The 71409-nt window shown below is 48.0% G+C and overlaps 1 protein-coding gene and 1 long non-coding RNA gene across 3 annotated transcripts; both read right to left on the bottom strand.

The window, feature by feature from the left end:
* Nucleotides 1-855: 855 nt before the first annotated feature.
* Nucleotides 856-8257, bottom strand: LOC122458270. Its single transcript, XR_006278238.1, has 3 exons — nucleotides 7389-8257; nucleotides 5047-5136; nucleotides 856-4714 (listed from the first exon to the last, which is right to left on the bottom strand). It is a non-coding gene; the product is annotated as an uncharacterized LOC122458270 (long non-coding RNA).
* A 2637-nt stretch (nucleotides 8258-10894) lies between these two features.
* On the bottom strand, nucleotides 10895-46898 carry LDLRAP1 (low density lipoprotein receptor adaptor protein 1). 2 transcript variants are annotated; one of them, XM_038377854.2, is made up of 9 exons: nucleotides 46682-46898; nucleotides 32931-33073; nucleotides 28794-28906; nucleotides 24410-24524; nucleotides 19626-19698; nucleotides 18201-18284; nucleotides 15588-15715; nucleotides 13935-13969; nucleotides 10895-12165 (listed from the first exon to the last, which is right to left on the bottom strand). In XM_038377854.2, the coding sequence occupies exons 1-9, from the start codon at nucleotides 46764-46766 to the stop codon at nucleotides 12021-12023; spliced, it is 921 nt and encodes a 306-aa protein (XP_038233782.1). In that variant the 5' UTR covers nucleotides 46767-46898; the 3' UTR covers nucleotides 10895-12020. The 2 variants fall into 2 exon arrangements, with proteins under 2 accessions (XP_038233782.1, XP_038233783.1); XM_038377855.2 differs by having other exon boundaries at nucleotides 15588-15712; nucleotides 46682-46843.
* Between the last annotated feature and the right edge of the window lie 24511 nt (nucleotides 46899-71409).

Raw genomic sequence — 71409 nt, 5'->3', positions numbered from 1 at the left:
CTCAGAAATTTGGCACCAAAAAAAATAAAAAATAAAATAAAAAAATAAAAAAAATTCAGGGCTCCAAACCCATTTGTGAATTGGGGTCAAATTCAACTATTAGTTTCAGCAAACATTTTAAAAAAATCAGAATGTTTTATTTTGACCTTTTGTTTCAAAGCCACGTTTTGTTTTCAAATTTGGCAAAGTAGGGAAAAGGCACCTGAAAACAGCTGAATGAAAGTTTAAAAAAAAAAAAATCCATCAACTGAGGGGTTTTTAAAAATGATACTTTTTTTAATTGGTTTCAATTTGCCTTAAATCTGCATCTCTCATTCCCATTTGGGTGCCCCCAACATTGGAAAAAAAAATAAAGTTAATCAGCTCTGTGTACAAGCTTAGTATCCTTACTCCTATGTAGTAACCCTAGTGGAGACAGCAATCCAGATTCTAATCTCTGTTACATCAGTGCAAATTCACTGGCTTCAAGGGAGTTATTCCAGCTTTACACTAGGGTAACCTATAGGGGTTTACTTGCACAAGTAAGGGTTACACTTCACCATTGAAGATTTCAAGATCATGCCTGAAAAAAAAAAATCACTCTGGCTAACAAAGGATGGTGGCAGTTAAGTGTAGGTTTTTCTAAAGGCAGCATGCTGCTGGAGAAAACTCTGTATATACAGGTTTCAGAGTAGCAGCCGTGTTAGTCTGTATTCGCAAAAAGAAAAGGAGTACTTGTGGCACCTTAGAGACTAACAAATTTATTAGAGCATAAGCTTTCGTGAGCTGTAGCTCACGAAAGCTTATGCTCTAATAAATTTGTTAGTCTCTAAGGTGCCACAAGTACTCCTTTTCTTTCTGTATATACAGTTGTTTGCAAAAAAGGGGAAAAAAACACTATTAAAACCCCACACCTGTGGGACTGTTTCTGAAAAGCACGTGATGCAACTCTTGTAGGGAAGTGATCAGCCTGTAATAATGTAGATGTTCTTGTTGCTATGGGTACATTTTTTAGAAAAGTGACACATTCCATTATAATTAAAATTTCCAGTAACAAAAAAGCCAGCACATTAAAAATAATAAAAGAAGCCAGAGACATAACTGCTTTATTTGTTACTGTCAGTGATAAAATGTGTGAAAGTATTAAATCTCTTCAGCCCAGGCAATTTTATTACATTAACTAGACCTAAAGCTCGTACAAATGGGCATGTAATCAGGAGGCCAAAGACCTAACTCTCAGATGTCAAATTAAAATTCATGCCACTAAAAGGGGCAAGGGGAGGGGGGGGGAGTGTATTTAAACCAAAGTCCCTAACGGGCAGCAAGTGTAGGGCTGTCATTGCAGGATTCAGATGGGGACAGGGGAGGTACAAAAGTGTAGTTAGAATTACTTTTTAGAAAGCAGCATAATCACTAGTGGGAAGCGAGGGTCGTTGCTGGAAGTGGATTTACCATGAACGTGACCATGGCAAGCCAAGTCAGAAACTCCATCTGCAGCTAGCATTGTAAAACCAGTTGGCACTGAGTTGCAGTGTTATCCCCTTTTGGAAAACCCATCACTTCCTAAAGAGGATTGGGGGCAAAGGCCAAACTGGGGAGGAATGAACTGGCCTCAAGTCTTCTTCAGAGTCAACTTTCATCAGAAGCATGAGGCTCTAGCTGTTATCTTTGCAAAGAAAATCTTGTAAATGTAACATGAGTGTAACCAACGCAGAGAATACCTGAAATAATATCTGAGAGGTGTGAACTGATCTATCCATTTCCATGGGTGTGATCAGATGCCAGCACTAACTTTAATACACTGAACAGGATCACCCTACAGGACAGCCTGAAAGAAAGGAGAGGAAGTATATTGTGAAAAGCTGTACAATCTGCTCGGAACAATGGACCACAGATTAGGCCTTTACCACCACAAAGCAGGGGAGTCAGATGTCAAGAGTTTGGGGGGGAGGAGGGGAACACTGCCCTCTGCATTCTAATTTGAAGGACACAAGACAGTTTCTTAGGTAACACATGCCAGTTCCTCAGTTACTGCTTAAAATAAATAAAAAAAAGTAATGTTTAAAAACCATACAACATTGTAGCTGCCTGCCTGCCTCTCTCTGTCTTTCAACACATCTTACCAGGAGGTGAAGAGACATTTGCTGAAGACACACTCAGACTTGTTAAAGCAGCACTAGCTAACAGTAACCGTTTTGCCTTCCTTGATCTGGTCCCCCTGTGAGGAAAGAGGGATGGGGTCAAAGCTGCAAACAGATGCTATGTTGAGGCTTTTGAGTGGGTGCCTTGTTAGAAAAGAGTTTGGCCAGAAAACCTGCTTCTGTACCTGAATGCAAGGTATCTGCCCAGCATAGCTAAGCTACAGCTAGTGATATTCCTTACACTGGCTCTCCAGCTAGCTTGAGCCAAAGCCCACTGCAGTCAATAGGAGCCTTTCCTAAGAGCTTATTGAATTTGAATCAGATCCTTAATCATCACTTTTCTTCCACCTTTCACAAGGAGTGGATAATGGCCAGAAAAGTGATAAATTACAAGCGTTAGCAAGTACGTGTAACACCAGTACTTCCTCAGGTTAACGTTTCTCAGCCTGGATCTTTGCTGATCTCTTTCCTCCTTCTGTGGAGGAGGGAAACCACCCCAAAGATTCTGATGCAGTCACACAAAGTTAATTAGAATTAGCCTAAAATTACTTTTACCAGGGGGGAAAGAGGGAAGGAACAAGTCTCTTCTTCCTGAGACTAGAGCAGTCACCAATTCGACATGAAACATGCACATTGGGTCTTACAGACACTAGCTTATGTAACCTCATGAATCTCCAAGAGCTTTCCCAACAGGACTCAAATACTGTGGCAACGAGTAAGGCATAAGAACGTGAACGGAAAACAAGTCTCTGCTTCCATCTTCCAGCCGAGGCTGTAAATGGTGCTTTGTTTAATACAACGCAGAAGAGCTCCAGGTGCCCTTCCCCACCCCATATCCGCAATTTTGGCTTCACGGCAGTTCTCAGTAAGCTGTGCCTTTCTGTCCTGCACGTTGACAGTAGTAGCTTGACCAGCTTATGATTCTTAGTGTGTGTAGAATGACTTTGGTCCAAACCTTAACAATCCCTAAAGTCTGTGTGTGATTGGCATGAGCGGGGGGGAGAGGAAGAGGAGAAAAGAAGAAAAAAAAAATTAAAGAGCAAGACAGCAAACAGGGGATTTTCAGAAATAGTCAGCATCAGCCTAACTCTTCCCTCACTGAAGGCAAGGGGAAGAGTTTAGGCTTTTTAAAAATCCTACCACAGCTACCAGTTTGTACAAGAGACTTCAAACATTCTACCTTGCTCCTGCTCCAGAGATGTTTCCTTTAAGTGACTAAGCTTTCCCTTAAAAGGCTGAAGGTTATAAAAAGGGCCAAAAAAGGTCAGGTTTTCAAACATGGCCTCTAATCTTGGGTATCCAACTGAAGACATCTAGAGCTTGACTTTCAGGAATTCTGAGTGTTGGAGGCTCAGCACCCCTTGGGGGTGCTAAGTTAAAAAAAACCCTAAACTACTCCTGCTGGAAGGTGCAAGATGATGTTATGTTATCATTCTGAATTCTAGGAGATAAAGTGCTAGAACTTCAAAACAGGGAGAGACAAAACAGGCTGCTCCCTAATGCACAACTCACCCCATCTTACTCTCTACTGACTCTCCACAGACTGCTGCTAGGCCCAGATCATGCTTCCCTACAAAGCCCCGTAGCCTGCAAGCTGGATAAATGGGGAAAAAAAACCAAAAAAAACCCCCCACAAAACAAAACAAACCCTGCAGTTTAAAGTGATTGCTTACCATTTCCACACAGGCACTCTAGGCAGCTTGGAGGACTCTCTTCACTGCCCTTTTTTGGGGCAGGTTGTGGCAGGGGACACGAAGCCTCCAGGCAGGGGGCCTCAGTCTGATATACCCAGTCACACCTTCTTTCTGCCATGCTGTTTACAGTGAATCAGACTGACTTGTAGAGTTGGCTGTTCTCCTGCCACTAACTGCCTTGTATCTGTTTATTCCAAGGCTGGCAGCTCTTTGGAGCAGGGACACTTGACTATTTGAAAGACATCTAGCACCTAGGAGATGCTACTCTGAAGAGAGAGAGTTTGATGGAAACGCAGCTCAGTTACATTGGCAAAAATGAAAGACTAACTGGAGCCAGAGAGAACAGAGGCAGGTGGAGGAGAGCCAGTTGAAATTTTCCCCCTCAACAGAAAAACAAAAAGCCTCCACATGCAACCCCTTGGGAATTTCATCAAAAATAAAGCTTTGGTTGTCAAAAGTACTCAAGGTTTTTGGTTTTTTTAAATTTTTTGGTTGCTAAAAAGACATTCCCCCACACCCCAAATTTGGACTAACCAAAACCACAAAACCCAAAAAACTTATGGCAAAAAATTTTGAAGGGGGAAAAAAACCCATAAGTAAATTCCCGATCATTTCTAAGATGGACACTCACAGGGAGATGGCTCAGTTGCTTTGAGTGGAGGGCACATACAGTTCTGTATGGACTTAACACACAGGGGATTTTTCCTCCTACAGCTGAAGCCAGGAGGGGAAGAAGCCTTTATCAATCTCTAGAACATGTGCAGTTTCACAGTCACCTGCCAAGAGAAGCTTTGGAAAAGCAGATTGCTAATGCTGTTTTTTTCCTAGGGTCTCTTCCTGCAATACCTTCTCACACTGTTAAGTGCTGGAGCTTGGATGGCATTCAAAAGACGACACACTCTTGGGAAAAAAAAAAAAAGGTCACGTCAGCAGTTGCTTGCTGACCCATGGTTAGTTTCTTGCGGGACTCCCCCTTTCTCTGATCCAGGTAGGAATCTTTCAGCAAGCATAGCCTTTGGAAAGTATTTTTCCTAGTTCAGTTCCCACTGGCTCCAAGAAGCGAGGGCCTATCGGTGGGATCTGGCAGCTTACTATGATTGCAGACCTTAGTCACGCAAAGCTGGACTGTAACAGCAGAATAGATCAGTACTCAACCCAATTCCCCACCGCCTACACTACCCCACACCCTGTCACAAAGCACAAAGCACATTCAGGGAAGGAAAATGACCTACCTCATAAAGCAGAGTAAAAGAGAGCACACAACCGCTCCTCTCCGAAAAACACCTTGAAGGGCAGCTATGTTCCAGGCACTCCAGGGATAGCTATAAAGAAAATACACTTCTCAGGAGCTCAGATTAAATGTTGCTCTTTTCATTTGTAGTTTTTAAAAACATATGGTCTGGATCAGATCACCATAGCCTGCAGCTCTCACCTCACCCATAGCGTGAATTTATAAATTCACTCCAGCTTTCAGCACGCCAGGAAAGCGGGGGGGGGGGGGGATTAAAGCTTGAGGCCACAGCATCTGCAATGCTAAAAGCTCCGATCATGAACAAGACAACTTTATGCCCGTCTGTAACACCTGCCATGAAAAGGATCACAAAGCACTTGACTGACATCCATGAATCGTCTCTCATTGCTTCTCTTGTGAAGTTGGCATTACTTCCATTATACAGGTGGGAAAACTGAGGTTGTGGCAGATCTGGGAAGAGAACCGAGATGTCATGGTTCTGTGGCTGAGGTATTGGACCATGTTTCCTCCTAGACAGCAAGGTATAGCCCTACCCAGTGCTTAGTGATCTGAAAAAAGTGTGGGGGGGCAGTCCTATCATATTCTGGGAGCAGTAGCTATGGCAAGACTGCACTTGAAGAGCATCCTGGGTTGAATAAAGTTGTTTTCGGGTCAGGTCTGTGACCCCTTTGGACACCCATCCACCCACCCCAAGCACTAACATTATCCTCAGCTGTAGACAGAGTTACATACAGGCTGTTTGATGGCCCATAGTGATGGTAGTAAAGCTCCTTCCTGGTCTTCCACTCAGAGGCCTTCAACAGCATCTCCCCACCTCCTGTCCTCCATTGCTCTCCCTCCTCTCCAGCAGCCACCTCCCAAGTCCCCAAGGACAACCCACACTTTCCCTCCTCCCTTCCACCCACTTGCCTCCAACCCCGGCTACCAGGGACACACACCAAGCTCACGCTACAAGAAGCAACGATCCAGCAGCTGAGCAAATAGACTAAATTTACTTGATGTTGTCACCTTCCAAACAGATTTTTAAAGAGACACATTCTCACCGGCAAGCCAGTTTGTAAGCCTCACATTCATCCACCCAGTGAGCAGAACACCATGTGGCCTGGGTATCTAATCAAGACCAACTCAAAATATTGGATGAGCCACTCTGCAAACACCCTCCCCCCCCCAACTTCCCAGCCAAGACTTCTGATAGGACCTCCTATTCTACCCAATTTGTGATCCTTGAAAGGCCCTCCCCATTTTCAGAAAGGGGCAAGCAGCCCCCCTCTGAAGAGGCCCCGTCTTTGGGCAATACCCTGCACACTGTTGGCAAGGAAGTGCCTCCTTTGGATAAAGCTGCTCATATTCCTTTACAGAGAGACACTCCCTTTGCGAAGAGCACTCTCACGGGAGCAGTTTGGCAGCTACAGCCCAATGTGGGGGCGCTGCCCAGATTGGCAATTCCTACTAAAGAGCCACACCCAAACCATTTATAGGAAATACCATGGTATTCATGGTGTGCTGGGCCGTAAAGGAGATGGGCCCCCCCCCTTGTGTTAGGCACTGTACATGCATCTGGGAAGAAGCCTTCTCCTCATGATCTTGCAATCTCAACAGACAAAAGGATGGATCAGACCCATTTTATGGATGGGGAAGTTGAGGCAGCAGCTTTTGATACACTCACTCAAAGATCACGCAGGCTGTGGCAGAGCTGGGAGATGACCCTGAATATTCCTGCCCCCCTGCCAGTTCCTCATCCAGTGCTTGAACTGGAAGGCTATTGAGCACACCCCCCCTTCCCAAAAAAAGCTAAAACTTGTTTCATCAGCACATCTCCATTCTGCCAGCCCAGAGGCCTTTTGGCAAGAGCCCCTTTCTCAGGGGCAATGAGTAGTGCTGGCAATCCACCTTCATAGAGAAACTGGCATGTAGGCTCCTGCCATCTCCCTGCTCCTTTGGCTTGGGGATGAGGCGTTTAAGTCCATAGCTCTTCCATACCCATGGGGATATGGATATAATTTTTTGCCCTTTTCTTTCAGAGTATTTTAAGTCAACCAGTTTTTCCAGAGAGCTGGACTCTGTGTTGCAGACACATAAAAGGCTGGCCATTACTCATTTAACATTGGGGGGGGGGGGAGGGCTGGACGTAGCAAAACACAGTAGGATTTAGAAGATCTTAAGTACAGGGCACTTTGTCAGAGTCAGACAAGGTTATGCCAGCAGCTAAAGAAGTTGGCTACCTACAGTCCAGCTCAGGCTGTCTGCAGGTTTCTTTACCTACACAGGAGCTCTGCAGCAAGAGATTGAAGATCCATGTATACTTAGCTTCCTTGTTCATACCTGCCAACATCTGCAGGATGCATCAAGTCATTAAGCCCTCTGTACAGTTCGTTCCAGCACACAGTGACAAAGCCAGCACTTCAGAAGCACAGCTGTATCAGGCACTTAAAGCTGAACGATCACTTCGGCAGTAGCAAAAGTAGAAGGATGAGGAATGTCTCACATCTTCATTACAGACAAGCTCCCTCGTCTCTAAACACTTAGACTGCACCAAGCATTAGACTATGTACCGGGCTAGCTGGCTTATCACAGGATTCGCAGCAGCAGTTCAGGCTAGAGCGTAGCCATTTGGGCGTGAACCTGCTGGCAGGAGCTCACTGCATATCTGATCCAAGTTTGCTTTGTGCTGAAGATTCGCTGTCCGACACGCAAGCAACCCCTAGACAGGATAAGACTGAGGCTGTGTCTATACTGCAGACCTTACAGCAGCAGGTGTCACATTGGGAAGCAGCTGCTGCCAAGTCCCTGACAGGCTCCTTTCACTCCTGAAAGGAAAATAAGGTGTCAAATCTTATCTGAGAGCAGCTGGTGCAGAGAGAAAACAGGCTGGTCCACGAGTTCTCCTCCCTTTGCTGTCAGGCAGGCACTGGCAAGCACCTGGCTCAATTCCTCTTCCTTTGGAGGAGCCTTCCTTCCCTCAGCCTGTTTGCTTCCCCTGCTGCTTTAAATACCTGCCCTGCAGAGTCCAGGTGGAAACTCTTGCTCCAATCACCAAAGCGTCCTTGCAGGGAATTAACTCCTTCCTCTCCTGCTCTGGTGTGGGGAGATGTACATGCCCCTCCCCACACCTATCATTCCAGCCTAGGCTGGAGACTTGGCTTTTCTCTGTGCTTCCATCTCTCAGGATGCATTAAAAGAAGCTAGCACGAGTAAACTACTTGGAAGAGCAATGAAAGTGCCTTAATGTTATTCAGGGGCTAATGAAAGAGAGGGTGAATAGGACAGAAGGGGTGGGGGAGACCCATGCTCTAGGAAATGGAAAATCCCCAATTTAGAATTATTTGGAGGAGAGGGGAATTGTTCCAACAGGAGAGCCCACTAGTGTCTTAAAATTCAGTGGTTATAGCACAAGCCACCTAGCTTAGAGAGATGTTACATAAAATGTGCTCAGCCAGCCATTAAAGAATAGCCACCAAACCAGCAGCTCAGACTGCCCACCTGGCAAGAACAGACTCACTTTCTCATATTAATAGCTCTTCATGAATGTATTGAACCACATCTGCAGTATGACAACTAGTTAAAAAGTGCAAAACACTCATCTGGGGAGAGAAGGGAAAAAAGTACAACTGCTCCCCACAATGCATTTGGCTTCCTAACCACTTCAAAAAAAAAAAATGGGAGCAAAGGAGACCATTTTACACAGCTGAAGGAAAATGGATTCCTAAAATTTCCACACAGACACTCAAAAGGTCACATCAGAATTGAAAGATCAATTTGTTCCTTGGCACCTTCATCAGTTATGCATGGAAGACCAGACTGGATACTTAGTATTCATAATTTGAGACATATCCTTAGACTGGAACAGCCAATTTAAATAGTGGGGAGGGGGGGGGGGGAAGGGAGAGAGAGGGGAAGAACTTACGGAATTTTTGTTAGTTTGACACTGATGAAAGGAATCTTTGTAAACTCCGACCCACGCAACAGCCAATACCAGACTGGCTCGGTGTAACATTTTGAGAACATTCCATTGCTCATGGTACTTGTCAACATCCTAAAATGAATCTCTATATTTGCTGTTCAACAGGTGATTTTTAGCAACGTGATTAAATGTTAGCCCAGGACACTGCCCCCAAAGCTTGCAGGGAAAAAAAAAATGGAGTGGAATAAACGAGACTTCAGAGGTAAGAAAAGCATGTTTTTGATTCAGATTTAAATTTAAAGAGGCAACAATAAAAATTAGCCATTGCCTCTCATGGGAAGGGTCTAAGAAATCCTTGCAAATTAGAGGTTTCAGAGTAGCAGCCATGTTAGTCTGTATTCGCAAAAAGAAAAGGAGTACTTGTGGTACCTTAGAGACTAACAAATTTATTAGAGCATAAGCTTTCGTGAGCTACAGCTCACTTCATCAGATGCATTCCGATGAATTTTCTTTTTGCAAATTAGACAATACCCACATGTAAAATTTATTTTTTAAAAAAATTGTATATGTAGTTGTACGCAGGCGTTTACTTTTATTTTTCCCTGGTAGGGCCCTGCCCCACCCTGCACCTTCCTCTGCAGACTTTCTCCACTTCTTCCCACCCCTGCTCTGCCTCCTCCCCCAAGGCCTCCCCACCCACCCCTCTCTGCCCTTCCTCGAGGCCCCCTGCCCACCGCTCTCCCCCAACCACCTCCTACCCCAGGGCCTGCCAAAAAAGCTGATTGGCAGACCACCCTGGGGGCCTGCTGAAAGCACAGCATAGCCTGGGAAAGAACAGATGATTCTTACCTGGGGGCTGAAGTCAAAGCACATCACTTAAGCATGTGCTTGTCAGAAAGTTAGCCATCTGATTACAATAAGACTCCAGCAATCACTCCTCCACAGGTAGGCCGCTGTGAAGAGACTGATCAAGGCATGCATTCTACAAGTGTTTCATATGTGGTCATTTCCTGTCCATTAGATGTGGGAGGGAGAAGGTAAGCATTGCATGCGAGAAGCAGGGACAAGCTAATTTTTCTTGCCACCATGTTTGCACATTTAAAGCAGTCCATCACTGGTACTCAAAAAAGGTGGAACTTTTCTTTATTTATTTTTTTTAAAACAGAGAAGGGTTTAAGACTATGTACATATATGCAAATACTATGATCTGTAAGGATATACTCCAAGGATCTCTAGAAAGAGCTGTATAGCTGAATCCTCATGGTTTGTGCAACAAAAAATTTTTAGAAAAAAAAATCACAACGCCCCCAAGGAATCAAAGCAGGGCGCTTGCTACAGCTAGCTTTGCTTAATTGGGGGGCTGTTTATACAATCAGTGTACAGTAGATATACAGAACTTAAGTGTGCAACTTCTCCATTTGCACGGGACTAGTGCCACTGGTGATACCAAACAAGATGCAAGAATGCTTTTGCAGGAGAAAGGAGTACCAAGATTTTATAGTAGACATGAGGGAGCTGTGAAGCTGACTCATCACATCACCGTACCCTTTATAAAATGCATTATCTGTAAGTTACGAGTCATTCAGCTGTTTCCTAATACAATTATTCTCCCTCCCCGGGGGGGGGGGGGGATTTTTACTTTGTACAATGTTAGATTTATAAAAAGACGTATTCATTCCCCACATAGTGTTTCAGAACAAAGTTACAAATCTATAAAACAGATTAGTATATTCTTAACAAGGCCACAAACTGCAAACTATGTCCGTGCAGTCATTGAGTTTAATCTTTTAGTTAGCATAATCCTTATATCGCCATTATTGATTTTCAAATCTAGAAGTACAGGAGATTAATGAGCCGCATTTTTCTCTCAGCTTCTCAGGAGGTGCAAGTCTTGGAAGAATCATCAAAATAGCATACAGGGGATTCCCCCCCCCCTTGGAAGAACATCCAGGTAAATATTGGTTTCACTTAATCCAATTCTGCCTCAGTTTACTAAGTGGCTCCACTAGACAGATGGGTATGGAGACCAGATAGAGGCATGCCCAGTAGGAGGCAGCCAGCATTAAGCATTAACCTATTATGCATCTGGTTCAATCCAACCTGCAATTTTCAATGTATGATCAAAAGCCAAGTCTTACCAGAGAACCTTTTCACGACTATCAGTGCGCCTGAAGTCTTTAGAGAGAGTCACAGTGAAGAAAAAAAAAAATTACAAGTGTGAGAGGTCAGTTGCGAGATACAGACGTGCAATATTGCAGTGATTTTTGGGTCAGTAGCTTCTGGGTGAGAAGAGAGGTTACAGATGAACACCCAGCTTGTTTTGACATTTTGGGCCATACTTTCAGTTCAGGCTTTTAAAGTGCAAAGCTACGAGTCTTTGGGTAAGTGTGCCAACTCCAATCTGAAAGCTAACAAAGTGTCAGACAACCCATTACTGATGGCTAACAACTATGGGGATTTATCGCAGACATTCACAAGGAAAATAAAACCTGTTGCCTCAGGTTTTAATACTGTTGTAGTTCTTTCCCTCCCAGTTTACCAAGAAGGTGAAATGCAAGGTGACAACTGCAGAACTAGAGTTGTTTTAGAAGCAAAGAATGAGTAACATTTGTGCTTACAATTGCAATTATATGTGCAGGCATCTAGAGAGATATGTACACGCTAAAGAGTCTTTGGTGCTGGATAGTCATTTTCGGAAGACCGCAAGCTCTGCTGAATACTCTTCCATCAGTATATTGCCATCCAAGACTGTACACGTTAATTTTGTATAGGATCCGGCAATGTAACTTCCATAATATATGTAAACTGTAATGGTTACTGAATAAATATATTCAAGAGCATCTCATTATTTAGATAAAAAGCAAGGTTAAAAAAATGTATTAAATGTCTAAAGCTTTGGTCTAAGCAGTTGTTATTGTGATAACAGCATCTGTAAGAATGGTGAAGCCTCCTCTAAGAAATCCCTCCAGAACTTCTCCCAGAAGGGTTCACATTCAGCCCTTTTACTTTTAGTGGTTACTTTATTGCAAACGGTTTGGTGGAGGAGGAGTTCTTCAGAACCCAAACAGGTCATCTTTCTCTGCCGCATTTGAATCAATTTTGTCCCAGTCTGTGGGAGAGAGGGTTTCTGCACTCTGGATATCTTGAGCAGTCAGGCCAGTGTCCAGGACGTGAGGGTTAGTTCTTGACTGAGCAAGTCTGAGAAGAAAGAAGGTGTTTATAGCCTCTATACTTGCCTCATCTATGCTGCTATATGCAGCTTCATACTTCAAAATTCTTCCTACAGCTTGTAAAAAAAAAAAAAAAAGCTCCTAAATAGGGAAAAAGCTGATCTTTGAAGTCTGATGCCTGCTTCTCTGACGGCTTATCAGAGTTTCACCTTACAGTCTACATTTACAATGAGGGCTCCCTTTACAGTATAGGCCTGGCAAGACGTTGCCTTTTTCCTCCGAAGCTAGCACCGACTGGTGCATTGTTAGCAGGGACCTTATCTCAGTTAAAAGAATGCACTGACCAAAGCAGCCTCGCCAAAAGAAATGTCTAAATTTTCACCATTCCAGGAATACCTGAGCAAGCAGCCAGTACATAATTTACTGGCATCCACAATCACTCCAACAGCTCACAGCAGCACTCCTGGTTCTCAGAAGCCGGTTCTAAAATTTTACTCTTAAAAAAGAGACAGTATTTTGAGGCTGTGTTCAGATCTGAAATGGTAGTGGTGGTCAGCCGGTAGGGTCATTTTTAACAGGATCTTTCATCCAGTGCACTGTAGAGGTTTATGAAAGTTAAAGCCCCACAGATTTGTAGTCCAATTACTAAATTCCATGTGTACAAGCCTAATACTTCAGTGCAAACTCTCCCATGCACAAAAGATATTTGGAGTTCATATAACAGACTATCAACTCAAGTTTGACCCCAAAAGTATGTTTTTTAAAAAAAAAGCCAAACCCAAACTATAATGATGCTTTTAAAAGAAAGATCAACAGAAAAGTTCTCATGATTTGCTAAATTCCATTGGGAACAGATTAATAAAGGTTCTCCTGCTGCATTTGTGGCCTAACCATTGTGACAGGGATAGCCTGAAAGTGAAACTGACAATTCAATGTCCAAACTGCAGGTGTGGGAGCAAAGATAGTGACTTGATTTGATTTGAAAATTTGATTATTAAAGTTCAGTTTTAAGTAGTCCAACACATTTTTTAGTAATATAAGTGAGGAAACTGGTTTGCAGTAGGATTTAAGTTGACAGCATCCCTTTAATGATTTCGGAATGGATTTGCAATTTCTCTTTCCATAATGAACAGTGGAGGTAAGGAAAGCGAGCCTTCCATCTTAAGTCCAGTGTACTTGCTTTTTTTGTGCTATAAGCTGAACTAACTACTGTAAGTATGGTTTAAATAGGTAGATATTAGGGATTTGCACTGTAATCAAGTTGGTTTTGTTACAACAATGCAAGGATTCTAACACAAAACCCCTTGGTTAGGCAATGAACTAGATCTGAGTTAGAGGGTCTTACTCCTTGACTACATGTTTGCAGTTCATCGGGGGGATGGCAGTGTAAACACTATGTTAGTGTTACACTAACATGGGGGAGAAGCAAGTCAGTCATAAGTGCAAGATGATCAGACCAAGATCACTCCTGCTAACACGGGGACTAGACACTGTCAGCTGAGCGAATAGCATATCCGTTCCAGTAAGAGGAGACACTATCACCATGCTACGTTTGGGGAATTAAATTCCCCATCACTCACACCTATTTCCATCCTTAAAAGGTTAGTCAAATATTTTGACCATCAGCCAGCCTCAAAGTCTATCTTTCAATTAAGAGCTGAAGTACTGGTTGGGCTGCTCCCCCAGTCAGATCATAGGAGCAGATTAGATTAGAAGCATTATTAAAACTAGTCATAGTGAAGGCTCTTGGGTTGGTCCCTAGTGCCATAAACTTGTAAAAAGAGTTATTAGAATTACCTTGAAAATGCCTCCTCCAGCCCGTCATCCATTTCCTTTATTAAGAGAGAGAGAGAGAGAGGGAAAAAAGAAGAGCTGGTTGCTAAGCTAGCGCACAAGCGTATTTAAACAGCTGGCTCAACTTTCCTTTGGCACAGGTACAGCATCATCAAGTGCTTAGAGCAACACTGGGTATCTGGGTCTGAGCACTGCAGGTTTTTTTTTTGTTTTTTTTTTTTTGTTTTTTTTTTGCAAAGAGGAAGGACCTAACAGATTGAGGGATGCTGTTCCATTACCAATCACATTCATTTCCAGCATCTCTCCCGTCTCTTCTCCCCCTCCCAACCAGCAGCATTCCCCTCCCTGTACCAGTGCAATAGCCAACCTAAGGCTTGATCCAAAGCCCAGAGGCATTGCCCTCCCTGCCCCCAAGCCTTCCAAAATTAAGCATCCTCACAACAAGCACCCCCCAACCAAGTTAACTTCAAGTAGCAGGAAGCTGTGCAGTGCCAAGTACTGCTATTGCCTCACCCCTTTCCAAGGCCTCCTAATGGTTTTCTGCAGTGGATTTTGTTGGGAGAAAGAACAGGAGGACTTGTGGCACCTTAGAGACTAACTAATTTATTTGAGCATAAGCTTTTGTGAGCTACAGCTCACTTCATTGGATGCATGCAGTGGAAAGATTTTATATACACAGAGAACATGAAACAATGGGTGTTACCATCACTCTCGTTACTGTCTGTATGGTAACACCCATTGTTTCATGTTCTCTGTGTATATAAAAATCTTTCCACTGCATGCATCCAATCAAGTGAGCTGTAGCTCACGAAAGCTTATGCTCAAATAAACGTTAGTCTCTAAGGTGCCACCAGTCCTCCTTTTCTTTTTGTGGATACAGATAATACGGTTGCTACTCTGAAACCTGTCTTGATGCTATTGAGAGTTATGCAAAAGAAGGAGGTTGGCCAAGATCCCCCCAGGGCCTACCGTGATGTTAAAGCAGTTGAGATGAACAGGCGATATTCTAATTTGGCCTGAAGGTCACAAAACTTGGATTCAGACAGGCAGTCTCTGTAAGCAAAGCCCCTTGGCTAAAGAGGCCCCATCACTGCTCCACAATTCAGCAGATTTCAACTACTGCAGTGGGAGAGGAGGAGGTAGTTGGAGATCGTGGGTCTCAGACTATTCAGGACTCGACAAGTCAAGCGATAGATTGCATGGCTAGAGTACGAGCGTAACCCACACCAGCATGCACAGCAGCTACAGACTGGTGCCTCCATCTGAAAACTAGACATTCAGGTATGTGATAAAGCACATAAAGAAGTGCCCAAGCATCTGAAATGTGGGTTTGTGAAAGAAGTTTACAAGCTCTTCTGAAAATCTCAGATCTTGGCAGTCAACAGGAGCCTAAGAAGGAATTAGGCACCCAAATCAAACTCCAGGCTCCCACTGGAAGCAAACTTGATTGGAAACCTTTGAAAATCCCAGCACAAATGGCTGAGTAGTCTGGAAGTTCTACACTCAATTGCTAAGGCTTTGGTTAAGAGGTGGGCCCAGAATGAAGACAACCCCCATCCCCAATGGAGGATGTTGGGACCAACACAAAATGAAGCTTCACCTTCCCCCAGCATCACTCTTCTCAGGAGAAAGAGCTAGCGCCTCCAGTACGCTTACCCAGACTATGTTGTTGTTCTCAGATGAGAAGTTTGGACCCAACTCATCTACGTGTGGGGTGTTTGTGCTGACAGTCAGGGGAGACCTGGCAGCATCTTCGAAGTCCAACAGATTCCCTGTGGCAACTGCTATGTGAACAGTGGAGAAAAAAAAAGTTTACCTAGAAGAGTTTTGCAGTTCTCCTTCGCTGCCCTCTCCACCCCAATAAGAGGAATATGTACACCTTCCTATTGGGCTATGCTGCCACCACTTAATCGCTTTACTTTAACAGGTAGAGAGTCCTTCTCCAACCTCCCACATTGGGGCCAGGATAGTGCTAGGCACTGTAGAAACATCTGGGCAGGGACTGTAAAACCTGATGGGCCAAAGAGACAAGAGAGTGGGAAGGGAAAGAGGCACGGATGAGTTAAGTGACTTCCCTAGGGTCACACAGCAGGGAACAGAATCCAGTCATTGGATTTCCCAGTCTAGAGCCTTGCCCAATGGGCCACACTGCCACCATGCTCTTGATCTATGCTACACTAGGAGTACAGAACAATTACTGGGCTAAGCATTGCATCAAAGCCCCTCTGCAGAAAATAGCCAGAAGCCTCATTTTTATGGCAAGACACCGTGGATTAGGTGGCGAAGCAGACTGGGAGACCTGCAGCGGCTTTGCTTAAGCATCTGTTTGAAAATGGAATTATTGCATTAAATATGAAGTGGGAATAGCCCAGCCTGCACTTTGTCCCCTAGGTTCTTTTGATATTAATGTTATTGCAGCCCATTCCCGCCTTCAGTTTAATACCACACAATGTCATTCAAGCTCACATTTGCATCATAGGACTATTGGTAACCAGGCAAAGGGTAGGTGAGTGTCTGGATTTTTTCCATTTTAAACTGCCACATTAACTGAATGTTTGTTGCTCAAGTTAGTCAGTTTGCTAGCTGGCAAGTGCCATCATTTTATGTTTCAGAGTTAACACCTCATTGAGATGCATGGGGCAGTCCACACCTCTCCAAGCTAAAGATTCAGGCTGCTTGCAGTCTCAGGGCTGGTCTACACCCGAGTTATGTCAGCTTAATTACATTGCTCAGGGCTGCAAAGAGTTTCATGCCCTCTGCAATGTAATTAAGCTGACCACAACCATTTTGCCTTTTTCTTTGCCAGCTTGTATTCCTCATCATGTTCTAGCCTTCTTAACTTTCTGCCATCACTTAAAATTTTGCTCCTTCACTGCCTCCTGCACACCGTCGGACCATCGCCAACAAGAAGTTTCCCTCCTTTCATTTGGCCACCCCCTCTTCTCCCTCCAGCCTCGCTGATGTGATCACAGTCCATTTGGTTGTAGTCTTGCCTGCAAGCCTCCAACACTTCATTTTTTTGTCCCACAATTCATCTTTTGCCCATCCTCCCACCCTACTAGCCTTGTCACCCCAAAGTCAAGCAACGTAATCTGCTCTCCCGGAATGATTTCAGTCTCCCCCGTTTGTTAAATCTCATTTTGGCAGGAAGTGGCCACTCTTCTACGTAATAAAGTGCTCCTCTTTTTTAAACAAAGTATGTATTAGCCAGAGCCTGTGGCCTGATTGTTGCCAATGAAGACGTTCTCACCAGCTGCATTTCTGGGTCCAAGGCATCGTACTTGACAACAATTGTTTTAGCCCTTGGGTTTTCCCCATATGTCCACTGAGAGTTGCATTAATTAATCAGGCACTTAGCTGGACCTACTGATAAGCAAGGAACTGCTAGCTAGCTGGAATTCCCTGTGTCATAACGCTAACCTATGGCACATACTCACATAAAACATCAAAGTTTTGGTCTCTACTCACTGCTATTGTCAGCCGCTCACTCTTTCTTTGAATGTCCACTATCATAGCCTGTAATGTTCTGCTAGGATTATTCTTACTCTATTTTTTTTTTTTTTTAAAACACTACTGATCCATGGTACTGAGCCACAAATCAACTCATAGCACTGGTCAACCTCCATAGATCTTGATCCCTTCCATTCGGTGTCTTGTACACAGGCAACATGCACCCTCCTTCTCTTCAGCATCTCAGCTACTTCTTCATTTCCTGTTCATTGCTCCTACATTCAGGGAAGCCTGATGTAGTTCTGGGGCTCACTTTAGCTGTACGTGCCCAGAATGCAGTAGCATTTACCATTTTTCACAGCTATCAGGTGAAGCAATTGTGTGTCACTTCTGGGGGAGGGTGGGGGACGACACCCTAGCATTGTATCGATATTCTCCCTGAAGTCAGACGCAGAGAGAGTATGCGATTGTAAAAGCTGCACCAAACTGGCTGGTCAGGCCTGACATTTCTTGGTTTGAGCCCTTATTTTAGGTGGGCTGTCTGCCAGCCAGTGAGCAGCCCTATCTCCTGGATCCCTCAGCTTCAGCAGAGGGCATTTAGAGAAGAGGCTGCAGTAGCAGCTATGACTGAGAATGGCTCTCTTCATAGGTGATTGGCCAATAACAAATCTACACCACTGATACAAAAAGTTGTTTGTCCTGCACTAGTCTCCACATTTCTGCCAGGAGATTTGGTCAAATCCAGATGAAAAACCCAAGTTGCTGCTCAGAGGTCTTTAGATCCATGAAAGCTAACAGGGCATTTTGTTCATCACTTACATGCTTTAAGGCAGGCAGGATCTTCTGAGTTTGGGCCACTTGCACCTTCTCCCTCAGAGAGGGACTTTTCCCGCTTTTCTTTCTCTGCAAGAAGAAAGACTCCCTCATTGTCTGTAGGCACTGGATTTCCTGATGTGCATTTCATGAATGGAAATGTGATATGTCGTGACCATAAGAGCTGGTTGGGAACTTTCCCCATCAGGGCATTTTTCTGTCAAAGTATTTGTTTTGCCAAAATTGAAGTTTTGCCACCAAAAGTTTGATTTTCCGGGGAGGTGGGGAGGATTTACAGAGGGCTCCTGGACTGACTGCCTAGGAGACACTTGCCAGCAGAAAAAATGAAATTGACAAAAGCCTTGCAGGCAGGGTGCCTTGAGATTCCTTTCTGGTTCTCCCAAAATGCAGTTTTTCTGGAAATTGCATCTGACTTTTTGGTCACAAATTAGGGCACAATTTTTCTGGTGGGGATTTCCATTTCCCGCCAACTTTTGAGACTGCCTGCATCAAGGGCTTCCTGTACTCGGGGCAAATGTTTTCTGAGTCACACCCTCAAGAGACATTTATGTTCCACTCACTCTCCAGAAGACTCAGCACCACCCAAGACACTTGGGGCCAGTTCCTCCCTCTTCTCCAGGCCCTACGATGGCATATAAGGGCAGTCTAGGAGATGCAAGTGGAAGGGACTTGTGATTGAGGGTATTTCCCCAATGCAGGAGATGCGTAGGGCTGACACAAGTGGCCCTGAACAGCCCTGGGGTAGTGTAGGGCTCAGAGCTATAGATTTTTGGGGGGGGGGGGGGGAAGAGGAGAGGGAGGAAATACTCCAACTTACATGCCAAGGGATGTACCAGCCCCTACACTTGCCTAGAATCCAGGTGGCACAGACCCAGTCATCCCAGGTGCCCTTTCCCAGCAGCACAGCTCAGATTCTGCCTCCATAGGTTTGGTTTTCAGAGGTGTGAGCACCCCAGCTTCATTACACTGGGAGCCACAGTGCTCAGAATCTATTGGGTGGGGTGGAGAAGAACAGCCCCAGCCCCTCAATATAAAATTCTCTCTTGCACACTGGCATGGGGTGAAAGGGACACAGGTGTCAGGCCAACTTGGAAAGAACAGCTAGTTACTTTACAGCTTGTTAGGCATGCTGTATTTCATGAGCCCACCTATGGCAAAAGCAACAACAGAGACAAGTTTACAAGGAGCAGGACTCAGTACGAGGTGTCAGCCACTGATTGCAGAAGCTAGACCCTGCCGTCAGTGTCACAAGAAACCTGCAGTTATGTTAGCAGCGCAGCCAGAACGGGCCTCAATGCCCCCTCCCCCCTTTTTTTTTTTCTTCAGTGCATACTTTAAAAGATCACTTGAAAGGATAATAAACCCGAATTATTTCCTTGGATATACTGCAAGACAGAGACACACACTCACCTTCCTTGGAGGCTTGCCAGAACTCAAACGCGACTTTGAACGCTTGAGCTACCGTTAGGGTAACTGCTTGGGCCTGAAAGACAATGTTATACAGTGCATTTGTAGGCAGTTTCTCCCGTAGATTTAAATCATTTAGTGGTTCTGCTGACAGATGTGAACCTGGAGCTTCCCAGTACTCTGGTGCCAGGACTCCTACACCCCTTTAGAAAGGGTAATCAAATATGGATAGCAGCAAGGATTGTATGCTCTCCACCGGACCCTGCTGCAGAGAGTTGGCTGCAGGCATGTTACACCTAAGAAAATTTGTTAGTCTCTAAGGTGCCACAAGTACTCCTTTTCTTTTTGCGAATACAGACTAACACGGCTGCTACTATGAAACCTAAGAAAACAATTACTTTCAGAGAGAAGGGAAGGTTTCATGCTGACAGCTTCGGACCTCTCTAAAGACCTCTCTAGCCTCAATGCACACAGAGCGGCTTGCATATTGGCCACTCCCCTGTGCCTCAATCCCAACCAGGTGGGATGATTACTGTTGATCCTCCAAGATACTTGCATGCCCCGCTCACTGTAGTATCTGAGCGCCTCACCACACCCCTGTGAGGCAGGGCAGTGCTATTATCCCCATTGTACAGATGGGGAAAACTGAGGTAGAGAGCAGCTAAGTGACTTGCACAAGGTCATGCAGGAAGCCGGTGGCAGAACAAGGAATCGAACATGGTTCTTTCAAATCCTGGACGAGTACCCTAAGCATGAGACACCCCTCCTCAAATTTTCAGGGGCCATCTGACTGCCAAGAAAGGTGCCAGCGATGGCAGGTGTTCGTAGCTGGACTGAGTGCCCTCCAATCGTTTCAGTTAAGATGCTGAATGGCCAGGAATGACTTTCACTACTGATGTAGGGCTAGATTAGCAATGACAGGTCAGAGAGCTACTGTCCATCACCAATTCCTTCCCCTCCTCCCCATTCGAGTTGGTTCTGAACCGAGGACAATCTTGAACAACAGGATGCTGTAAGTAAAAGCACTAGATAGCAGGGGAATGAAAGCTGGTGTCCCCCCCCCAATCACTTTCAGCTCTTAATGACAGAGTAAGGGCTGAATGTTAATTAGCCCAGACAGATACAGGGGAGCTTTCAAAGCGCAAAAGGTAGTGTAGGCACCCAGCTCTCAATGAAGTCAATGGGAGCCTCTACCTGGAGGGGACTGTTACACCCACTTGCACCAGCAGCAAGTTCGGCCCTCTAGGCCACACATTTTGTGTTCCACTGTAATTAAGAGGGTTTCTAAACCAGTGTAGTAACGGTCCCCGCGTGGACTCACTTCTGTAGTTGAAGAGTCTCAATGTAGCTTATTTCTCCTGAGTTTACAGAAATGAGCTACGCTGCTGTAACTGCATCCATCTGATGAAGTGAGCTGTAGCTTACGAAAGCTTATGCTCAAATAAATGTGTTAGTCTTTAAGGTGCCACAAGTACTTCTTTTCTTTTTGCGAATACAGACCAACACGGCTGCTATTCTGAAACCATTCGAACAGTAGGTTTCTAGATAGACAGAGCCGTACAAAAAAAACAAAAACCAAAACCAAAACCCCACTTGCTCAGACCAGCCCTTCAAGCTAAACAGCAAGGCTTATGAGTGTAGCAAGGAGCGACGTGGGATGCCGAGGTCATTAAAGAACAAGCTCATTGAAGATTTTACATGCAGTAGCACATCACAAGGCAGAAGCAGGCACTTTTTAAGGCAGCTGATGGTTGATAAGTTTCCGTTTAGAGTCGCACGCAAAATAAATCCAGTTTCCAAGACACGGAACTTCCCCCTCCTCCAGGCTTTGGGGAAAAGCGGAATAAAAAGTTTAATTGAGAAATAAGTTCCAAGAGCCACAGGCTTTTGAAAAGGGTAAAATAAGAACATACAAAACCCATCTCTGCCAATTAAACCTCACAAAAGTAGAGGATCTCATTTGAATGTCTGAGCTATTTACATCTGTGATGGAAGTGTGAATGCTTTATGGCAAAAAACTTAAATATGGTAATTAAGTATGAAACTCCCCACAGCTGTTTACAATTTAAGCTGTCACATCTGAATCAAATTTAATAGACCCAGCTACCGTTGAGAATTGCCCATGAACTAAAAATATGGAGTAATTATATACCAGAGCCGGGTAGCTATACATACCGAGCCTGTCTTAGATGCCAAGCTCTGGTATTGCAGTATCAGTTTACCTGTTATCAGCATGGCGTTCACGCATTGTGTGTGTGGATAAAGATTCTACTTGCTACCACAAAAGGCCTGGGAGAACTTTTTTTTATTTTGAGGAAGACGTACTGAGCTGATGTACCAAAGAGATAATTCTTTTAGCACTGGAGAGATTTAAAATTTTAATTTGCAGAGAGTCTCTTATCTTGGCAGCGCAAAGATGGGGCTGCGCTTTGCAGCCAGGAGAGAACCGGTGGCTTCCATTATGTTCCCCGCTCCCCCAGAGGGAGGCGGGGGGGAAGAAAGGGACAGAATATTAACACTGCCATTCATGCCTGGAGCAGCGGGAGGTGTTTGGAGCAGAGGTCTGGACCACGTTGCTGGGGGCAAATTTGGTCTCTTCTCTGCCCCAACCTGACTGAAAGGAGCTTGTTGCAGGGGCAATGCCAAGTCGCTGAGATGAAGAAACCTTCCCGTCCCCGCCATGACGTGAACAGTTGTTGCTGCAGCCTCTGGTTGGATTATGCTCCCGATTTGGGGGGGGAAAGATAGGAATGGCAGAAATAAGGGCAGGAAGCAGGCAGGGTGTAGTTTAGATCTACAGCTCCCTGCCTAGATCACATCAGTGCAGGAGGAACTGTGCCCCCCTGCTCCCCGTGAGTTCCAGTGTGCAGGGGATAAACACCCCCAGCCCTGCAGGCTTCCAGCCCCTGCAAACCACAACTGCATGGGTTCCTCCACAGAAAGGGGCTTCTGCAGCTCTGTGTCTGGGGGAGGGATATGCATCGGTCTGGTCCCTGCATCCTACTAGAGCGGGCAGAGGACACCCCGTTTCCTAGCACGCGTGCACGCACACACACACAGTCTAAGCCCAGCCCCCCTCAACTCATCCACATCTCCACCGCAAGGTCTCTCTGGCACATCAGTCCCTGCCTCCCCATTGTGAGAGTGGAGGAGATCTAATCACTCTCTACACCCACTCACAGCTTATGCCCAGTGACCCATTTCTCTCCCTTGCCAACTCTTAAGTGCTGGGCCGTAGCCCACGCTGTCCCAGCTCAGAAGAGCTCTCTCTCATTATGCGATACATTGAGCCAAGGGGAGGGGTGAGCAGAGAAACCAAACAAAAAAACCTATCCGCTCTGCTCAGAACAAAAGCTGGTGGCTATTTCCCAGCTCTGGCTATTCTCCTTAGTAAGTGTTATGATCTTGTGTTTCACGCTGTGCGTCAGTTACAGTGCAATGGTGCTAAATCTGCCATCAAGTACAGTAACAAAAACGTATCAAGGGCTTCAATAGTGAGAGAGAGAGAGAGCACGCGTTCTTAAAAAAGTGAGCCACAAAGCAGGGGGGAAAGTTGAGGTGAAGGAGGAGCGGGGACTGTGTGCACGCGCACACACACACACACACACACACACACACACACACACACACAAAAAATGCCTTGTACGCCTGGCCACTCTCCTTTTTAAAATTCTTTCCCATCCATGGAAGAGTTTTCTGGATGCAATGGTAGCATCACCAAACATGCCTACAGTCTTACTGCAGCCATGGGGAATTAAGGACGATGCAGAAGTAATGCTGCCTGGCATTTCATTAAGCGAGGAAGTGCCAGGAGAATTTCAGCAGGCAGGAGGGGTTAGAGACAGTCTAGCAATGCTACTTCCCCCCCAACCCCCCAATTTAAAATAAATGCCCCCTTCCCACCCAGCCCAATTATTAAAAGCTTTAATTCTGCATATCTTTAAGCATGTGACCAAGTCCCACTGACTTCAGTCACGCTAAACTCTAATGACAGGTTTCAGAGTAGCAGCCGTGTTAGTCTGTATTCGCAAAAAGAAAAGGAGTACTTGTGGCACCTTAGAGACTAACAAATTTATTAGAGCAGAAGCTTTCGTGAGCTACAGCATCACGTAATGCATCCGGTGAAGTGAGCTGTAGCTCACGAAAGCTTCTGCTCAAATAAATTTGTTAATCTCTAATGTGCCACAAGTCCTCCTTTTCTTTTTGCTAAACTCTAAGCGCACTGAAGTATTTATGGGATCAGGACCTTCAAGTAAGTTTCCAGGCTCAACTTGGTGTCATATTTCACTCTGCATTTTGCTTCTTTAATAGGGGACTCTCACTCCTGAGAACGGGAGATGGGGCCTCCCCTCATGGGGGCATGCAGCCTAGTGGTTAGACTAGCCGAGATCCCGGCACTCCCATAAGAAAGAGGTGAACTTGTGGATTCTCAGCACCTCAAAGTCAAATCCAGCAAGGCATTTAAAAGTTCCTCCCAACATCAGCACAAAAGCAACATAACAGATGATATCTGCCCCTCCCATCAGCATGTATCCAGGTTGATTTAGCCTCACTACATCCTACGATATGCTCAGGCTATACTGTGCCTCCAGAGACGCAGGGCTGCTGACAGCCCCGAGTTACGTCTGCAAACATAGGAGCTCCAATACCTGCAGGCGGAGCAGTTTGCTGGATCAGGCCCCCAGATCAGTCAGCAAGGTCCCTGCCCTGAGGAGCTTATGAAGCACTGAACCCTGCCCACCTCTCTGGCAACAGCCGTATGGACCCATGCCCTCCTTTCTACTGACCAGTTTCCGTTTGGGGCAGAGGAAAGCGTGACACTCCAGGTTCTCGCTGTGCTGGCTCTGAGCAATGTAGGCAAACACTTTATCGTGGTTCTTGTCCGCGGTGCAATAAGAGATCCTGAAAGTCAGAGTGAGGGAAAGTTAAACTCTTGGATTATAGCAGGGTCGGGAGGAGACCAGCTCGCACACTGACCTGGCAGGCAGAGTGTCAGATTCAGCCTGGCAGACGCAGAGGGAACATGAATACCACCATGTTCCAAGAGCCCCCAGTTGGAGATTGGGGATCTCTTGGCCTGAAAGACAAGCCCCATTTTAGGCTTCAGAACCACAACTGTGAAGGCAGCAAAATGGAATTGAAGGGGAGCGGAGCCACACACTGAATGATGCATTTGGTGGGGTTACAGCCTCTGAACAGGAGCCTTTACCTTTGCTCAAGTTAGGGAAACCTCTTTGTCCAGGTTTTGTGATGTGCTAGTTTTTGAGCTGGGCAAGAGACACTTCGCTGTCAGGACAATCTCATGGATATTTTCTTCCAGCAAGGAGAGCGCCCAAGTTGTTCCAGCACCACAAATTACTCCGGAAGCTCCCCTGTGTGCGCTTCAGTCAGAGAGAGAGAAGCGGACGTCAGGGACAAGGAAAGTCTGTCTGAAAGGATGAGCCTCAAACTCCAGGAGATCTAGCAGTTGCAGGCATCCTTGAACTCAGTGGGCCATGGGGATTCACTCAGCCTGCAGTTTGAGGGACATTTCCTCTGATGGGCTGCTTTCCCCTGAGCCAGGCAGGAAGCGCTTTGCATTTCTAAACAAGGTTTTGGCCAGCAAGCAGGGTGCCCTTCCACCGGCATTGGCCAGGTTAGCAGACTATAAATGCGCCTTTATAGGGTGGGGGGGCAGGACCCTCAGAATTCTGAGCGTTTCCTTCCCCCCGTGTGAATATCGGTACAGAGATTGGCTACTCCCATCTTATGTTAGTGAATGTCATTGCGACACATGGCAGCTGAGTCACTGAAATGCAATGCAAGGTGCACATAAAACTGGCAGTAATTTAATCTAGCAGGCTATTGAGGATGTGATCTCTCCACAAGGCAGGTTCTAAGGAAACCCTGAAGAGGATTAGAGGAAGAAAGGGGGACCTGCGGTTAATCTTCTCACGGCACCAGATTCTCCAATCAGCCCTTGCTTCCATGACTGTCCTCTAGGAAGGGGCAAGTGCATCTCATTTCCCAAACGGACTTAAAAAGCCACAGTCAAGGTTTATTTACACTTTCATTTCATTTCTTTTTGTGCATCAGGTTACTTTTGCTCATTGGCCTACATTTTGCCTTGCCAAGTGGCATCATGCTTTGTATGAGGCACTTCAGGTTTATTCCCTCAGTCATTTGCTTTCAAAGCAGCAAGGTTGGTTTGAGAACTGCAACAAAACCTCGTGTGTGTGTGTGTGTGTGTGTGTGTCACACACGCTCCCTGCTTCATAGCAACCCCCACTGTTCACCTACATGTACAATCATCATTTGTTTGCAAAGGCAGGGTCATTCACACCAGCCTCTGAAGTTAATCGGTTTTGTAACTGGAAGGCAATTCACCCCACACCAAGGGACGAGTCTGAAAACCATCTACAGAGTCACAGGGGCTGTGTTTTAAGCTGCAGCAAGTCTGTTAGGATGCCTGCCTGAGGAGAGTGGTGGAGAGATCAGTTTCGCCAGTGAAGTCTGAGTTTGCCTAATAAAAGTTCCATGTTTGAGGGGGAGTGCTCCAGAGACCAGAGCTCTGTCAGTTCAAGCCTGACCCGGCATATGGTGGGAGAAATTACTTTGAGCAATAAAAGAAAGCTTGCAAGAGAAAATTAAATTCATGCACACCAACCCACCCTCCTTTAGGGAAAGTTATTCCTTCACCCAAAGTGGTATTGTTTTACAGAACTACCTCTGATGTTGTCAGCTGCCTTAAGACACAGACACTTCAGTCAACTCAGAGTATATCTTTGTATAAACATGGACCGGATGGGACAGCTCCACTGTTCCTGTGTCTAAGCTCAATTCAAGGCAGCAGCTAACTATTCAGACCTCAGGTCTGCACTCACTTGTTTCCTCACCTCTTGCCCTCACCCACAACACAGTTCCACTGGATTTCAGTGGACGAGGATTAATTTGGAGTGATTAAAGAGAGCAGAATTGAACACCAGGTCTGCAGCTGTTAACTTTTAATTGTGAGGGGGGCTATGGGGTGAAGATTGCAAAAGGAACTCCACTCCCATGTGTTTTAACATGACCATGTTTATACAGTTGACTGTGTAGAGCAAGGAAGGAAGGTCAATGGTTTTGTCTAGAACCCTAGTGATCCAAAGGCCTCCTGTGAGCGACCACTAGGCAATGCAAAATGCCACTACCCTGTATTTCAGTATGGGGGAGGAGACGTACAACAATACGCCAAGGCAGGGGAGGATGGAAGGAGGCATGGAACAGTCATCAGACGGGATCATACCTGGAACAATCTACTCTAGTACCCAGTGACTGTGACCACACCAGATGCTCAGAGGAAGGTGTAAGAATCCCAGAGCAGGCAGGGATGGGATAATCTCCTCCCCCCCCACCCCCCAATAAATTATAAAGACAGAAGAGACCATTGTGATCATCTAGCCTGATCTCCTGCACAACAGGCTGTACAGCTTCCCTGATTTAATTCCTCATCCCGGTCTTCAGCATTACAGATTGGTTCAGGGCCTGAACCAAAGCCATGGTAGGAGTGGGGGGGGGGGAAGAGTTCGAGCTAACCCCCCTTGAAGCGGGAAGATCCAACTGGCTAAGTACACCAGCATCCCTAGATGGAACTTTAAAGGAGCTGAATTTCACCATGCAACTGGATTAATGCCTGGGAAATATCCTGCCATTCCCGGCTTATCAGCAGTAGCTGCATGTGCCTCTTGCTATAGCTGGAGTTTTAACTTCAGAACCACTTTCGACACCTGAAGTCAGGAGTCTGAGGTCTATTAAGCTGCCTGAAATTTAGTCTGCCTTTTGCCTGCTTCAGAGTGAGTTCAGGCTCCCTGGAAAAGCTGAGTGGGTAGCGCTGGAAGCCAAAATCCTCTAGCTACACCACAGCAGCCTGCCCACCTCTGTGTGTGTCTCAGCCCTTGCTTGTATCTCTAGGGTAAAGAGGAGAGTTCAGCCTCCAGGCTCCATTCAGTGGTTGGTTTCTTGTCAGGGAGGCTGAAAGCCCATCAGGGCAGGGACTGCATGTGCTTTCCGTGCCTACCACAATAAGGCGCCAATCCCACCTGGAATCTCTGGGCGCTACATAGTCAATACAACGGCAAGGAGAGGAGTTGTTACTGGGACCAGGGCTCCAACAGAGGGAGAGAAAGCATTAGAGGGTCAGACAGAGCCTTAGTGAGCCTGGAGAGGAGACAGAGTAAAGGAGAATGAGCCGGGTAAGTCACCACCCTCCATTACCGGGCGGATGGTCCCCCTTTTCCACACAGGAGACCAAGCAGAAGTCGGACGCTAACCACATTTGACCACTGCTGTTTGTTAGAGCTCGCGCGCAGCCTCACCGCACAACACTGAAGCCATCGCTTCGTGCGGGACAGATCTAGGGGACATCTCAAACATTCCAGCCTCCTCTCCAGGAGGTGCCTCTGTTACCTTTCCCCAGTCTCAGACGCTTTTGGGCCTGCGGTACTCGAGTGCGTCTGATTCCACAACACTGTCAGATGCCCAGCGGACGGGGCACATTCTAGAGTTGGGATCACCAATCTAAATGAACCGCGTGCTTTGTATTTTGCAGAGTCTTTCCTTATCCTCCCCACTTCTTGGCTATGTTTATTGCACTAGATCAGGGGTCGGCAACCTTTCAGAAGGGGTGTGCAGGGTCTTCATTTATTCACTCTAATTTAAGGTTTCCCATGCCAGTAATACATTTTAACGGTTTTTAGAAGGTCTCTTTCTATAAGTCTATAATATATAACTAAACTATTGTTGTATGTAAAGTAAATAAGGTTTTGAAAATGTTTAAGAAGCTTCATTTAAAATTAAATTAAAATGCAGAGCCCCCCAGACCGGTGGCCAGGACCCAGGCAGTGTGAGTGCCACTGAAAATCAGCATGCCAAAGGATGCCTACCCCTGCACTAGACAGATGTTTTCCCTTTGGATTCTCATGGTGCCTAGTGTTCACTCATTCCCCTCTTCTTCAATCTCTGCTTTCAAGAACAGATTCTTAAAGATGTTGTCAGCCTGCAGTACAGGTGAAGACTGGAGCCTGATGCATTTTCTCTCCCTACCCTCACACCAGACTATGGGCTGTGAAGCCAGGGCTAATACGCCCATCAGTTCAAACAGGAACAGGTTTGGGCTCCATACCGTTACATGCTGAAGTGTCTCCAGTAACATACCTGTATATCGAGATGTTTTCTATCAATTCGTTAGTTCCGCTGTCATTTAGGATAATCCCTCTGGGAGATACCTTCAGGGTAACTTTCTGCAGTTTCTTGCCACGTGCTTTAGCCTTTGGAAAGCAAAGGGAAATAGATTTATGGGTATTTAGCATGGTTAAGTTCAAAGCTGTATCATGGAGGCCGATTAGTCACTCTAGACGTGTATTGTTTAATTAGACAAATTAAATGGCACTTGTTACGATCAGAGACTGAATTTACTACTAGGTACAATAAGGCCCTTATTAAAATGATACCTTTGCTGAAGCATCAATTTATACTGGCATTGAGCATGCACCCCCATAACATGCTTTGTTACTGTGCCCACAATCCCTGGGGTCAGAGGGACTTTGCTGTACTGATTACAGTGCCTGAAGGCTACAGGACTGGCATGGGTGTAGTCTTGGCAGAGATCAACTGGGCTTCTGCAGAATTTGCCAAGTTCTGCAGAGGTTTCATTTTTAGTCCGATATCCAAGGAGATACTAGAGTTCTCAGATTACACATTAGCCAACAAGAGAGGGGCGACATGCAATGGAGTTGACTGATCCCTTAAGTTTTGTTTGAACAGAACTATCCTCTGGGGGCAGTAACCACATCACACCTGTAGTAAGCCATTATCTTCTATTCAAGCTGCCTTAAGTAATCCCATAAAGGCATAGTTTATTGAAAACCCGATCCTCAAGTTACCGAGGAGAGTCAGTGGATATGTTGCCTAGAAAAAAAGACAGAATCAAGCCCATTCCAGAGTGCACCTTATTAAAAAGGAAGAAGTGAAAGCTTGGATATCCTCCACCTAATACACTGGGATTTGCACTCAGGGACTAGTGTCAGAGTAGCAGCCGTGTTAGTCTGTATTCGCAAAAAATTCCAATGAAGTGAGCTGTAGCTCACGAAAGCTTATGCTCAAATAAATTTGTTAGTCTCTAAGGTGCCACAAGTACTCCTTTTCTTTTTTAGAGACTAGTGTGTAACTCTGCCTTGCTGTCCTAGGGACAACAGAAATCAGGGCTTGCTTACAGTCTCTGCAGCGTTTAGTTTGACTGAGCTGTTTACTGGCTCATGAGGGCGGACGAGGCATGTCAGATTTAAGGAAGCAGTGCTGTATAGCGACAAGAGGAACTCCAGCTCAGGAGCCACTGGTCAAGCTGGCAGATGCTGTTCCAGATGTGGCCTTCAGTATTCAACAGCACTGCCAATCCCAGTCATTCAAAAATCCTAGTAAGGCTGCCACTCATCCCCCCCAAAAATCAGGATTTTAAAAATGCACGTTTCACTGATTTCTGGTTTGAATCTCTAGGGCACACCTTGGTCCCATTTTCAAGCTTTTCTCTGCTAACAAAAGGTCTAGAAATGTCCACTAGGAAGAGTGAGCAGGGTCTCAAAATAATCACATGACTCCAGGAGCTGGGGCTGTAATGCCATCATGTACTACAAGAGTTGGCATCACCAAGCTCCAGTCTGCCACCTCCCTGCTTCTTGTAACAAAGGAATGATGCTTACCTCCTCCCAAATTTCTGGGCCAGCCCAGTGCATGTAGCACTTGTATACTCCAGATACTGCAGGACTGGGTCCTTTCCTAGCTGCTGATTTGCAGGCCAACCAAGCTGCTCCTGCAGCTTGACCACAATAGAGTCCAGACAGAGGAAGTCTGCTGTTTCATCACTAGATTTGCAGAGCAGTTTGTTTCCCACATCTTTACTCCGCATTAGAGGGATGAATGGCTGGAGTCTAGACACATCTAAGAGCAATGGACTGTTGCCAAAACCATCTCTAACCACCTCTCCAGGCCTGGTGCTCTTACTTTGCATCACTCACACATTTAGCGGCACTCACAAGTTCATGTTTGCTTTGAATTTTAATTGCCCTTCACGATAGAACCAATTAAGATCAGTGAGGCCAGCAGAGGACAAAAAGCATTAGATTGGCCACATGCTACATTCAGCCACCTGCAGCCCAGTGAAGAGAACCTCAGCTCTCCTATTGAGTACAGGTTGGGGCATCTCCTCCCCTGCCAGGCAGTCATCAGACTGGCACCACTTCAAGGTGCCGACAGCAACCCAGCACTGTCCCTCAGTTAAGAGCCCCAAGGAGAGTTGTACTTACAGGGAGACTTCTTTGGGTGCACACCCAGAGTCCTCTAGCCAAGGGCATGAGCTTCCACCCACCACAGCAATGATCACCAGAGATCCCAGATACAGCACAACTAGCAACCCAAGAGTTACTAGGCACCCAAATGAGACAGATGAAAGTCAGTTTCACAGAGACAGACAACTTCACAGTACTTTGCAAGAGCCATGCCCTATTGGGAGAAGCCAGAGATCCTGGAGCAGAGAAGCGAGCAGTATCCTCCCCAAAGCTTAAAGAGGGGAAGGGCCACACTCCCCAATCTCTGCCACAAGGTACACAGCCAGTCGCAATATACGGGTTTAGTGACATGCCCATAAGATTTGGGACCAGATGCTCAGCTGGTGCAAATTTGCTTCGCTTTACTTTACTGCAGAGCCCAATGATGCTAGCAGAGGCTCTGCCCCTAGGTTTTCCTGGAGGGCTCAGTGGCTGCAGGAGTCATAACCCATCCCAGAATTCAGAGTAGGGGAGGAATTTGTTAATGTATCTCATTTTCCAGAAGCCATAGTCCTCCCCCACCCATTTCACTTCCCTGGAAGTTCAGCCCGTATCAGGAAGATACTACTCACTGCCTGAAGCATTGAGCCACCTCATTTAATTTTATGCGGATTAACCATGCAACCGAGTCTTTGCCTCATTCCATTTGATAAGTGTCTAAAGATGCATTAATTTGCTGTAGCACGAGTGGTGAATAAGGATGGACTCCTAAGTAAGTTGCAGTGTTAAATATTTAACAGTCAGTAGCTGTACTGTGCTGACGAAATTAAAGTAGTATCAGTCAGTTGCACGGGAGACAAGCTGCCTTTTCAGTGGCCAGGAAAGGGCTGCACAGTTTGTGCTGGTTCCTTCCAATCCACCTCCGGATTGTAAAGCTCAGAGAAGCCCATCCAACCAGGGGTGCTAGAACCAGAGGGGCTGCAGCACCCCATAGCTTGAAGCTGTTTCCTATCACACACAGGGTTTACAGTTTGGTTCAATGGCTTTCAGCCGCTGCCCCCCCCCCCCCAACAACCCCTATAAAAACTGTTACAATGCCACTGCATCCAACACAGCCATATAGGGGACTGGGAATTCCCATACCAGAGGTCCATATCAAACTGTCTCCCTTGAGATGGGTTAGTGAAGAGTATATAGGCTGCTTTTAGAGTAGTTGTACCATTTAGAAGTCAAGATTTGGCAAGGTATCCACAATACTAGAGTCTCTCCCTGGGATATCTATTAGCAACCCTGAAGTTTTCCTAGAACAGCGTGTCACAGCCATGATTAAGGGTCAACCATAGCTGCAGACACAGCAATCACCATTCAAGGCTCTCTTCCTATAAGGAAGACCAAGTATAGCCATGGGAGAGAGTTCTAGCTAGACCGGACAAAGCACTAGGACAGCGGTTCTCAAACTGTGGGACAGGACCCCAAAGTAGGTCGTAACCCTGTTTTAATGGGGTTGTCAGTGCTGGCATTACACTTGCTGGAGCTGAAGCCAAGAAATCTGAGCCCTACAGCCCAGGGCTGAAGCCGAAGCCTGAGGGCTTCATCCCTCGGCGGCAGGACTCTGGTTACAGCCCCCACCTGCCCAGGGCTGAAGCCCTGACGGGGGCAGGTCTCGGGCTTTGGCCCCCCCACCTGGGGCAGAGGGGCTCGGTCTTCAGTTTCCCTTCCCAGGGTCACATAATTTTTGTGTCAGAAGGGGGTCGCAGTGCAAAGAAGTTTGAGAAACTCCTGCACTAGAGAGATATATACCAGGGTTTATTTCACCTAAACTCCACAGTCCTTCTGGGTGACCCATCAACTCCTTGCTGCTTATGCAAAACCCTCAGAGAGGGGTGTGTATAGGAAGCATTTACATCCAGGACAAGTGTTCTAGAATCATTTGCTTCAACACCAGGAAGAGAAGGGTCTGCATTGTTTGGTTTTGGAGGGATCTCCTTTATTAGGAGTCAGATCTACTTAGAACCCCAATGCGGGCACTCACCATTGCCACAATTCTTTTGACGGCAGCTGCTGAGAGATCTTCTCCTTTGGGCTGTTCCACCAGCGTCATGCCCATGTACTTTAGGTTGAAGAGCATTCCCTCCAATAGGGTCTCTCTGGTGTCAGTCCAGTTTTCTGGGAGCTCTGAGGAATAGCAAAGGTCTTTAGTCTCGAGCATACCAGGACCTGAGAAGTGATTTCATTAGGCATGAAAATGCTGCAAGGTGATGCAAATGTGGGCAGCTGGCTCATCTGCATCTCATGTACTTTTGCCCAGGTGTCAGAGGGGGCCATGGAATGCTGCTACACAACTGTCATGATCTGGAGGTATTTGAGAGAGTGCTAGCTACCGAAAGTACTTCGGTGATCATCACTCCTGCTGCCCCATCACTGTGGTATCTCTGCACAAGAAGTATCTTAGCATTATTCAGGTAAGACAATGCTACTCTGCCCTCAGTGAAGGCTTCAGTGAGAAACCCTGCTTGAAGGGAGATATCCAGGCCAGGAAGAAAGACTCCCAAGGCCAGGCCTTGGGAAAGAGGTGCATGGCCTTGGTGGAGAGAGACTCGGCCTGATCTCCCACTGAAGGGAGAAGACAAGCCCCTACAGCTCATCTGGTTTTGCCTCACGCAGTTCAGCAAATGAGCTGCAACAGCCCCACAATAGAACTGGGGATATGTTCTGGAGCAGAATGCTCAGCAATATGGCCATGTACAATCATCCTCTGTGCGGGGGCGGGGGGGGAAGGAGGAAAGAGAAGGAAAAAACAAAAAACAAAACAAAAACACCCTTGCCCAATTTGGCTCCTCCAAGCATTGCCCTGTGGCCAAGTCCTCAGGCACTGGAGAAAAGGTTCCTCATGAGAGCCAGTTTGCTAGAAATAAGTTTATTTAAAGCCACCCCTTCCCCCCCCCCACCTGTTTGCTGCAGCTGGTGATCTAGCCCTAGGTGTGTGCCAGGTGGTGGAGTCACCAGAGAGGACTAACTAGCACACACAATTCTGCAGCCGTCCCAATGGATCACACCTTCCGTATGCCCTCCCGAACAAAGCTCCTTTAGGACCAGCCAATCCCCTCTAATTAACTGCTAAACGGATTATGAATTAGCAGAAGTTGTGCCAGTGCTAACATTACCTTATAAGGTCTCTGGAGTGGGGAGGCTTTTAGCAGCACAAGTCAAGAAAAGGACCTTCGAGGTGTTTCAGTGCAAACACACACCCACAGCCAGACTTAAAAAACGGTGTTACTCTGCTTACGGCTGCCCCCAGCCTCAGGTCAGACTAGGGGAAGCAAAGAGGGGGGGTATGCACAAGTTAGTGCATCTGAGCCCGAGCCCACGCACAGAGTTGGAGTCATATGAGCGATCGCCCAAAGGGAGAGTACGCAGATGCAAATAACTAAGATGCACCAGCTGCCTTCGCTATCACCCCAAGGGGAGAGAGCTCGTGTTTCTACATATGACATTGATGAGAAAGATTGTTCTTTGCACTCACTTATCTCCTGTTTCACCACCCCATCTCCTAGCTCAGTGGCTCTCTATTTTTCCAGACTACTGTATCCCGTTCAGGAGTCCGATTGCTCTTGCGTAACCCCCGCCCTCAAGTTTCACCTCACTTAAACTACTGTCCTATAAAATCAGACATAAAAATTTCAGACGTGTGTCAGCGTACTATTACTGAAGAAATTGCTGACTCATTTTTACCACCTAATTATAAAAATACATCCACTGGAATATAAATATTGTACTTACATTTCAGTGTATAGAGCAGTATAAACAAGTCATTGTCCGTATGAAATTTTAGCTTGTACTGACTTTGCTAGTGCTTTTTATGTAGCCTGTTGTAAAACCAGGCAAATATCTACATGAGTTGAGGTACCCCCGGGGTATGTGAACCCCTGGCCGAGAACCATTGCTTAGCCTGTAAGAAGAGTTGCTTCCTTACCCATGAACTGCAGGGCCCAAAGAATGCAGATTCTCAGGTAGGCCAGTGCAGCTCATCCTGCAGCTAGTGTGAAGAACCACCTGAAAACCCACCAGAGAGCCCCCAAGTCAGAGAGGCTTCACATGGTGAACAGCAATTGCTCTGCAGCAGCCCCTTCTGCGTGCATTGGCTATTCATATGGAGCAGGACTAACTGATGTCAGTCAGAGCAAACCCCTCCCCACGATGCATGCTTCACTGAGCTCTGCTAGGCACTGAAGGGAGACAGGAAGCTTGCACAATAGCATTTAAACATTCCAGGCCAGATCCTCAGCTGGGGTTAATCCACACAGCGGTTATAAACTGGTGCGCTACATAAGTGGAGGATCCAACCCTCTGTTTTGAGGAGGCAGGGAGAGATTGTGTCAATACAGCAACCATGTACACTTCTTAGCAGGGGAGAGACCAGACTAGAGGCTCGTGCAGGCTATTGTTTGACGCCAATCTGAACAGATCAGGTTTTGTTGTCTCCCAAAAGGCCTCACGTGGCTTCCTCCCCCGGGCACAGGGCCACCTCTAGTGGCAAGGTAGTTGTACTAGACTTCCCCGCTTTCCTACTGCTGCGTGAGGTAGGGAGGGCCACCCGATGAGTGAGTGGGTAGGATTGATCACAGCACGGAGGCACCAATTCATCACCCCCGTAGCTAGCAATGTTAGAGGCATACTGTGGAACCGAAGAGGTGGAGCAGGACTGGAACGGAGACCGGGATGCTCAAGGAGAAGCGTTGGCAGTTCAGTTGTACCAAGACTAAATACATCTAGTTCATCAGTGTCTAAGCCGCTCTAGAATTCACCATAGCCTCAGGGATAGAACCTGGAGCCTCTCGCTCAGGGCAGGCCCTTGCTACCAGAAGTAAAGGAGATTCCCCTTCCAGCAATACTAGACTAACTGTCAAGCAGTTGGTTTCATGCCAGTAGGGGCAGTGGTGCCCACATCCTAACCAGTTCATTCCTACTGAACCGAATCGGTGCCAGCTCTGGTGCACGCATTTAATTGGTCACAAGGTTTTACTTCCAAAAAAAGACAAGGGCTCCACCTCCCCTCCCCCAGAAAAATTCCCAGGGCAGCTGCTATGAGCATGGGAGGCTGTCTTCACTTCAATCTATGGAAGGCATGAAAGAGGGCCCCAAAGAATGGGGGCCACTGAACAACTGTTCTGGTGGAAGAGATGGGTCCGTGTCCTTGCTCGAGTACCTATCCCCACTGGAGCTAGTGGCCGCATGCTGGCAAGGAGAGGCGTTTACAGCACACCGCAGAGGATTAAATGTAGGGATCTCACTGCGGGAGAAAGAAGCCAGTGAAGGAACGTTAGCGGTTCTGCTCTTGTGCAGCAGTGTCCCATGTTACGCCTTCAAATCATCGCACAGGGAATGCTGCCCAGGGGCCTTCGGCCTCTTCCACCTCATCTAGCAGCAGACGCAGCAGCCTTAACCAGCCTCCAAACCTCTAAGGGTTTGCTGCTCATTTCAGAGACACCAATGATCCTTCTCCGAGAAGGATACGTTAAAGATCCAATTGCTTCTTCCACAACCATCCAGTTACTGCAGCACTGTCAGACTAGCCATGCTCCGAGACGGGTGTGGAGGGTATTGTCTACAGGTGGCACACCACCACCACCACCCACCTTGTCAGCAAGAAGTGTTGTCTAGAAAAGGTGTCTTGGGTGCTGCTCTCCCCCACATCCACCCTTTCTCAACCTGCATCAAATCCACATGCTCCCTTTCCTAGTAGGGGCAGCTACACTAAGCCTGTGGATGTGTCATTACACAAAGTAAAACTATTTCCCCATGACAGGTTTCAGAGTAGCAGCCGTGTTAGTCTGTATTCGCAAAAAGAAAAGCAGTACTTGTGGCACCTTAGAGACTAACAAATTTATTAGAGCATAAGCTTTCGTGAGCTACAGCTCACTTCATCGGATGCATTTGGTGGAAAAAACAGAGGGGAGATTTATATACACACACAGAGAACATGAAACAATGAGTTTATCATACACACTGTAAGGAAAGTGATCACTTAAGATAAGCCATCACCAGCAGCGGGGGGGGGGGGGAGGAAAACTTTTCATGGTGACAAGCAAGGTAGGCTAATTCCAGCAGTTAACAAGAATATCTGAGGACAGTGGGGGTGGGGGGAGAAATAACATGGGGAAAGAGTTTTACTTTGTGTAATGACTCATCCATTCCCAGTCTCTATTCAAGCCTAAGTTAATTGTATCCAGTTTGCAAATTAATTCCAATTCAGCAGTCTCTCCTTGGAGTCTGTTTTTGAAGCTTTTTTTGTTGAAGGATAGCCACTCTTAGGTCTGTAATCGAGTGACCAGAGAGATTGAAGTGTTCTCCAACTGGTTTTTGAATGTTATAATTCTTGACGTCTGATTTGTGTCCATTTATCCTTTTACGTAGAGACTGTCCAGTTTGGCCAATGTACATGGCAGAGGGGCATTGCTGGCACATGATGGCATATATCACATTGGTAGATGCGCAGGTGAACGAGCCTCTGATAGTGTGGCTACTGTGATTAGGCCCTATGATGGTGTCCCCTGAATAGATATGTGGACAGAATTGGCAATGGGCTTTGTTGCAAGGATAGGTTCCTGGGTTAGTGGTTCTGTTGTGTGGTGTGTGGTTGCTAGTGAGTATTTCTTTCAGATTGGGGGGCTGTCTGTAAGCAAGGACTGGCCTGTCTCCCAAGATCTGTGAGAGTGATGGGTCGTCCTTCAGGATAGGTTGTAGATCCTTGATGATGCGTTGGAGAGGTTTTAGTTGGGGGCTGAAGGTGATGGCTAGTGGCGTTCTGTTATTTTCTTTGTTGGGCCTGTCCTGTAGTAGGTGACTTCTGGGTACTCTTCTGGCTCTGTCAATTTCCCCATGTTTATTCCTCCCCCGCCCAGTTTCTCACATGTTCTTGTGAACTGCTGGAAATGGTCACCACTACAAAAGGTTCCCCCCACCCCCGGCCAGTAATAGCTTATCTTACCTGATCACGCTTGTTACAGTGTGAATGGTAACACCCATTGTTTCATGTTCTCCGTGTATATAAAATCGCCCCACTGTATTTTCCACTGAATGCATCCGATGAAGTGAGCTGTAGCTCTCGAAAGCTTATGCTCAAATAAATGTGTTAGTCTCTAAGGTGCCACAATACTCCTTTTCTTTTTGCGAATACAGACTAACATGGCTGCTACTCTGAAACTTTTGTAGCAGGCACTGCAAGGTATTTATGTGCCAGATATGCTAAACATTCGCATGCCTGTTCATGCTTGGGCCACAATTCCAGAAGACATGCTTCCACACTGAGGAGGCTCATTAAGTTTGTGACTGAACTCCTTGGGTGAGCATTGTATGTCCCCTGTGGTGTTTTAACCGCATTCTGCCATTTATTTCATGTTTAGCAGTCTTGGATGATGACCCAGCACATATTAGTCATTTTAAGAACACTTTCACTGCAGCTTTCACAAAACACAAAGAAGGTACCAGTGTGAAATTTCTAAAGATAGCTACAGCACTCAACCCAAGATTTAAAAATCTGAATCTGAAGTGCCTTCCAAAATCTGAGAGGGACGAAGTGTGGAGCATGCTTTCAGAAGTCTTAAAAGACCAATACTCCAATCTGGAAACTACAGAACCCGAACCACCAAAAAAGAAAGTCAACCTTCTGCTGGTAGCATCCGATTCAAATAATGAAAATGAACATGCATCGGTCCACACTGCTTTTGATTGTTATTGAGTAGAACCCGTCATCAGCATGGACGCGTGTCCTTTGGAATGGTGGTTGAAGCATGAAGGGACATATGACTCTTTAGCGCATCTGACATGTAAATACCTTGTGACACCAGCTACAACGGTGCCATGAAAACATCTGTTCTCACTTTCAGGTGACATTGTGAACAAGAAGCAGGCAGCATTATCTCCTGTAAATGTAAACAAACTGGTTTGTCTGAGCGATCAGCTGAACAAGAAGTAGGACTGAGTGGGCTTGCAGACTCTAAAAGTTGACATGATTTTATTGTTGAACAGAGTTCTCTTTTTGTACATAATTCTACATTTGTAAGTTCAACTTTCATGAAAAAGATTGCACTGCAGTACTTGATTTAGGTGAATTGAAAAATTATATATATATATTATATATTTTTTTTTACAGTGCAAATACTTGTCATCAAAAATAGAAAGGGAGCACTGTACACTTTTGATTTGTTGTAATCGAAAACAAATCAATTTGAAAATGTTGAAAACATCCACAAATATTTAAATAAATGGTACTCTTGTTTAATCACGATTAATCTTTTTAATCGTTTGACAGCCCTAACGAATGGTTCTTTTTCTACCCCTAGCATTACAAATGTAGGGTCCCCATCTTCATTTTAAATGAAAGCTTGTCTTATGCAGCAGAGAGGATTCTGGGCAGCACTGGAGGGCACACAGGGGGAAAAAAAAAAAAAAAGTCAGAGTGACAGTACAAAAATACCAGGATTAAGAGTCAGACGCAGAACATGACAGTCTGTTAAGGAGACAGGAGTATAGCATGACCTCTTTTCCGTGCTCACCCAGGCATCTATAATGTGCCCAGCATTGTAATTACACAAAGATTTAACGGGTCTTCGATCTTTTAGGAACGAGGCCATCTTTGCATGCCATTTCTAAAAACACAGCTCCTCCATTTCCCCTCCCCCACAAAAAAAACCCAAAACAAACCCCACACGCATTCCCAACTTGGTCAGGTCTCCAAGACAAACCCGTCAGCTTCCACAGTCTGAGGGACATGCCAGGCAGGAATCCTTGTTTTCCAGAGAACAGGGCATTCCCCCTTCTGCAACTGCAAGAAAGCCAGTCATCTGCAAGGCACAAGTAAGAGGGAGGCAGCAGATAGAGATTTCATCTGACTCTGTCCAACTATTAATACCGTTTCAAGGTTTTCCGGGCGTTGGCAGCAGCCACTGAACATGATGCAGCGAGTCAGGACTCGCCGTTTGGGGGAGAACATGCAAGTCCATCAGAGCCTGACAAATCCTTGCAAAGCAAAACCACTGCCAAAGCAAAGAGATGCACAGAAGCCATCAGCGGTGGCCAGAACAGGTGAGCGTACTAGAGACTACAGCTCTGTTGGTGATATATTAAGCCACCTCCTGCATTCCTCCAGATTTTGGAACTTCAGTGACAAGACAGGGAGGTTTTGGATCTGACCTACCAGCTGTGCTTTGGTAAGAAGATATGAATCATGTCATCCCTGCACTGTGCCCATCTGCTCTGCTCTGATGAGCAGATGGAGAATGCCCCATATTCCTGAATAGTCGACAATAGCGGTATCAAAACGGGGGGGGGGGGCCTATAGCCAGGCTGTTTATATGTGCCGCCGGGCCAGTCAGCCTAGGAGAGGCACTACAGGCCTAGCCTGAAGGCAGGCAAGAGAAGTGAGCATAAACTGGTTTAAAAAAAGGGGGGGGGGGGAGAAATCGCAACACAGCAGCACCGAAGCCTTTTGAACACACAAGGGCAATTGCAGGATTCTGAGGTCTTTCATGGCCCTATATACTCCCAGGCACAGAGTGGACATGCACACACCTCCCATGGGAAAAATCAGAGAAACCTCACCCAGGCTGGGATTTCTGGGAACCCAAATCCTGATTCCAAGCAAGCCAGCATGCTCAACCCTGGAGCACGGGAAAGAGCCGGACTGGATACCAGAGTGACTCCTAACCCTGTTTATCCACAAGACTGGACAGCCAGTCGGGTTCACAGGAGCAGAATGCAATTGACCAGAGCAGGGGCTGAACTGCAGTGGAAATAGACAAAGTCACCCGGACTTTGAACCCCCAGTTGTTTCCCAGCACCAGTGGGGCTCTAGCATTCAGAGTCAATACAGCTCATCCAGCCTGTAAGACATGGCAAGGTCTATTTTGCTTGGCTAGCCCAAGTCTCTCAGTGGCCTCTGTACCAGGGGATGCTATTTTTAACCAGGCTTTGTTTATTCTAAAAGCTCCCCACCCCAACCCTTGCGGTTGTGCAGATGACCCGCTCCCAAAGTTTAGTGGGGAACCAAGGACAAGCCAGATCCTTTGTTTAACTTGGTACCATCTGTTTATAGACGCAATGCAACAAGGGGCCAAATTTTGTCAGCATTAGAGACTCTTCCAGTCTCACCGATTTCCTTGGCTTCCCACCCCTGTGATTCCAAAGTAAGCGAGGGCAGGGCAGCTTATGAGGTGCAGCAGGTCGACTCTTGCAACACATCTCAAGCTCTGCTCTGAGGGACAGCCGCCTGTTATGGTCCCACTGTGCTTTTCAGCCTCCGAGCACTTTACAAGCAGCTGAGGGAGCCCAATGAGCTGGAGAAGCGAGCACCAGGCTATGAGCCAGGCACCCCTTGTTTGTTTGATCTGCTGCAATTGCGATGACTTCCATTGTGGCTTTCAACCAGCCACAACCTCTGGGCCACCTCTCCCCCACTCAACCCTCCTGCCCCACGTGTAAAGTGCAAATGCTAACGGACTGGCTCCGGATGGACGCGTACAGCTCTTCCGAGCACAGGGACTCTGGTCATGAGAGTTTTAAAAAAGTTTTGTTTTTTTTAAATTTGCCTTCTGGGTTTTGAGCCTTGGCAGGGGCAAGGGGAGGCGTGGGATCACCTTTCTGAGCTTCTGAACCAGGAGGGCTAGAAACCAGTTTTTAAAGAAGGAAAAGCCAAGGTTCACATAATCACAGGGCTCCAGGAATATTTGAGCTGGGGGGGGGGAAGAGTTAAGAGGCACACGATAAAATGGTGAGTTGACCACACTGTCTAGACAAGCAGGGGTGTGAAGACTGGTGGAGCCTTTCCATTTCCAACACTGAGTGCAACCAAGGCCTCATACCGCTCCTGAAGCTGCGCTGGGCTTGTGTGTACGGGGTGGCAAGCACTGTGCATCTAGGCAGCTGAGTAAAGTTACTTGGGCATGAAAGCAGCTAAATAATCTCGTTCTATGAGTTGCATATTCCGGCTGAGAGCAAGAGGTTTGAGGAGGCAGGGGAGACCAAGGGAGAGGATCCTCAGGTCCCACTTTGACTCCGTGCCCCCAGTCGGGAAGTCTGGACATCGACAGCTTTCAGAGGAACATAGATAGCCAGGCTTCGCTAGCAGCGACGCTTGGTTAGGAAGGAAGCTCCTTGGTTTCAGTTCAGCCGCGGAAGTACTTGGAGAGGAAGATGGTTTGCAGCCCAGGAAGGGGAAACTGTCAGAGCGAGGATCATCCTGAGCATTGGCAGGAGCCGTGATGCTGCTCTCCATCAACTTCACCAAAACTGTTCCCTCCCCTGGATTTCCCACTAGAACTCCCAAGATCTTCAGGGGTGAAGAGAAGAGCACATCTTCCCCACACTGTGGCAAAAACAATCGGGAAGTGCCCACTGCTCCCATGGCTTGGATGACCAGCCCTTCACAATAGCACACCCCTCCTCGGCTGGTGCAGCGGGAGCTCCCCCAATTTGACTGAATGGCAGAGACTGACCACTATAAAGCACCAAGCACCCCTTTGGTTAGATCTATGGCGCGCGGCTCAAACCAAGTTAGATCAAGAATTACAATCAACATGCAGCTGCTCGGTATTGAGAGAGGCAGACCTGAAAGGGACTACAAAGCTCACAGTGGTTTATGTTTTGGTTGGGTGAGGGGGGGAGAGGAGGAAAAGAGAATGGGCAGAGTGGCTTGTTCTGACGTTCCTCCCCCATCTCATGAATACACACACAGCTCACTGGCACCTCAAACAAACACTTTCAATTCACAAGCCAGCCAGAGTTCGCATACACATTGCTGGCCCAGCCCCACTTCCCTCTCAAGCGCAGTTTGCTTTTGTTCGCATTTGCCACTCTCAGAACAGGAGAAACTTTTCTGTCTTGAAATCTGCAAATATTTTCAGGCGACAGTTCCCTGGAGCATTTGGAGTTCATTGGATGTACCCCTGGGAATGATGGCTTGGAGTTACTAGTCTCACTGTTGCTCCCAACAAAAGTTAGAGAGAGAGAGAGTCAGTCAGTCCTGGAGCAAGGGAGGGAGTGGTGGTAGGTGTGTGTGGGATAGAGCGAAGGAGCATTCAGACCATGTGAGTGAGTGGGGAGGAGGGGGAAATGGAGCGAGGAAGGGAATGGTGGTAGGTGTGTGTGGGGAATAGATGTGTTCAGACCAGAAACACTTTCCATCTTGGGGCCTCCAAATGGATTCCAAGAAGTGAGCTGTAGCTCACAAAAGCTTATGCTCTAATAAATTTGTTAGTCTCTAAGGTGCCACAAGTACTCCTTTTCTTTTTTGCGAATACAGACTAACACGGCTGCTACTCTGAAACCTGATCCAAGATTAGAGTTTCACAAGTCCTCATTCCAAAAAAGCGTTATCATTAAGTTCATTTTGAGGGGGGCGAGGGGAATTGAAAGCTAGATCTCACACACACACACAAAGCCTTAGTAAGTCCAATGCAATCAAATATGCTCATAACCGAGAGTCCTTTCTGCAAGAGGTCAGTATGCATTTATCTGGAATCACTGCTACATTTACACAGCTGATGCTTTCATGCCAGTTGACAGCGACTCCTGCTTTTCACTCATTTACTCAGCACACAATAATTCTCATGCAATTCACAAGCTTGTTTAAGACAATTTAATAGCAGAGTCAGAACAGCTTCAGTCTAAGACCAAAAACTGGTTTGCTTTTAAATCTGTAGCTGAGTACGTGTCAGAAAAATCCCACCATGCCACTCTGTGCAGACCCTGTACCAAGTTTCAGCCCAGTGCCAAAGTGTCTACTGCAGAGTGTTTCAGATCCAGAGATACTAGCCTCTTAATCCTTAAAAGAGGCAAAAAAACCTGGAGTAAATCTCAGAGGATTAGTTTTTAAAAAAAAAGCCACCCCAAGCAGTTTGATCTTGCCACCATGTAGCCAAGTCTCCAGACACTAGGGGTTTTATTGGTACAGGGAAAGCTGGCAAAGGAAAATACTTCATTCTTAAACCTGGATTAGTGTGCTTTGGTCTGCTGCATTGATCTTGGGCTTTCCTGCACACTCACTGGTAGCAAACTTGGTCCTGCTCCTTTACTGCACCTCTGGCACAGGAGCCAGAGCACTTAGCAAAAACCCCACCTAGCTCCCTAAAAGCTATGTGAAGAAACTCCTAGGAGGAGATAAGATCCTGGAATAGCCTGGCATTTCTCCCATCAATGGACAGGACCGTGCATATTCACCACGGTAAGTCAGAACCAGAAGGGGAGCAATCACAGTCTAGCACTTTAGGCCTTATGGAAGAGGGCAGCCCGGAGGACCAGACTAGCTCTTAGAGAGCGTTGAGCAGAAGGCTGTTCCCAGCCTTGGGACAGGAGTCGGGAGTGGGAGAAGGGCACAAAAGAACCAGTCAGAGAATCTTGGGTGGAGCAGAGAGGCTGGGTCATCCCATGGGAGGAAATGAGATCAGAGAGTGGCCTGCTTTAGAAGGTGAAGCCAAGAAGCTTGATCTGAATGAACTGGTGCAAAGATGCAAGGGACAGGAGGAGCTCAAGGTGATCCTGGAAGCAGCATTCTGGACACACTGAAAGGCTGGAGATGGGGAGGAAGCTATACCACACATGGCAGGAAATTAATATCTCATATTCCCATCCAAGCTGCAGCAGACAGGAGGGGGAGAGAGAGAGAGAGAGAGAACGAGAACACATGGGGTTTAGATGTTGGGAGAGGCGTCCGAGATCCCATCAAGATTGAGAGGCCAGGCAGGCAGGCGTATCCTAACAGTGCTAAAAACAACTAAGAAGGGGAAGAAAGTTGAAAAAATTCCACTTCAAACCCTTTTGTTATTGTGTGGGAGCAGGGAAAGGAACCAGGGCTCTGTGTGTACATGGCAGGTGCCCAGCAGTCTCGGAACGAATGCAAGTTACAGCTAGCTACTGTCCAAAGCTCAAGAATCTAGTAGCAAGCTGGATGGAGTGTGCAAAATCAAGCACTGCAGTGAGATTTTTTTTAAACTGGTATCCTGGGCGTAGTGATGAGAAAATATCATATTTTTAAGCCAGCTAATAAAACCAAAAAGTTACAAGTTAACCACCGATTTGACTCTGGATGAAGCACAACTAAACCAAAGCAAAAAAAAAAAAAAAATCCTATTGCAAAACTTTACCCCTTTCCATGAACCCAGTACCCTTAGAGTTCCACCAGTGATGGGACAGAAAGTCAGCCTGGATTCTTCTTCTCTTAAAAGGAGTGTGGGGCTAACATCTGCCATAATGGAGGGCAGGCTAGGAGAGAACACATGCGGCCAACAGACTAATGCATGTGTACTAATGTACTACCGCTGACACACCGCATTAAGATGTGTAAATTGCTCAGCAGGCAGAGTGTTGTGTGGTCTCATTACACTCCATTCTTCTCCTGTGAATGCAACAACTTTTGTTTGTTTAGAGTTTCCTTTTGCACAAAAGGGGGAAAAAAAAAACCAACCCTGGACATTCCACAATCAGCGACAACAATCCCAATGAAGTGAGCTGTAGCTCACGAAAGCTTATGCTCTAATAAATTTGTTAGTCTCTAAGGTGCCACAAGTACTCCTTTTCTTTTTGCGAATACAGACTAACACGGCTGCTACTCTGAAACCAACAATCCCAAAGCTGTCAAGCCAAAGGAGAAGTAGGATGGTTTGTCTGCAAAAGGCGAGATTTGGGAGTAGAGAAGGGGTAATTTAAGGGGTTCAGAAACATACAATCCTTCCTAAAGGAAGTCAAGTCAGCGATCCCCGGTCGGAGCAGCCTGACAGCAGAGCTATGGAGTTCAGCGGAGTTTGCAGGTAAGCAGAAGGTGACTCACTAAATTGGCTCCAGACATCCAGGCAGGCCCAAAACCTCACCTAGAAGAGGGACAGTGCAGCAATTCCTAAAATATAGGGTTCAGAGTAGCAGCCCTGTTAGTCTGTATTCGCAGAAAAGAACAGGAGGACTTGTGGCGCCTTAGAGCCGAACGAATTTATTTGAGCCTCAGCTTAATCCCACGAAGCGAGCTGTAGCTCCCGAAAGCTTAGGCTCCAATAAATTCGTTCGTCTCTAAGGTGCCACGAGTCCTCCTGTTCTTTTTTTTTTTTTTTTTCCCCCCCTAAAATATAGGGCTACAACCCAGGGTGCAAGGAAGAGGAATTCCTTGGTTAGCCACCATCTCATCATCAAGCACGAGAAGCAACACACACACACAGACACACACACAGACACACCCCCCCCACCCCCCCCGGGGCCTCGTTCAGAGGGCGGAGACCTTCAGTAACTATTAACCCAGCTCCCCAGCGGCCGGCTCGCTCCTTCAGCTGCGGGCTAAGGGCAGGGTCCCGATTCTTAGCTGTGCAGACGGGGCTAGGGACCGTCCACACCACAAGCCCGGCCCCAGGCCCTGCTTCCCCCCGGGGGGGGGTAGGGACGGGGCGTAGAGCAGTCGCCGTGCGCGTTGGGGGGGCTCTGGGCTGGCCCCTCTCTGCGCGGCTGAGAAGGGAGGGAGCAGAGGAGAGATTTCACTGCAGGGAGGAGGAGGGCGGCGAGGCAGGGACCCAGCCACAAGCTGGAAGGGGGGGGGGGGGGGCAGGGGGTGACCATCCTCCAGGCCAGCAGCTTTCTGGCCTGAGCCCAAGCCCTCGCTGCCCCTCTCGGGCCTCGGGCTCCCCCGGGAAGAGGCGCCAGCCGGGCACGCTCCCGAAGCGGGTAACTGGGGGGGACACCCTGTTCCCGGGGGCCAAGGGCGCAGCAGCCGCCCCCGTGCCCCCCTCCCCGCCCGGGGGGGGGACTCACTCTTGTGCTTGCCGCTGCCCCAGGACTGCTTGGCGGCGCTGGGGCTCCGGATGATGGCCCGGCCCGCCGACCGCAGCGCCTCCATGGCGCGCCGCGCTCGCCCAACTCCGGCGAACAAACTTTCCGCGGCGGGCCGGAGCCGCCTCCCGGCTCGGGGGGGAAGGGGGAGGCGAGTTTGATGTAGATCCGCCCGGGGCTGGTGACGCGCGGCGGGTCCCGCCCCGCCGGGCCCGGGGGGGGGGGGGCGCGGCTGGAGCCCGGCTGAGCCGAGCCGAGCCGAGCCGCCCGGGGCAGCCTGAGCGGGGTGGCCCCCGGCCCGGGAGCGTCATGTCAGCCGCGGGGCCCCACTGGGCGGGGGGGTTTGTTTGTTTTTTTTCCTCCCGTGGAGGGGGGGATGGCAGCAAGGCCAAGCCCCCCCCCCCATCCCCAGGACCGTCCCCCCCCCCCCCGAGCAGACCCCCTGTCCCAGCGGGGGGTAACAGCGCAGCTTGCCCCAGGTTGAAACTAGTTTCCATAAGGGCCCCCGGGGGTGAATTGGGGGGATGGTTGTCCAAAAAGAGTTACAGCGGAGTCCGGGACAAGCCACAAGTCCGGGACAATCGCAGAAAAGAGCGAGTGGGACCTTCTTGTGTGTCCTCCCCAAGTCCGTCAGACCTTCCCGTGGCTTTCCGCGGTGGGCCGCCCAGGGCTCACAGCGGGGGCCCGTGGCCGGCGGCAGGGACACGGGGCTCACGGCGGGGACACGGGGCTCACGGCGGGGACACGGGGCTCGCAGCGGGGACACAGAGCTGACAGCGGGGACACGGGGCTCACGGCAGGGGCCCGTGGCTCGCAGCGGGGACACGGGGCTGACAGCGGGGACACGGAGCTGACAGCGGGGACACGGGGCTCACGGCGGGGACACGGAGCTGACAGCGGGGACACGGGGCTCCCTGTGGGGACACGGAGCTGACAGCGGGGACACGGGGCTCGCGGCGGGGACACGGAGCTGACAGCGGGGACACGGGGCTCACGGCAGGGGCCCGTGGCTCGCAGCGGGGACACGGGGCTGACAGCAGGGACACGGGGCTCACAGCGGGGGCCCGTGGCTCGCGGCAGGGACACGGGGCTCACAGCGGGGACACGGGGCTGACAGTGGGGGCCCGTGGCCGGCGGCAGGGACACAGGGCTCACAGTGGGGACACGGAGCTGACAGCGGGGACACGGGGCTCGCGGCGGGGACACGGAGCTGACGGCGGGGACACGGGGCTCGCGGCGGGGACACGGAGCTGACAGCGGGGACACGGGGCTCACAGCGGGGACACGGGGCTGACAGCGGGGACACGGGGCTCACAGCGGGGGCCTGTGGCTCGCAGCGGGGACACGGGGCTCACAGCGGGAACACGGAGCTGACAGCGGGGACACGGGGCTCACGGCGGGGACACGGAGCTGACAGCGGGGACACGGGGCTCACAGCGGGGACACGGGGCTGACAGCAGGGACACGGGGCTCACAGCGGGGGCCCGTGGCTCGCGGCAGGGACACGGGGCTCACAGCGGGGACACGGGGCTGACAGCGGGGGCCCGTGGCCAGCGGCGGGGACACGGGGCTCATAGCGGGAGCCCGTGGCCAGCGGTGGGGACACGGGGCTGACAGCGGGGGCCCGTGGCCGGCGGCGGGGACACGGGGCTGACAGCGGGGGCCCGTGGCCGGCGGCGGGGACATGGGGCTCACAGCGGGGGCCCGTGGCCGGCGGCAGGGACACGGGGCTCACGGCGGGGACACGGAGCTGACAGCGGGGACACGGGGCTCACAGCGGGGGCCCGTGGCTCGCGGCAGGGACACGGGGCTCACAGCGAGGACACGGGGCTGACAGTGGGGGCCCGTGGCCGGCGGCAGGGACACAGGGCTCACAGTGGGGACACGGAGCTGACAGCGGGGACACGGGGCTCGCGGCGGGGACACGGAGCTGACAGCGGGGACACGGGGCTCGCGGCGGGGACACGAGCTGACAACGGGGACATGGGGCTCACAGCGGGGGCCCGTGGCTCGCAGCGGGGACACGGAGCTGACAGCGGGGACACGGGGCTCACGGCAGGGACACGGAGCTGACAGCGGGGACACGGGGCTCACAGCGGGGACACGGGGCTGACAGCAGGGACACGGGGCTCACAGTGGGGACACGGAGCTGACAGCGGGGACACGGGGCTCGCGGCGGGGACACGGAGCTGACAGCGGGGACACGGGGCTCGCGGCGGGGACACGGAGCTGACAGCGGGGACACGGGGCTCACGGCGGGGGCCCGTGGCTCGCAGCGGGGACACGGGGCTCACAGCGGGGACACGGGGCTGACAGCAGGGACATGGGGCTCACAGCGGGGGCCCGTGGCTCGCGGCAGGGACACGGGGCTCACAGCGGGGACACGGGGCTGACAGTGGGGGCCCGTGGCCGGCGGCAGGGACACAGGGCTCACGGCAGGGACACGGGGCTCACAGCAGGGACACGGGGCTGACAGCGGGGGCCCGTGGCCAGCGGCGGGGACACGGGGCTCGCGGCGGGGACACGGGGCTGACAGCGGGGGCCCGTGGCCGGCGGCGGGGACACGGGGCTCATAGCGGGGGCCCGTGGCCAGCGGTGGGGACACGGGGCTGACAGCGTGGGCCCGTGGCCGGCGGCGGGGACACGGGGCTGACAGCGGGGGCCCGTGGCCGGCGGCGGGGACACGGGGTTGACAGCGGGGGCCTGTGGCCGGCGGCGGGGACATGGGGCTCACAGCGGGGGCCCGTGGCCGGCGGTGGGGACACGGGGCTCACAGCGGGGACCTGTGGCTGGAAGTAGGTTCCTGCTGTCAGCCACCAGGGACTAAGTTCGGGGGTTCTGGTGCTGACAGCAGCTGCCTAGGACTGAGTGTGGGGGTCCAGGGCTCCAGCTCTCAGAGCCGCGCATGGTGGGGCTGCCCAGTGTCAGAATTGCAGGAGAAGCCTCCTATTGTGGAATCCACAATTTCTGCAATATTTCAAGCTAAGTAGGGCCTTGAGGATAAATGTATAGAACAAGCAGCCTAAACCCTACGGTTTGAGCTTGGGAAGTCCCATCCTTGGGCAGTGATGGGCCCAGCATTGTTTCGGAGTCTTAGTTAAGCTCCGATGGCACTGTGACCTCCTGCTCAGAGAGGTACCTAGGTTTCTGGAGCAGGACAGTGCCTTTGCCCTCCCCAGCCAAGCACTGTCAGGATCAGTTTTGGATGTAAGAGAGGTCCCGAAAGCTGCTCCCACCTGCGGAGTTAGTGGCTGTCACATCCGTGTGTTGCATAAATGCGTCATCGGGACTGGACAGAATGGCCTCATGTCCCCCATGCAAGAGGCTTTAATTGGTCGTGTCATTTGATCATGTGGCAGCCACATGGGATACGGGGACCCTCCCTGTGTTATAGTTAAGGAGGCCTCATGCTTAAATCAGCCAGCTCAGTTATCCCCACACACATACCTTGGCAACTCTAGCATGATTTTGCCCCCAAACTCCTAAGGGTCCATATCATCAAATCAATGGTCTTTTCACAATTAAACTTTCCATCCTATTTTATGGCAGTGGTGACCCTCTTTCATCTAAGCTTGATTCACCATTCTGGTAAGTCCAGAGTGTATTTGGATTTAGAATTGAAAATCATTTCCACCATAAAAAGAAAAGGAGTGCTTGTGGCAAAAGACTTTAATGTGTTAAAAAGGCATGGGAAGAACAATTTTTTTGTTTCCTTAAAGCCTCAAATGTAGTACAAGCAAATTCCATGCAATATTTTAGTATCACATTTAATAAAGGGCTGTACATGTGTAACTCCATGCATGTGTAGCTTACTTGATTTCAGCTGGCTACTAGCATGCTTTAAACATATGTGCATAAGTGTTGGTAGGTTTAGGGCCTAGTGGTCTTGTTGAGATTAACGGGATATTATCAGAAGTGGGTGGGCTAGGCCCAAAATATAGGTTTTGTAAAATAATTTTTTTACAGGTTTTACAGAACTTCCTTTTAATAGATATATTTGACTGTAACTGAAAACAGCTTTTTGATTGAATTTAAACATTCCCATCTGGTGTTGGCAATCCAAACCTTGCAGTATTGCTCTTGTACACAAGGAGCCAGAAAGTGAAAGTGATTTAAGAAATAAAAGTAGAATTGACTAATCTATTTTCATTGTCCAAACTGAGTGAAATGCAAGAAATGGATAAACCGCACGAATGATGAAAAGTAAATTGGATTAAAGATATTCTTCTGGTTTTAACAATCGAACCTATTAGTAATATTTCCCCCCAAAATACACTGTCTGATTTTTAACTTGACAGTATCCCTTTAAGAGGAACAACTGTGGTCTGAAGTTGAAACAGGAGATTTAAATTAACTGGTAGCAAAAGATACAGCTGGTTGTCTAATGTAGCTGGTAAGTAACAGCATAGGCATGGTGGAAGTGTATAATTAAGTCAGTTTAAAGGTCCCTGTAAGCTGTAGGCCCCAATTCAGCAAAACCCTTAAGCATGTGCTTAAATCCATCCCTGTTTAGGAAAGCACACAACCATATTTGCCTTTAAGCACATGTTTAAAGCGACATTGAAGCCAAGGGGTTTAAGCACACACTTCAATGCTTTGCTGAACTGAAGCCCTGTGGCTGAGATGTTGGCAGAGCACGGTTCCCAAATTGGAGCGTGCATTGTGCTGGAGTGTTTCATCCTTGCCAACCGCTGAATGGCCAATCCAGATACTCTTTAAAATTCTATCACAAACTAGGCTGATAAATCCACATGGCAGGCTTTTGATGCAGCCGTGTGCTATTTTTCCTCTTCTCTGGTCTACAGTTTTCTGTGTTTTGCACCATCGTCAGCTAAGTGTATCACAATGTGGTGTTTACCTCAGGCAGCAGCTTCAGCACCTTCGCACGGCTTCCTTCCCACCGCTTCCCCTGTAGCAGCTGCAAAAACGAGCCACTCGTCAGAATAGGGCATGCTCCTATCTTGCGTACAGCACCCTCGCACGTGCAGCAGCATTCCCTGCTCGGCTATCCGTCCCCTGCCCACAACTTGTATGTGTTGCTGACTTTTTTAGCTCCCTTCAGTGTGCCCGGCCTAGGTTCTCAGACACTGGGGTTTTGATGCTCTGCCTGCATGGGGCTGGTTTTTTTGGATGCTGATGTTTTGAGCTCAAACTCCAGCTGCAATATGTCCTCCACTGCTAATTCCCCCCCCCCCCAGTGAACTACCAGCATCAGTGTCAATGTTTTTCCCTGATTGCGCTGAAAATGCTCTCTCAGACAGGAGGACTGCTTGGGAGTCACGGGACATATTTCTTCCAGTGTTGGAGCAGCTCCAGAGGGAGAGACAGTGACAGCAGCCAGAGTGAGAGAGGCTAGTAATCAAACCAAGGTCTCCTGCATGGCCATGCGGCACCTCCAAGCCAGTCTCCGTAAAGGAATAATTTATGTTTAAAACAGCCTTGTCATCTAGCAAGCTTTAAATCTCAGCTCTTAGCTGCACCATCTATTAGCACGCCCAGAACGCCAGGGTCCTCTGTTCAACTTGTCTTCACTTTCAAGGCCCTTCATGCTATCCCCACCCTACACATCTTCTCTCACTCAGTCTCAAAAGGTCAATTCCCACCTCCAGCCAGCCCATGATGCCAGCCTCCAGGGGCCACTTGTTCAATTTTCTGACAAGCCCTTTCATGCTTTCTCCCATCCTGCCCCTCATGTCTGGGGAAAGCTCCCTTGGAAACATCTGCAAAACTAACTCCTCCTCCTTCCAATCCCTTCTCAAAACTCTTCTTTGCCAGGAGGCCTACAAAATACTTGAGAATGGCCAGGCTGCTTGTGCGCTGAGACCACTGCCTGTCATGCTGATCAATATCGTCTCACTGTTCCCCTGTACTGCCCTGTTGGTCGGTCTCTATCCATCTGGTGTCTCATGCCTTATACTTAGATTGCAAACTCTTTGGGTCAGGGTCTGTCTAATTCTGTGTTTGTACAGCATCCAGGACGGGGGCTCCTAAGTGCTGCGATAATGCAAATAAATAATAATAATACAGATGTGTCCTTCTATCGGGGGAAATACACATTTGCTGCAATCGATGTTTCATTGGCCATGCATTGTTGCAGGTTACCCTGATTACAAGTCAAGGTAAGTCCCTATTGGTGTTAGTGATTAAGTGGCAGTGTAGACACATCCCATTTCCAGGGTAATACAATCAGTGCTAGTGGTCCTTCCACTGCTGTCCCTTGCACTATATAGCACTTATATAGCACTGGCCCTGGAAGAAGAGGCCGGTATGGTCACTTTTCCGCACTGCACTGCCCAGGAAAGTCAGCTTGGCCAGAAGCCACCTCCCTTGTTAGTTGTGCAGATAGCATGGCCCTCACTTGCAAGCCTATTTGTTTTGTGTTCTCTCTGGGCAATTCAGAGCTTCACAGATTACACCGCTAGTGACAGATTTATATGCACTAATATTCAGAATAATGCTTTGTACTTATATAGCAGTTTTCATCGGAGGATCTCCCAGTGCTTTACAAACCTGAATGAATTTAGCGCAGCTCGTCCCTGTGGGGTATTGTAACTAAACCTTTTTCACTGCAGGATGAACTGGCATAGAGCAGCTAAGCAAAGGCTCAGATCACTGATTGAGTCATTGGGAGAGCCAGGAATAGGCCACCTGATTCCCATTTCCTTGCTCTTAGGGCTAGATAAACCCTCTTCCATTCGGATTCACTAGAGAGAATCCGTTACAAGGAAACAGTTCTCTCCATAATTTTTACTTTAGTCATATTGGTTTCATCAGCGATGGACTGTGGTGGAATAAAACTGAACAGGTTGGTGTGAATAAATGCACCATCGCCCTCCCCTGGGTGGAATCAGGACAGCTCAAATGTGCTCAGGCCTTATACTGCTACTAGCTAGGCAAGCTACTCTTTTAGCTGAGCTAGCAGCAGGCTGTTTTGCAGCATGAGACTGAGTTTATCCCTGCGTTTTGCAAGAAGAAGTTTTGATTTCCCGTGGTGTGCACCATCGTGATGGCTATGAGATTCTAAGGCAGGCCCAGATTTGCTCCAGTTTTAAATAATACTTAAAAAAAACAATCCCAAACCACCCTTTCAATTGTAAGACAGCCGCAATCAAGGCATAAAGTAAACTAAGCAAACTCTATCATAGCTGCTGCCGGGTGTGTGGGTATTTCCAGTCACTTAAGAGCCAAAGACAAAAAGCTGCATTGCCAGAGAGAGCGTGATCTACTGTTTAGATCAGTCAACCTTTTCCAACTGGGACCCTCTCCCTCCCCTGCTCCATCTAGCTGGGAAGGGTCAGGTGGTCACGCTTCCCTGTCACCTGTTCACAACATCCAGCTTAAGAACCTCAGAATGGGGATTCCTGACACTGATTTCCTATGGAGCTGTAGACTATTTCCTAACAGCTCTGTGCCTCAGTTTACCCTTCTGTTACACAGGTATAATTTCCACCGTATTGGGATGCTGGGAGGCTTAATTAATGAAAGTGTGTGTTTTTAAAAGGAAGTGAAATTTGATTCTCAGAGTTGACATTACAGAAATAAATAGTATTCAAGTACTGTACAAATAAATGATACCTGACCCCACAGGGGTTTTAGTGAGGCCTTCTGTTAATGGTAACTATTTTACATTCCTGTTACACTTGACTGCCACATGGAGTATGCCTTTGTCCACAAAAAATGCTTTCTGCAAGTCACTGATTGTACTAAACTGTGTACTGGCATCACCCTTTTGGGTCCATGGGACTTGGATTGAGCCCCATCAATAAAAAAATCTGCATCAGATTGAAGGGTTAAAATTTGGGCAGTGTAAAATAAATGAAATGTAATAGCAGATTCACTCGAAACAGACTATAGTACTGAATTTCCAATATGAGGTGAGGGGTGGGAGTCAAGGTTTAAGGGAGAATGTTGATCACTATCCCACAGTGGGTCTGTCACATAATTTAGGTGTCATTCCCATAATTTAGGGCTAAGATGCTGCTTAGCACACAGGGGTGCTTGACTGTGTTTCTAACCTTAAGTGTTTCCCACCTCTATATTTTCTGGCCTTCTCCTGAAGTGACGGTCACCCTGACCTGGAGCTATTTCAAACTCAGAAGCAATAGCCACGTGCCTTGTGACACACATGCTTCGCGCCTCACCAGTAAGAGCCGGATTTTCTGTTGCTTTGCACCTTGTCACTAGTGCAACACGCTGGCATTCTGCTTTGGTAGCATTGTGTTCCCACTTGGCACTGGAGTATGTGACTGCACATGGGCAGGCCCAGAGAGAATCAGGACATATTTATTTTACAGACCCGGAGGATGAATGAATCTCTTTTCAGCAGCACATGCTTATAGCCTGATCCCAGGCTAGCTAATGTGCTAGCTGCAAATGGTTCCTGATTGCAAGTCTTTGGCATAGTTTCCCTGACTACTGTGGCCTGATCGTTCTTCTAGCAGAACCACGTTCACGAGGTACCTTCACGCATGGCATGATTGTCCTAGCCTGGGTCGCAGACAAAATAAAATAAGGCTGCTGCTCCCTAGCAGAGAAGAAAGCCCGCTGGCCTTGAGTAGCAGCTGACTAATGGACACAAGGCCTGGAAAACGAAAACGAACCCGCATCTTGCTCCTACAGGCAGTCCCTGCAGGTCAGGGTTGAGGAATGCTGGAGAGGCCATACCAGGAGGCTTACCCTGGTGCTGTACATGCCAGGAACATAGGGATCGCCAGGTTAGATCAGAACTGTGGACCATCCTCTCCAGCAGCCTGTCTCTGACAGTGGGTGCAGGAAATCTCCTTATCTCCTAATTAGAAATTGGCTTAAAGCATAAGGTCTAATATCCCTTCCACAATTTGTGTCAGCATTAACTAGTCTAGCTCTAAGTATTCTTGTTATCCTTAAAAATGCCCAACCCCGGTTTGAATATTGCTCTCAGTTTCTGGCCTCAGTGACATCCATCCTCAAAGGTATTAAGGTACCTAATTGCCGCTGAAATCATGAAGGGTTCGATGCCTTGTTAGAGAGAACCAGGGCTTGAGTTCCACGGTTTAAAAACGTGCTATCCCAGTTTGGGGGTGCTTTTACTCCTGAAACCATTACAAAATGGCACTGAGCCCTGCCCTGGCAGCCAATTCACTGTACATGAAGCAAATCACATTAAAACGACAACCTCCCCTGGGCCCAGAGCTCCCACAGGAGATCTCTTGCCTGCCCTGCCTCTGAACCATGTTCCCATTTGTCACTGTTAAAAGGAAAAGGATACAAGTTAACAAAGGGAATGGCAAGTGGGAGAAATGAAAAACTCCAGGCTCGGTGGGGAATAGCAATACATGATGGATAGAAAACCCAAATCAGTTCATTATCATCCAGGGGAAGGGAAGAAACTGGAAGAGAAACTGGTTTGAATCATGATTGTGGTTTGCTCCTCTTCATACTCACTTCTCTTTCCCTATTTTAAATCTGCAGCAGAGACAAGTGTGGGTCTGCCAAAACCACTACCCATAACCCTAATCCAAACACTCAGCACCATTCACCAGCAAGGTTACTAAGAAAACAAAACCATTCCGCATCCCTAATGACTCATAATAATAATCTGCTTTTCTGTATTTATAACTCTCAAGGGGCTCCACAAAAGGTCAGTAACAATATCCCAATTTTACAGAGGGGGAAACTGAGCCATAGAAAGGTGGAGTGACATGCCCACGGTCAACCAGCAAGCGTGTATAAATCAGCTCTCCTGTCTCCCATCCCTGCCCTCTGTCTGCTAGATCGCAGCTGCTCCTGCACTGTACAATTTACAATGGAATTGCCTCCTGTGGTCTGGGCTGTCTTGTTTTCCATCAGCCGGAGACACTGCAGCACAGCAATTGTAGAAATGGAATGGAACTCGAGCAAAAGAGAAGAATGAGGGGGGATTTGATAGCTGCTTTCAACTACCTGAAAGGGGGTTTCAAAGAGGATGGCTCTAGACTGTTCTCAATGGTAGCAGATGACAGAACGAGGAGTAATGGTCTCAAGTTGCAATGGAGGAGGTTTAGATTGGATATTAGGAAAAACTTTTTCACTAAGAGGGTGGTGAAACACTGGAATGCGTTACCTAGGGAGGTGGTAGAATCTCCTTCCTTAGAGGTTTTTAAGGTCAGGCTTGACAAAGCCCTGGCTAGGATGATTTAACTGGGACTTGGTCCTGCTTTGAGCAGGGGGTTGGACTAGATGACCTTCTGGGGTCCCTTCCAACCCTGATATTCTATGATTCTATGATTCTATGAAAATTCCCACTGAAGAAAATAAGGTGTTTGCCCGAGCAGAGGGCTGCAGGATTGGGTCCAATGCAATTACTGTGCTCCGGGTGGAATCTGGCCAAGACACCAAAGTGGCATGGGTTCTGGAGGGAGCATAGATAAAGGACGATAAATGCCATGCACCATTTCCCGGGGGCAGGGGTGTGCCTTCACAAACCCACACTCATATTGCCACACCACCACACACATTCCTCCCTTCCCCCTAGACACATTCACCAGATGCACATGCACTGAGCAACATTCAAAACAAAGACACCTGTATTCCCCACACCGACACAGAAACGCACCCACACAAACATTCAGCACACGTGTGCTATCTCACGGCCACTAACCACAAATACATAGTGATGGCCCCACCTCCCTAAACACTGAGCAACACTCAACATCCACCGACACAAGGACACACTCACATCCCCATCCGTCCACACGCATGCAGTCTTTAGAGTTATTTTTAGTGATTGCTATACATAAAAATACAGGTTGCTGCTCACATTTCCAGCATCCCAACTGACAGCTGCAAATGTTGACATGTGCCGGAAAAATCTTATCTGGCATCAAACAGGTAGAGCACTTACTTCCAAAAATGCAAAGTGTCAACATCGTCCCCACGTGCAACTCGGGAAACTATCGCAGTGCTGTGTCAATTTCAGCGATGGCTTAACCATGTACCACCTGGCCCCCCCAGCCCATCTCAGCTCTCCAGAGTGTGTGCTGGTCACAGACCCCAGAGCCTAACACTGCTGTTCAGCAAGCATGTCTTCTGCCATTCCCCTTTCACACATCAGGGCAGCGGCTGTGTGCTGGGATGGGTTCTGCTGCTCTGGGGATGCTAGGAGACAGATTCGGCAAGAAGTGCTCCACTCCAGTTGTAGTGCAGCCTGCTGTTCTAAAGCGTGGAAACAGTGGGACAAATTAATCACTGGTGAAACTTTTCCATTGACCTCACTGGGTTGAGGTCAAAACTTTCAGGGCTCAATAGGAGGGACAGGTGCTCAGCACCTGGCCAAATCAGCCCCCCTAGAGTGAGAGATGGTGTGGTCCAGTGGATAGAGAACAGGAGACCAAGATGCTATTCGGGGCTCTGCCAATAGCCTCCTGGATGACTTTGGGCCAGCCTCTTCACCTGTTTGTGCCTCTGCTTTCCTCCCACCATTTGTCTGTCTTATCTACAGGTGCTGGAAGTAGGGGTGCTGGGGGGGGGCTGCCGCACCCCCTGGCATGAAGTGGTTTCCATCACATACAGGGTTTACAGAGGCCTCTAGGTTTTACTATAATATTAATACAGTTTGATTATACTTTAAGTAATAAATAAATGAGATAAAAGCAAACAATTAATTCATGTTCTAGGTGCAAAATAACAAAACAAAAAGAGCCTTTTCCTAAAGTCCTTACTCACACAAGCAAATAGCCCAACTGATTTTATTCACTGCTTGTATAGGTAAGGATTTCTCATGGAAGGATTTGCAGAATCAAACCCTTATTTTTTAAAAAAAAAAAAAGTTTTTATCCTCTTCTGATTTACTGAAATCAAGACCCAAAGCAGACCCTATTTCCCGCTCACCTCATATCCTTTACCACAAGTCAGTCCACAGCAAAATTTCGTTGCCAAGTTAGGGACCCTCTGAAAAATGGAATTTATAGCGCAAATGCTGATGGAGTTCAAATAGTGTAAAAAGCCCCGGTTGCTCATTCTAATAATAGCACCGAGGCCAATTCAATCCGTTCTTGATTATAACCATTTTTCATTGCTTCCTTAAGCAAACTCTCTCCTTTTTTGACTGCCCAGCAAAACTGTCTCTGTCCTGTCACATGTTGAATTGATATACTTCTTGGATGCTATTTCCACATCAGCACCACAGCCTGATTCATGGCATTCAGTAACACTTTGCCAGGCTATCAGATTTCACTGCTGTTGTTGTTGTTTGTTATAAAGTTCAGATTGTACCAGAACTTCAAATGCAATGTGCAGTCAGGAACAAAACCTCAGAGGCTGTGTGGATGTAACAGAACAGATGGGCAGTGACTTGCTGCTCTAGTTGCCGAGACTTTGAAGCTAATAATAATTGTAACCATCCCTTTTCATCTCATTTTAATCCTGGTAATCTCTTTACGCTGCATTCAGATTATTGTTTTCTTTGTGGGCTGGAATCACTCCTCCCAGCCAGGAGATGCGCTTTTCCCTTTGCAAAGGGGCCATCCAATGCCAAATTTTGTTATTAGAGCTTTATAACCAAACTAATTCCACCCCCCTCAACTAACAAGAGGCTGGGCTGGGTTCTGAGGGAAGATTTAGACCAGGGGTTCTCCAACTTCATTGCACGGTGACCCCCTTCTGATAACAAAAATTACTACACAACCCCAGGAGCAGGGACCGAAGCCTGAGCCCACCCAAGCCCTGCTGCCCTGGGAGGTGGAGGCAAAGCCGAAGCCAAAGGGCTTCAGCCCCAGTTGGGAGACCTGTATCCTGAGCCCCACTGCCCTGGGTAGTGGAGTTTGAGCTTTGGCCCAGGGTGGTAGCAAATCTAATGCCAGCTCTCGCAACCCATTAAAATAGGGTCGTGATCCACTTTGGGGTCCGGACCCACAGTTTGAGAACTGCTGATTTAGAGGGATGATGACAGGTTTAAAAAAAAACCTCAGGATGGAAGCATGAGCTGGGGTTACAACAGGAGAATGGGAAGCAGGAGCCTCTGATTCAGGCCCCAGCTCTGCAATGGATTTGGTTTGCAAATCTTGCATGGTTTGTGGTGTTCTACATAAAGCCCCTGCTCCCAGAGTCATGTTATTATGTGAGTTTCCAATGGAACCCCCTTACAAATCAAGTGTCTAGCTCTCATTGTTGAAGATAAATGCTTGAAAATGTGGCCTCTAAAGGCTTACAAAACCAGCTGACCAGTACAAAGCCCCCCCCCATTTTGTTATTTTTTAAAATCTCATGATTTGGAGGGGGGAGGGGGCTGAGTCATGATATTGGATCGCTTGTTGTTGGTCATCCTGGAATTTGGTCAAGTGACTGAGGGCCAGGAGCTGCTGGGTGCTCAGTGCTTTTGAGAATCTGGCTGTTATTCCTCTTTGGGACTTGATTTTCCAAGGTGTGGAGCACCCACTTCTCCAGATGAAGACAACGGGAGCTGCAGGCCCTAATCAGGCCCTCTGTGCATCCCCCACCTGGAAAATAATCCAGACCCTTACCGGGTTGTTGGGAGGCCAAATTAATTCGTGGTTTTAAGGTGCTTTGAGATCCTTGGATGAGAGATGTTCTAGGACCAATTCTCCTCACTGGTAATGAGCCAAATTCCCTTCTCCCTCCCACTCATGCAACCCGGCGATTTCAGGGGGGTGTCAGGGTTGTAACAGAGAACAAACTCTACTCTTAAGGAAATCACTAGGAATTTTCTCTGCATCAGGATTGCTGCACTAGCCCCTGGTTGGGTCCCACATTGAGCCATCCTTGGTGAGTCTAATAAACACATTTGCTCTGAGTCTTCCTTTTTTTAATCCAGGTTCCCAGTCACCCGGCCACATGGCAGTGCCCAGCATTCATCCGTGTCTCTGAATAACTCCTCCACAGGCTACCATACCTTTCAGACCCTCACCCCACCCGGCCACAGATGGCATTTATCTAGTTTCTGACTTCACATTGTACATCATCCTGCCCTTATTTATCGGGAATTTCTTTGGAAATCTATTTACTTTGAACCCTGCCAGGAGATGTAACGAGCCGGGCTGAGGGGATGTTGACAGTTCAGGGTTAATAACTGTAGGAGTAAAGATCACTGTCCTTGAGCAAACCGTTACCACGTGAGACCAGTGATCTCTCAGGAACCGTCTCTTGCTTTGTGTGTGGACAGCACTTGGCAAAATGGGCTCTTGGTTCCGACTGAGGCCTTTGGGGGCTCTGCTTGTACAAATAAATAAAAACAACGTCCAGACTTTGGGCCTGATCCTCCAGTCATTGAAATCAATAGGAGCTTTGCCACAGACTTCAAGTGGAACAGGACTGGCCCTCTGGGAGCAATGGGTCTTTTCTGCCTCTTTATATCTGTCACAAACCTGAGACACCAATAATTCATCTTACTGCTATTTCTGCACATTCCCGTTGCTATTAAAACCTCCTGTTCCCATAGGCCTAGGGTTTCCCGCGGGTCCTTGGGATCTGCCAGGACTGGGGGGCAGGGCCCCATGGGGTTTTTCATGGCACAGGAGTCTCAACCTTCCACATTCCAATGGGATCATGGGAGAGGATCATTCCTCAGAGACATCCCCTTCCCTGGAGCCCCCCCTGCCATGAGCCTTACTGAAGGTGGATGGGGGATGATCTAGACCATTGCAAGCTCTTTGGGGCAATGGATGTCAGCATTATGTACCACTGACATTTACGGGAATGAATAGTAACCACATAATCCAGCAAGTGCGTGGTCACCCTAGCAGCCAATGTGGTTTTGATTTGCAACTTTAATTTGAGATAGCCTGTGCTTGCAGCCAGCCAATTTACATTCTGGTCTATAAGACTCTCTGCCGTCTGCCTTGGCTGGTTTCAGAGTACTGTGTGCAAGTGCCGAGAGAGATTGATACACCCCTCCGGGCCCCATCCACGCCTCTCCCCACCCCAGCCCCGAGCCCAAACCTCGAAGAGAGTCTCTTATAGGAACTACGACCTGGAAATGTTGTTCCGGCTGTGTCAGCTGCATGGTTCCTAATCTGCTGAAAACATATTATTGCTGCTGAACGGTCTGCGGGAGCTGGCTGTGTATTTATAAACTCCATTATTTCTGTTATAGAGTATTTCCAGTCTCCCCTCTGTCACGTATGTATGTAAAAATAAGAGAACAAAGGGAGGTTATTGAAAAAGACAACAACAACAAAAAAAGCAGCTCATGAAAAGGGCAATCTTACAGCAACGGGAGGTTTTAATTAATCAGATGTAAATTGGGACACGTCTTACTGTGAGAACTACTCGCAGCAGCAGCATGTCAGAGGGCTGATTCACATTTCTTAAGGGGAACAAGCATGTGATTTGTGACTTCTCTCTCCTCCTACTCTCTTTGGTGGGGTAAACAGGCCAGAGCCACCTTGCCTTTAAAGGAAAACAGCCTACTAATAGAATATACTGCTGTCATCCTTACGTTTGATTATAATGCAGAGTGAAGAACTGAATTGTAAGTTGCATAGGGTATGTCTGCTGGAGATGTGATTTCCAGCTAGGGTAGACATGCCTGCCCTACACCTGATTGAAGTAGCATGCTAAAAATAGCATGTTGCTATGGCTGCATAGGAGCCGGGATATGCTAGCAGCCCCGAGTACGTACTTAGGATCTCCGATGGGATCAGACTTGGGCAGCTAAGGATTGTCCTGGAGTCTCCCGGAATCAGCATCGATCTCCCGGTGGCTATTGAAAACCATCCAGGAGGTTTTTAATAGGATATTTTAAGAAAATGACATTACGTCATGTTGGGGGGAAAAAAAATCTCCCAGAAAAGTTTCAGTCAAAGTTGGCAACTTTACCTGCCACCCTGGTTACGCTGTTATTTTGAACACAGTAGCTCAATCAGAGCGAGTGCGGGGACATCTACCTGAGCTGCGAATTTCACGTCCAGCGCCAGTGTGGACATACCCTGAGACCCCACAAATCAGACCACTCAGCAGAAGTGGCAATCTCAGGCATTTCAGAAATCATGTGTCAGTCCCCGAGCCTCCCAAAGTGATTGCTTTTTAAATAATACATTTGATTTGCCTGCTGGTTTCTGAGCCTTTAAAGCTGTGCTCAGGCCACATTTTCAGTCTTTTTTCCACAACCAGAAGGGCTGGAAACTTTGAAACGAAAGCTGCGATTCTCACGGGATCACGTGTCCCCAGCAACAGGGAGGTCAACGAGAACACAAATCTAATGCAACTCTTGCTAACGTTGTGCGAATTGGCAGCAGTGACACAGCAGTCAGATTGTTAGTCACTTTGAGAGCCTGATGACGATCCAATGGATTATGACTCAGGAAATCAGGTGACTATTTAAATGCTCACCAAACCAGGCAATGCCCAGAGCCATATCTGAAATCTACAGGTACAAATTTCACACCATGTCAGCACCAGGATGATTGCCCTGTGTAAAATATCATTTGTGCCTGAAAAGGCAGCAGTTAAACCCCTAAGCACCTGGCTCGGGGGTGCTAACGTACGATGCATGCACAAAACCTAATGCTTGTGCAGTGACAGTCTGGCTGGGAGGAATTAAATGCTCAAAAAAAAAAAAAAAAGGAAGTCTGCAAATTTACCCCTTCAGTTTGACAGGCTGGATGAAGTCTCCTTGAGAATGTGGCTTTCATGGTTACTGTGAGGTGAGTTTGGCTCTTTTTACAGTGGCTGAGCTATTATTAGGTCCCTGCCAAATTCACAGCTGTGAAAAATGCATCACAGACCGTGAAATCTGGTCTTTTACCCTCTGCTTTTACCCTCACTGATTTTACAGATTTCACAGGAGAAACCAGCATTCTTCAAACTGGGGGTCCTGCCTCAAAAGAAGGTTGTGGGCGGATGGGTTGCAAGATTATTCATAAAAAGAAAAGGAGTACTTGTGGCACCTTAGAGACTAACAAATTTATTAGAGCATAAGCTTTCGTGAGCTACAGCTCACTTCATCCGATGAAGTGAGCTGTAGCTCACGAAAGCTTATGCTCTAATAAATTTGTTAGTCTCTAAGGTGCCACAAGTACTCCTTTTCTTTTTGCGAATACAGACTAACACGGCTGCTACTCTGAAACCTAAGATTATTCATAGATTCATAGATACTAAGGTCAGAAGGGACCATTCTGATCATCTAGTCCGACCTCCTGCACAGCGCAGGCCACAGAATCTCACCCACCCACTCCTATGAAAAACCTCACCCATGTCTGAGCTATTGAAGTCCTTAAATCATGGTTTAAAGACTTCAAGGAGCAGAGAAGCCTCCCTCAAGTCAACTATGCCCCATGCTACAGAGGAAGGCGAAAAACCTCCAGGGCCTCTCCAATCTGCCCTGGAGGAAAATTCCTTCCCGACCCCAAATATGGCGATCAGCTAAACCCTGAGCATATGGGCAAGATTCACCAGCCAGATACTACAGAAAATTCTTTCCTGGGTAACTCAGATCCCATCCATCTAATATCCCATCTCAGGGGATTTGGCCTATTTACCCTGAATATTTAAAGATCAATTACTTACCAAAATTACTGAAGGGGTGTCGCGGTATTGCCACCCTTACTTGTGCGCTGCCTTCGGAGCTGGGTGGCCGGAGAGTGGCAACTGCTGGTCAAGCGCCCAACTCTGAAGGCAGCGCCCCGCCAGCTGCAGCGCAAAAGTAAAGGTGGCAATACTGTATCATGCCACCCTCACTTCTGAGCTCCTGCCTTCAGAGCTTGGTCAGGACTCCTACAGTTACACCACCATGATATTTCAGATTTAAATATCTGAAATCATGAAATGCATGATTTTTTAAAATCCTTTGACCATGAAATTGACCAAAATGGATCGTGAATTTGGTAGGGCTCTATTAATTATTATTTTTATTACCATAGCCCCTAACACCCCTAGTCATGGACCAGGACCCCACTGCACTAGGTGTTGTACAAACACAGAACAAAAAGACAGCCCCTGCCCCCAAGAATTTACAGTCAGGCTTGGGGAAAATGCTACAAAATAACAACTTGCCTTGCAACCAACCAGGAAGTCCTTGTTTCTCCTGCATTCAGATGGGAGCGGAGTTTCTGGTGTCTTACGCTGCAGCAGCGTTAAATTGAGAGCTCATGCAGGGAATCCTCAATACAACTCTCACTGGGAGGCCATTCGCTGTGAAAGAGAAGGCAGCATTTGGCTATTGCATTCGATTGTTAACCGAGCTAATCACTGGAGCTTTCCTACAAGATCTGCGGCAAAGCCCGGAGCAGAAGTATATGCTACCTTGTGGGTGGTTTGCTTCTTGTCTTACAGCAAAATGGTTCTGAAGAGGGCCCGGCTGTGAGGAAACAGTTTCATTTCAGAAGCTCTTCCAGATCCTGCATCTTTCCAGTACTTTGCTACACTCTCTGTCAGTCACCAGTTCAAATCTGGCCTGGGTCCAAAAGTGATGGTTGTTTGAGGCCTTGGGTCAAGTGAGTGTGGTGGGCCTCACACAACAGCCCAGAAATGGCCTGCCTGTCCCACTTGTTGGCAGTCCCATCAGACAGGCCATGGCCTGCGTGGGCCATGAAGGCCAGCCTCCCCACTCCCAGGGCGGAGGGACGTTGGGCCTTGTCTACATTAACCACCTGAGGGGAGCTCTTTCCCTGTGGCAGTTCTGTCAGTGGTAGCAGCAGTGGGTGGCATAGCACAGATAAGGCTCAGGCATTTGCTCAGAATAGGACCAGATGTCACAGTGGTAAATATGCCTGTGCCCCCATCTCCTCTCCCTGCAGTGCTACCAACCGGTGGAGCTGCCCCAGTGATAGCGCTGCAGTGGGAGATTTCCTGCAAAGGTCTGGAGCGAAAACACCTGTGGGCCGCTATGGTGCCTTTTCCGTGCACAGAGCGCTCCGGTCTCCAGAGCTGCCAGTTAGGCACCTTCCCCCAGCACCGAGTTAAAACAAAACCTGGCACCCTCCTCGTCCCCGTAACTGAATGACACTTCCTTTGCCCGTGGCTCAACACATTGGCCCAGCACAGAGCGGGGGCCCAACGTCCTGCATCGGGACAGCAGCGCTAACCATCACTGCAGGCCCAAACCCTCTGTCATTTCCGAAGGTGCGTCTTTGGCTGGACAGGGGTGGGAAATTAGGCAGCTCAGCAATAGTGAGACCTCTGCATGTCATCCCGCCCCACCCCCAGCGTATCTGCCTTCCTTTGCTCCTGGACAAATCCATCTTCTGGGGAGAGCGTAGGCCTGGAGAAGGGTCAATTAATCGAGGTGAGTAAAGCAAAAGCTTTGAAATACGTCGGCCTGGGTGTTTTAATTTAATGGGCAAGGAAATCCAGCAGCTGGGAAGAGGCCCCGGAAAACCAAGGAGGGATCAATGCATGACAAAGTTGCACAGCGCCGTGCTACTTTCCAAGCAGGCCCAGACAGAGTGCTGCTAACCTAGCGCATTAGCCCCAGCCTACAAGCTCTTTACAGTCCGTAAGATCACTGGCATCAATTCCCTAATTGCTACTTTGCACATAAGCCAGGCTATGTGCAACACGGTGCCCTGTGCTCTCCAGGGTGTGATGGCTCAGAGCTAAACCCAGACACAAAAGAACACGCGGCTTCTTTCCCCAAATGGTTTATTTCTGACTCTGTGTGTGGTTTGCATTCACCTGTTGTTCCTGCCAGACATGGCCTAGGCTGAAGGTGTTGGGATTTGATCCTGAGTGGTGCTGAGTGCCTCTCTGACCCAGCTTCAATGGGGACTTGGTGGTGTTCAGCACCCTGCTTAGCAATTTCAGACCAGTTTCTTGTCTAGATGGATTTTCAGGCTTTCCTTTCAAGATGTGTTAATAGCAGCAATGCACTTGGCGGGCTCCTTTCATCAGCAGATCTCCAAGTGCTGTGCAAAAATGGGTGCCAACCACCCTATCTAAACCCAAGTGGCTTGTCCAAGGTCATGCAACATGTCAACAGCAGAATGGGGAGCAGGACAGAGGTCTCCTGACCACTGTTCTCCTTCTCTAGTCACTGGCCATCTGTTCCTTCCCATCTGTGGGCCTTTGCACTGGTGTAGTATCCACCCTGTTGCAAATGTCTGTGTAGAGAAATGTCATGCTCTCTATCAGCACCACAAGAACCTCTCTCAAACAGCCTCCGTCAGCTATAGTGCTGGTCCACTAGGTTGTCTAGTCTTGTTAGAAGACCCATAGCCACGCTGGGAGGGACACTGGCTCAGTAAAGTGAGAAGAGGAATCCATGGTTCCAGAGGAAAGACATAAGTTATTCCACACTGCCAAAAAAATCTAGGAGAATCTAAAGAATTTTTAGACTTGCAAGGAGGAAAAACAAAAATCCAGGGACCGAGGATGAGGTTACAAAGCAATCTCAGAAAAAGGAGATGTTCGAAGGGTCTGAAAATAAGAGATTGCAGCATGACTTAACTCCCTTTTCGTCTTCTAAGTAATGCAGCTCAGATAGCCTAAGAATGACCTGTGGTGCCTGCAGACCTAAGCAATCCTCCTTTATTTGGAAACATGACAGCGGGGTGGACCCCAATGGCATCCTGAAAGCTCGTGACTTTCACTACAAACAAAAGTATGGCAGCAGTTGATGGAAATCCCAACTGGGGAGAAGATTTTTTTTTTCCCCACTGAGGCATTTGCTGTGTGCTCTCAGCATTAATCTCAGAAGAACTGGCAGTGAGACAACAGGAGAGGTTATACAGTGGTGCACTGACACATCTACCACTTGCTGCTTCCCATCACTCCGGCTCCACTTCTCTGCTGTGCAACTTTTCATCTGCAAATCTTCTGATATCTCTGCCAAAAAATGGAAACCCAATCCATGGCCAAGAGGAAACTGACTATGTGTGAGAGCATGTTCCATGTCCGACTGCAGACGAGGGCTGCTCTGAGCTGTCAAGGTTTCCTCCCCACTTCGGAAGACACACATTTCTGAGCTTCATGGAGGAAATGGGGCAAGGGTTGTTGATATCTGCCAGGTGCCAGTCTCCTATTGAGAAGTCCCTAAAACTCCTACCTATACCTCAGAAAATCTCCCCCTAAACCATCTTCTGGGCTCACTGAATTATCTTCAATAGGCAGGAGGCTGTGAACCCGTGGTGGCCTATGTATCAATCTAGAACCATTTATATTATTATTTGTATTACTTTACAGAGCCCCAGACCATGCTAGGCAATTCACAGAGCAAACAGCGGGATGCGATCTCTGCCCCAAGAATCTCCCAACCTAATTTTAGAGTTGGTACGACGAGTGTGTTTAGCAAACTGGAAAGGAAGGTACAGGTGAAGATGAATGAGGTGATAACAAGTCTGCACGGTTGCTTTGCTTAGGCAAGTGCAGCTGATGGTTCAGTTATCCTATACTGTTAGTATTGACTCAATTCTAATGAGCAACGAGGCAGAAGTGAGTTGTTAGGAAGGGATTTTGGTGGGGAAAGGGTGAGGAAAATAGCACGTTTCACCCAGAAAGATCCCACCATACTTCAGGAAATCACTTCACCCCAGCACTGAAATGCAGCTGCCTCTGGGGTGGAACATGGCAGTCATTTGAGAATGAACAGCAACGGCAGGTGACAACTCGGGAAGGACATGAAAGAGACTGCTCTATTCCATTTGAAACGGCAGGGGGAATTTGGGCAAACAGAATGTAATTAGCTGGGGCTGGAACTTAGTCACAATTCTGGGATTAACACCACCGTGTCATGGAATCTTTAAAACGACGACTCGTTGACCTTTCATCCAACATACGGCATTTTCAGCAGCACAGGTACTCTCACTGACACCGTGCTGGGGTCAAGAATCAAACCTGGATCTCTTCCATGGTCATAAAGAACCATGGAACCACTGGTCCTCAGTCAAGTGAAAAGAAATGAAGGGTTAAGTTTGTTCTGCCGTATGTCACACCCCGTACACTTTGCTCATTGCAATACCTTCAGCATCTACTTCCCTGCAAACTTAGTCACGAACATATTCAGTTTGTAAAATGTGGTTTCCTGACCGGAGAGATGCCATTACCCATAAAAACAGCTCAAATTGTCCCTTGGATTTAAATACGGCCTGCTGCATAAACCATTTTTTATGAATTTCACTTAAGGCTGACAAGCGTCCCTCCCCCTGTTCCCCCCACATCCTTTTAATAACATCAGCGATCTGCACAAAGCCCTTAACTGCTCTCCTTCGGGAAGCAAATAGCCTTAAGTGCACTTTTGTCATTATTAGTTCTCACCAAGCAGTTTAATAGGGGATTGTACTGCCGAGTTCTCAGGCTCTTGATACGTCCTGATCATTTTTGGAAAGCGTCTCGGGGTTCCGTTTCCAACAGGTTTGGCGGAGGGACACCAATACAGGAGACTTGTCCTTCAGATAGTGCTTGGGGCATCAGCGAGGACAATGACCTTTTTCATTCCACCCCAATGTCAACCTATGGTGAAATCCTTGCAGCAGCTGGGTCAGAAATCAGCAAGCCGAGCTTTATCATGGGGACTTGGAGAAGAGCTCAGTGTAAGCTCAAGAGCTTGATTCTCTCACCAACAGAAGTTGGTCCAATAAAAAAAAGTTACCTCACCCAGCTTGTCAAAGTGACCACAGACATTTATAACATAGAAGAGTCAGCAGCGGAAGCTTCTCGCCTCCCACACACGGGGACCTCAACCTTGGAACTGCCCCTGGAGAATTGAGGATGGGCAGGGAAGGGGGTGGGGGTTTACAGTCTAGGCAGAAACACCTCCCCCTACACACACCTGAGCCCAAAACAAACCAGAACCCAGCCATTCGGAGCCATTGGTTACATCAGTGGGTGCCAACCTCTTGCATAGAGTCATCGAAATTCCTTGCACTGGTAATTATCCCAGTTCAGCTGGCGTCATGCTCTTTATGATGGGGCATGTTCAGTGACTTCTACCAGGGAAGATGCAGAGTGTAGAAGAGACCCGTGCAAAGTTTTGAAATGTGTTGGGTAATAATTTGTAGTAAATGTAATAGCGCTAATGGCTTACAGTGCCCATCTCCAAATAGCGATCATCCCAAAGTGATTTACATTCAGAGGGATAAGCCATAGAGAAATGGCTTCTCCCTGCCACAGAGATCTAACGACTCTGGTAGCTGTTTAGGACAGGAGGGGAAGAAGCTGACTGGAGCAATTTGAAATGGCAGGAGGAATTAAGAGAGACAGTTACCCAAACTGGGGCCTGGACACCTTTAACAGCCAGCTCATACAGAAAGAGCTTTGGCCTGGCACTCAGGAGACCCGGGTTACTTTTCTGGCTGTGCCACTGGCCTGCTGGATGACCTTGGGCATGTCATTTCACAGCTCTGTGTCTCAGTTTCCCTGTCTGTAAAATGCAGATAATGCTGTTTTGCAGTGCACTCTGAGGTCTACTGATGAAAAGCTTTCTGTAAGGGCTCGGTATTAGTAAGTCATCATACATAACACCGATTAACGCATTTCCCCCAGAAGACATTACATTACCTCCAGTTACACAGCACCATGCTGGGACATCGGTTTGGAACCAACTCAAAGGCAAAATGTGTCTTGAGGGGGGAGAAGGCTCCTTTGGGAGTCTCCCTTCCAAGTACAGACCCAGCCTCACCTTGCGAGAGCTGACTTGAGCACAGCATCAGCATCAGCCTGCAACAATAACTGCCGAGTTTATCATCCAGTCGGGGCCTTGCACCTGCTCATGGCCCGCTCTGCAAACTTTCCCATCACCTGGCCGCTCAGCGGAAGTTGTGTCTCAGCAGTTGTTGCCATGTGATGGGAGGAGATGATGGAAGGGGCAGGGAGCTTTTTTTTTTTTAAACACTCAAAACTCTTGAAGTTTTTACAAACCTCATTATTTTAAAATTCCATCAAAACCCGTAGCAGGCAATGCATACTGCCTGCTGCTCAGTTAAAAGGTTCCCATTTTGGCATTAGCTGCGAGAAGTTGTTTTATCAAAAAAATTTTGCAGCTGTAGAACAATTGCTTTCATCTGAATGCCCCTGGGCTCTCAGCTAGACAGCTGGAAGCTTCGTCAACAGGTGGCCATCTGTGCCCTCCCCCTGCCCCCGAGCAGTAATATTTCTGGCAGCCCTTCCTCAAAGACGATTATGAGGTTGCAGCCTTCAGCCCCCAAATGGGAGAAGTTGGGTTCTGAGATCCCAGCTGTGCTTCACCAGTTTGGAGCCTCAGGCCCCAGCTTTGCAGTTGCAACCATGGTCTGAGCTACCTTTGGCAGCAAAGCCAGGGAGAACCATGGTTCTCTGGGCCCTACCTTCCTGCAAAGGCACTGAGTCAATGGGATCTTGAAGTCAATGGGTGTTGAGGGTTTTGACACCTCCCGGGAGGAGGCCCAGAGGGTACGTACACCACCCAACCGCAGTGTGATTCCCAGCACAGGTAGACAATTTCACCCTAGCTCAGCTGGAGTCAGGGCATTGCAAAGAGCAGTGTGGCTGCTGTGGCCCGGATGATGGCTTGGGCTAGCCAGCCCAGACCAAGCCCATCTCACCCTCTGGTTCTGAGCTTGGGTGGCTAGTTGGAGCAGCTGCCAGCGTCACAACTTCCATGCTGCTATTTTTAGCATGCTTGTTAGTGTGAGTCTGTCTACCCGACCTGGGAATCCCACCACCCAGCTTCATTGTAGAGTGACAACCTGATCCGGTTTGATTGTTTTTTTATTCACTGCCAGGAGCCCACCTGGCAGCTGTGCGGGGAGGAGGGATCTCTCCCCTGGAGGGAGGGGATTGGCTGGATTCTGGGTGCCAAGAATAGCTGTTAACTGGATACAGAG

Source organism: Dermochelys coriacea, chromosome 19, assembly GCF_009764565.3.
Source record: "Dermochelys coriacea isolate rDerCor1 chromosome 19, rDerCor1.pri.v4, whole genome shotgun sequence".
NCBI classification, from domain to species: domain Eukaryota; kingdom Metazoa; phylum Chordata; order Testudines; family Dermochelyidae; genus Dermochelys; species Dermochelys coriacea.
This window is presented reverse-complemented; position numbering and strand designations above follow the sequence as displayed.

Coding starts and splice junctions, on each gene's coding strand:
- LDLRAP1 (XM_038377854.2), bottom strand. CDS start 46,766: ATGGAGGCGCTGCGGTCGGCGGGCCGGGCCATCATCCGGAGCCCCAGC. Junction 19,699..24,409: donor TCTGCCCCAAACGGAAACTG/GTCAGTAGAAAG, acceptor ATTGTCTTTCAG/GCCCAAGCAGTTACCCTAAC. Junction 15,716..18,200: donor TCCTGCCTGCCTTAAAGCAT/GTAAGTGATGAA, acceptor CTGTTCACATAG/CAGTTGCCACAGGGAATCTG.